This window comes from Bombus huntii, unplaced genomic scaffold (assembly GCF_024542735.1).
Source record: "Bombus huntii isolate Logan2020A unplaced genomic scaffold, iyBomHunt1.1 ctg00000141.1, whole genome shotgun sequence".
NCBI classification, from domain to species: domain Eukaryota; kingdom Metazoa; phylum Arthropoda; class Insecta; order Hymenoptera; family Apidae; genus Bombus; species Bombus huntii.
Window position 1 is genome coordinate 1 of NW_026099386.1, and position 56,272 is coordinate 56,272.

General features: G+C 34.4%; 4 protein-coding genes and 2 long non-coding RNA genes across 13 annotated transcripts; 3 read left to right on the top strand and 3 right to left on the bottom strand.

The window, feature by feature from the left end:
• Window positions 1–8,046: 8,046 nt before the first annotated feature.
• On the top strand, window positions 8,047–12,399 carry LOC126877265 (katanin p60 ATPase-containing subunit A-like 2). 5 transcript variants are annotated; one of them, XM_050640079.1, is made up of 9 exons: window positions 8,090–8,283; window positions 8,654–8,724; window positions 8,798–8,854; window positions 9,141–9,338; window positions 9,456–9,744; window positions 9,931–10,099; window positions 10,158–10,288; window positions 10,477–10,676; window positions 10,827–12,399. In XM_050640079.1, exons 1-7 carry the CDS (start codon window positions 8,221–8,223, stop codon window positions 10,226–10,228), a joined length of 918 nt encoding a protein of 305 aa, XP_050496036.1. In that variant the 5' UTR covers window positions 8,090–8,220; the 3' UTR covers window positions 10,229–10,288; window positions 10,477–10,676; window positions 10,827–12,399. The 5 variants fall into 5 exon arrangements, with proteins under 5 accessions (XP_050496039.1, XP_050496036.1, XP_050496035.1 ...); XM_050640078.1 differs by having other exon boundaries at window positions 10,158–10,270; XM_050640080.1 differs by having other exon boundaries at window positions 9,465–9,744; window positions 10,158–10,270.
• On the bottom strand, window positions 12,385–15,692 carry LOC126877271 (survival motor neuron protein-like). 4 transcript variants are annotated; one of them, XM_050640101.1, is made up of 5 exons: window positions 15,500–15,692; window positions 13,727–13,909; window positions 13,487–13,601; window positions 12,630–13,097; window positions 12,385–12,561 (listed from the first exon to the last, which is right to left on the bottom strand). In XM_050640101.1, exons 1-4 carry the CDS (start codon window positions 15,578–15,580, stop codon window positions 12,835–12,837), a joined length of 642 nt encoding a protein of 213 aa, XP_050496058.1. In that variant the 5' UTR covers window positions 15,581–15,692; the 3' UTR covers window positions 12,385–12,561; window positions 12,630–12,834. The 4 variants fall into 4 exon arrangements, with proteins under 4 accessions (XP_050496058.1, XP_050496061.1, XP_050496060.1 ...); XM_050640104.1 differs by lacking the exon at window positions 15,500–15,692 and adding an exon at window positions 15,038–15,157; XM_050640103.1 differs by lacking the exon at window positions 15,500–15,692 and adding an exon at window positions 14,099–14,141.
• Window positions 15,144–16,954, top strand: LOC126877274 (adrenodoxin-like protein 2, mitochondrial). Its single transcript, XM_050640108.1, has 4 exons — window positions 15,144–15,439; window positions 15,841–15,953; window positions 16,118–16,250; window positions 16,620–16,954. The coding sequence occupies exons 1-4, from the start codon at window positions 15,291–15,293 to the stop codon at window positions 16,708–16,710; spliced, it is 486 nt and encodes a 161-aa protein (XP_050496065.1). The 5' UTR covers window positions 15,144–15,290; the 3' UTR covers window positions 16,711–16,954.
• A 2,242-nt stretch (window positions 16,955–19,196) lies between these two features.
• On the bottom strand, window positions 19,197–22,996 carry LOC126877269 (dual specificity tyrosine-phosphorylation-regulated kinase 1A-like). Its single transcript, XM_050640096.1, has 4 exons — window positions 22,949–22,996; window positions 22,342–22,427; window positions 21,363–21,487; window positions 19,197–20,295 (listed from the first exon to the last, which is right to left on the bottom strand). Exons 1-4 carry the CDS (start codon window positions 22,957–22,959, stop codon window positions 19,759–19,761), a joined length of 759 nt encoding a protein of 252 aa, XP_050496053.1. The 5' UTR covers window positions 22,960–22,996; the 3' UTR covers window positions 19,197–19,758.
• A 581-nt stretch (window positions 22,997–23,577) lies between these two features.
• Window positions 23,578–24,756, bottom strand: LOC126877280 (uncharacterized). Its single transcript, XR_007694893.1, has 3 exons — window positions 24,495–24,756; window positions 23,711–24,357; window positions 23,578–23,612 (listed from the first exon to the last, which is right to left on the bottom strand). It is a non-coding gene; the product is annotated as an uncharacterized LOC126877280 (long non-coding RNA).
• Window positions 24,757–34,897: 10,141 nt separating this feature from the next.
• Window positions 34,898–36,409, top strand: LOC126877277 (uncharacterized). Its single transcript, XR_007694890.1, has 2 exons — window positions 34,898–36,033; window positions 36,121–36,409. It is a non-coding gene; the product is annotated as an uncharacterized LOC126877277 (long non-coding RNA).
• Window positions 36,410–56,272: the final 19,863 nt, after the last annotated feature.

Genomic DNA, 56,272 nt, shown 5'->3' on the forward strand with positions numbered 1-56,272 from the left:
ACAATAAACCATGTTTTTTCTCGATTTTACATGTTAGCCAATGATTCACGGCAAAAGCGTCGACTGTAAAAATATTTGTAGTTGCAATAGCAACAAGTATGTTTTCTCAAATAGAAAATATTGGGAGCGTACACGCTGGCAAAACAAATTCATGAATAGCTCGTCCTCTGCTTGTTATTTGTTTCGATACTGTTAGCAAACAAATTCATGAAACATACTGGTATAGCGTAAAATGAACATAAAAGTTTTGCGTACACTTGAGAGCTGAACTTTGGCTGTTATACGTATATTATATATATACGCACACAGTTATGTATATGTATATATATATAGAAAATTCCTTAGAACTTTGAGCTTAATAACATATTAAAATCATTAACATTAAGGAGGTGAACTTTACTTACTAATTACCAAAGTTTCTTCCGCCAAATAATACATAAAAATTGAAAAAAGATAATGTAACTAGTTTTAACTTTTTTTTGTGTTATAATTTGAATCACTCGATTTATCCGACTGAGGATGGTCGATCACAATCTCAATTTATACATATTCTCATCGCATGAAATAGATCACATGAGGGATTTTCAAAAGTCGATGGAATATTAATGGCGATTAATTATTTACAGGTGTATTCTGTGCGGCTAGAGCAGTCTCCTAATGAATGATTGAGTACCAGGAATGTTAGCGGTAAACAGGATTACGGCTATGAATGATTCTCTAATGTGTATATTAGAGATGAATTTGATAATTTATCCTCATAATATGCAATCCGCTTTTAAGTGGAAATCATAATTAACAATTTCTGTTTGATCAAATATGAAGAGCAGATAAATCGATACGCTTAAATCAATATCAGAATTTCTTAACATTTTTATCAAATATTTTAGCACTTTTCCAATTTAATATAAAATAATATAGAATAACATAACTGTCATTTCTTTATAAAGCGAAAGAAACTTGGGACAACCTAATAGGAATTTACTTTTATTATCCATTATAAAAATGGATTGTTAATCCTCTAGGAGATACGAACAATATAATTGCAATTAATAAGGAATAAGCTAGCATAACTTAAACCAGCTTTTGCAGAAAGCTATTAGCTGAAGATGTTTATTAAACAATGACAACATGAATTTTCTTAAGTACCCCATTTGCTACTTAATCTACTTCGTAAGTACTGTGTGTCCTAGCCTTCAAAGGATGCAATTTTAACCAGAATGTTTCACATTACCTACAATTACCGTATTGTTTCCTTGTAATATAATTTATATTTACATTATCTACGTTACGTTACATTCTACGCGTTAATGTAATGTGATTTTTATTTCTAATCGAAGTTATTTAAAATTTGTAGTATCTGAATAAAAAATTAACAGCCTGCAAAAACTTCACAGAAGCATTAGTATCTTCGAAACTATTGAATTCAAATGGCTAATATTCTTTAACAATATGCACTCGACGACGTTTATCGAGAGAAGTATGTGACGTAATAGTTAAACTTTCAATTCATATACATATATCGTTTATGAAAAAGTAGTCATTCTGCTTTTGTGATCTGTGACACACTATAAATTCTCATAAGCTAACTAACGCGTAATCTTCTGTAACGTATTAATATAATATAGGTATGTATATCTCGACTTTGAGCAACCAATTGGTGATAAATAAGCTTTAGTACATACACGTACTTTCTTACACGTAACAAGAGACCAGTTAACATCTCTGCTCTTAAAAGAAAAACGAAAGAAACTGTGAAAAGCTGCAGAGTTCAGGTCGAATAACACCAGCTCAGATAAATGACCCTCTAACTTACCTTTGTCCTCATCGACGTCAGTGATTTTAAAGCTAGTTATAAAGTGCACTTCTCAGCCAGCGTCCACGGCAGTCAATATTATTTAACGGGTCTTAACGCGATGTAAAAAGGGAAAAAGGAGGAAAGAAGGAACAGGGAAGCAAAGAGAAGAAACGAATTTTTCATTTTCTCGAAACTGGATCAAGTTTCAGGCTGCTCGCCAAAGAGTCTGTAGCTAACGAGACAAGATTAGACAAACCGCGCTTTAAAATTTCCACAGAACTATAATAATCCTCGAAATCAATACGATTCGTCGATCCATCGCCTGATTAAAAAATGAGATAGGATGAAGCTCACTAGTCGGCCTTTGAACTTTCAATAGTGCTTACGGCTCGTATACTCTAGTTTGAATGCTACAATGTAAGCCAAGTCAGCTGTAACTAGCGTTCGCGTGATTGTCGCTATCTATTATTCACGCGTTACACGTTCACCAGACAAACGCGTCTACCGGTTGACATTGTTTTTCTGTCCTGAGTTTCAAAGCAATTATGTTGCTTCGTGTAATCAAATCTCGCCAAACTAACGATAAGTTCTTGTTTGATCTTACACAGTTACTAAAACTATACAAGTTAAACCAATCTAGCCTAAACAAGTAATATCGTTATATATTCTTTTTTTAAATCTATATATTGTTTAATAAATCGTGGTTAGGATATAGTAGCTGACAAAAATATTCGGACAAATATATTTGTAGAAACATTTTAGGAGTGTATTATGCATAGTGGTTGACTATCATGGGCGTGTTGGTATTATTCGAAACTAATCTGAAAATCTGTATGGAATTTGTAAGATATTTAGTACGAGTACTGTGCATTACTGATATGTACACAACCGAGACGAGATAACGAAGGTATTGCTCTCCATCGTTCATCGCTACGCGTTGCCAATAGCAACGTATAATGCATATATATCTCGCAAAGACCATAAAAGTACCCAATGGAACCACGTTTAATATTTGATAATAATGTCCCATTACAGTTTCGTCATTTTCAATTAATTAAACACGATCCTCTCTTTAAAAATTAGAAGATAAAATACGTAATACAAATCTACTCGAAATCTTTTAAACCTTACGGACGACTACTTATGGTCTTTAAAAGCAGCAGGGATTAGCAGAATATTAACTGCGGATTTTTCTTGGACCGCAGCATGCAATATGGAATATGGTTATTAAATGTACACTGAAAATTTCATATCCATAAGATACTCGTGCTTGTAGAAACCTTGAAAATGAATTCTTAACCCAAATAGTCGACCGCGATACTCGAGAAATTTTGTGAAGCTGACGTCAATACCAATATGTACCGTCGTTGTGCTATTATTTCGTGATAAGGATAAGCCGTATTGATTGCACTTCCATTTCACGGAATTAATTTTTCCACACAAAAAGTGATAACGATAATCGAAAAAAGAAAAATATACTACCACTTTTCGTATCAGCATACACAAGCGCACTCGATTTTACACGAGTATACAATTTGCAAATTCGACGGAACGATCGGATTTAATTATTTTTTCGATATTTCAGGCATCAAGTTCTATTTACACATCGAACGTTGAAATACGGCGAAATACAAAATGTACAAACCACTCTGGACATTAATTAACTTTAAACGTTATTGATTAATTAAAGAAACCAACCATTGTGTTGATTTTTACATTTTGAAAAATTGTTATCCACTTTTGCTTTGTTTAAAAATTGAAAAAAAATACGTTTATTGTAAGTCACGAGTATCTCTTTTATTTATTTAAACTTTAGATCAAATATTACAATTTATAAATATATCATTTATTTAGATATACTTGTAATATCTGTTTTATAAGTTTCTACAACCATTTATCTATTTATCTATTTTATTTGCACATAATCTTTAAAGACTGATTTTGTAAAGAATAAAAAATTGTGATTCTATTTAAAAACGATCGTGTCAGACTCAAGTGATAAGCGATATATATTTCAGCGATATATATATTCAGATTTCACCATCACATAAACGGTGCATAAACGGTGCTATTGGAAACGTTTCACAATGGACGTCTTACAAGCGCCTGCGATGTCCGTCATATGTAAAGCTATACCACTGAATCACGGCCGACATTTAGTGATTAAGGTCGATCACTTAGAGCTGTTAATCCGACATAATGGCGAGCAATACATCGAAGACATTATTGGAAACACAGTTACAGTTCAATTTCATTGAGCTTATTTGCAAATAAATGTGTACAATATATTTTAGAGGTTTTAAATATTATTGCTGACTAAACTTCGCGTCTGCGCATACATCTTTCTTTAACTTTTTTTGCATTTTCTTATCGACGCATGAAGACGAAATGCGTAAATTTTATTATTTATTTAAACATTACTATATTGTGCTCAAAGTAGCGGAATATCGTTTTATTATCAATATATGAAGAACTAAAAGAATTAAAAAAGAATTAAAAAAATATGTAGTTCAATCAATACTTCGTGTATTTTTCTATCTCCACAAGACAATATCCGGACGCTTACAGTTACGCTTACAGTATCAACAAAGATTTGTCCAGCCATACGGAATAAGTCGTACTCGGTAAAAGTTTAAAAGTATTAACCGCACGAACTCCAGAAACACTTTTCAAGTAACTTTCGAACCAATAAATCCCCGAACTAAGAACTGTCATATTTCGTCTCTATTTATCGAATATTGTTAGAAAATGCAACAAAAAAAAAAAAAAAGAAGTTAAATAGAAAAGTACTTGGAAACTTAAAAGAAAAATCTCGAAAAATCTCTTAATACTTTTTACTGTCGTCTTGAGACGCACCATATGTTAAGCTTCTTCGTAGTTACAACTTTTACCGCAGATGTAACGAACTGACAAATGCTTCGAATGGCGCGCGCGCGTCGACGCCTACACTTAAATTTTAAATAAATGTTTTTAAATAAATGTTTAAAATAATACATTAAATGTATCAACTTTGTTGCGCAGTTTCATTTAATTTCTTACGATATGGAGGGTTTAATTACGTTTAAGATATCTATTTGAATCTTTTAAATTCGAAGTTTTTTAAAAAATTACCCTAAACTTTATAAAATTAAATCGTCTTTCCACTTTGTTGTATCATAAAACAGTTACTTAAATTCAAACCTTACCGTCGTCTTAAAATATTCTATATTTTCCTCGTCTTAAAAAATCTCCCTACAGAAAGAATAAAGAAGAATAAATTCCCATACGTTAAATTTCGCGTGATTGATGGAATACATAACGATAACGAGAACTAACTAGCGACAACAAGCAACCATTAGCAAGGACAACTGGCGACTATAACTGTCGTCTCTATGATGTATGGCGACTAAGGAGAACAGCCAGCAACTACGGATTACATGTAACAACCAACTGCCCCACTTCTAAAAGGCAACTAACTTGCAAACCCTTTGATGGTTTCTGTAGCGTGATATACCCCTTGAACGTGGTTAAAGAATGTGGTCGCCGCTGGACGGCCGTTTGACAGCAGAGCGATCTCGCCAATTCAAAGCTTGACATTACAAACTACCGAGAATCATTAGGCTCGTTATCGAGCATCTAGCTTTCAGAAGGTGCTTTATCATATGATACGACTTCACGATATTCTTATAGCAAGAAGAATAGCCAACCTCTAACAAAACAAATTTTTACTAAGTGCTGCATGTGAGCTGCAGGCCGGCCTACTAGGGAAATTTGACGAATGAATAAACTAAAATATATACGAATATATTCGTTATATCATAAAATGCCCGCATTGTGTTCTCTAACACCATAGAGGAAACTAAATTTATATATTAAAAAATTGGAATACCTGTTATAAGAGAGTTAATTAAATTCTAACCTATCGATGACTCCATAAAAACCTTTATTTCCTAAAAATGTATATCTTTCAAATTCTCCTTAGAAAGTATCATAGAGAAAATATGAAACCTGAAAAGTACATCACGCTGATGCCTCGATCAACCCTCGTGCTTCGCAGTCCATGTGTCCGAGCGATGAATTCCCTCCAAACAAGGAAAAACCAAAGGGTGGTCTTCTTCGAAGGACGTGAGAGGGTAAGGGAAGCAACGGGAACGATGATCACGCGATATACTGGCGGCGTACGTATAGAACGGCTGTTGCGAGAGAGTTCGCAAGAAACAAGAAGAAAAAAGGAATCGTAGGCCGACGCGACTATACGCTGTCGACGGACAAACAGCGACTGAGCCTAACTGAAACGAACTCTGTCGCAGTATGAGCACGGGCTACGTTCGCGGGTCGATCGAACACGTTCTGCGTCTCTCCTCGGCACCGGCGTCAAAACCACCCCCGACGAGCGCAACGCACTGGTGCACCTGCAATATTAACCACTGGTCTTTCCTTTTTCGCGCGATATTAATCAGCACCTATGATACCATTTCAAAGACCGCAATCAAAACATTAAATACCGCATTAAAGCCATACAATAATTCGCAATATTCATTCGTAAACGTTATTGTATATGTGCTTAATTAATCGTTATTATGTTTCGAATGATTTACTACCTCGTATTCCATAAGCAGATATATGGTTCATTTTCACCTCAAGTACGATATAATTTGTAACAAATATTTATAATTCACAATGTAAAATATTTATAATTCATTGGAAATATTTTTCTATCACGGTATAGTGGTCAAATTTCACAAGTGGTTAAATCACAAACATGTGGTAGTCAGAAGCTATACTCACGACATGACAAATCATGAAGATGTCATGAAAAATGGCGTCCGTCCATATATATTCAAACGCAACGAACAAGTTCGAACTTTTCGAGAAGAAACGATTTGTTCGATAACATCTGTCGCGAGCTTCTCTTCCTTTAACGATAACAATTGACAACTAAAGCTCGAGAGGCTCGTAAGGATGAACAGCGACGAGTATCTAGAAGCTATGTACTCACCTGGACAAGGAGACTCCAACACCAAGGACGTTGGAAGTTTCGAGAAGCGAAGATGGAAACTGAAGTAGCACGTCAGGTCAACTCCGGCGAAAACTGCTAAAGAAAGAAAAATCCAACTAATTTGTTTCCAACAATAAAATGAAATTAATTTGTTTCACAAATTATTAACTGGATATTATTCAAAAATTATTCAAAATTCGCTTGATTGATTCACGGCCCGGGACATTTGGGTCATACCATTTTGGTAATGGACGAAAATGGCAGAAGGAAGAACGACCGTTTTTTTCATATTTCTCTTTCCCCGGGAAACGATGGAATGCCCGAGCACCTTGTTTCATTTCTTCTCGACATCAATTTCAATCTTTTTAAACGAAATATAATCTGAACGATGAAAAGTTCATTCAAATAATGCTCCGCACCAGACACTCACGAAAATTAAGAAGAAACACGGAAAATTCGCGAATAAAACGGATTTCTTTGTTCCAGTGAGATAATAAACCTCGTTCACGTATTGGTTTTTAAAATCAATATATCCACCAATGTGCACTCGTTTAACAAGGGTGATGGAACGTGCCAAAAATCTCTCAAGGGGGTCTTGGCAACGGAAGAGTCGAAAACGTCACAATTATGAATGAAAAATTCGAATAGTTGCTGATTTTACAGTCGAAACCGATAAAGAACTCCAGATATTCCCCCAATTAATTTACAATAAATTCGCGAAAATGATCGATTGCTGACGTCATTGTATTCTAGAAAGATTGTAAAACGATAAGAATTTATTGAAAAAACTTATATTCGATGATAACACTTCTAATAAGAGTACTAAGAGGAGCGATTCTGTTATTCGATGATAACACTTCTAATAAGAGTACTAAGAGGAGCGATTCTGTACTCACCTTCCTGTCTCGAAGTACCGAACGCAATTAACCGTCCGCCCAGGATGGAACCGTTCGGAACTTTTGTAAGTCACTGCACGGCCGCTGCTTATGGTGGAAATGTAATAGATATAAGTACAGAGCGCGTGAGCGAACTAAAAACGCGATAGAGAAGTAGAGAGAGGATGTTCCGTCCTTGTCTAACGACGCGCGCTTGTACAGGAAATATGTAACAGCGGTATACGAGCAGCGTCAGTGTCCACTAGTGTGCATGCCTGATTAAACAAGGACAGGAAGTATCTATACATGGTGTTCTCTTTCTATTTCCATGTTGCATCCATCTTACTATACAGTACACACACTCAGCTATTCTATCATTATATTTGTGCGTTGCTTATGTGTGAACCAAACATTTCCATGGCAACAAATCGTTTGTCTCTTGTTTGATGCACGGTTTTCAACGGAGTTGAAAGAATTTTTTAAGAGAAACGTAATGGACGGGTTGTTTTTAAAGTAATAAACGGAAATTCTCGTATCCATTGAGAAACGATAGGCGATTTGAAAGTGTCACTATGAACGGTGATTTATCGATGCAAGGTAGTATGAATAAGATATTTTATAATCTGCGAAAAAAGGTAAGGAATATTCTAGATTTTAGATTTTAGATTTTAGATTTTAGATTTTAGATTTTAGATTTTAGATTTTAGATTTTAGATTTTAGATTTTAGATTTTAGATTTTAGAATTTCCACGTCACAGACGTGTGTGTTTTGTTATTTGATTTGTAATATTGCTGCAGTTCTCTTAATAGCTGTTCGTTTCATGCGATACTCGCACATAGTATCTATGACTTTTGCTTCTAACAATTTTTATAATTAGGCTGTATCAAATATTTTTAACGTTCGTGTTTCATGAAAAATCATGTGTAACTCGTTGAATTCGCAAATGTAACAAAAAATTACATGAAAAAACTTATATTATTGTAATGAAAAAATAATTATATTAGGAGGAGAGTCGTATTTCGGAACGTCATCGCAACATATTATACCTTGTATGTGATTATTTGGAACACAATGGGTGAGTATATTATAATTAAAATATATTCCTAGTTCCAATTCTCTTGAATAGTGTCAGTGACCAATCGAAATAGAAATCAGTGGACATCGTGGAAAGAGAAGGCGAAACCAAATTTGAAAATTCGACATCGGTAATTCAGTAGTTAAGAATAACTCAATCGATAATGTAGATTAACTAGTTATAAACAAATATATGAAATATAAATTCAAATTATTCTTATCCATCTAAAAATTGGAAATTAAAGAGCAGAAGACAAGAAATTATCTTCGAGGATTTATATAGTAAATACATTCTTTTGCCCGTCTTACCTAGAGATAAAACAGTTGTTTGATGGTTATCTTATAGTGTTCAGTCATTGCGAAAAATATTTTTAATCAGTTAAAAACTATAATTAATTAAAAACTACATTTTTTTAGGTATATAGACATTAGCGATGTATTATTCCGGGAAGCTCGTCTGTCTCCCGAACATCGGGTCTGCGACAACATCGATTTGGAAATTATCGTTGCAGAGTATGAAAATTATTACAAGATGAAATTTCAAAAATATCCCATATTGTGTAAGAAAATAACTGGAAGGGAAATGACGAGGGAAGTGACAAATGCAAGCAAAACGTAAGAATTTAAATTATTTAACGATATTAAACTTAAACGGTATTCAACGTGTATCCTATTCAACGGTATCGTATTCAACGTATCAAATTCAACGTATCGTATTACAATATGATCCAGTGTTTGTAGAAGTATTGAGACAAAAGCCAAATCTTTTAGTAAACAAGCGAGAAGTGAGCCTGTGAAAGAGACGAATCTACAGCAGAAGATAACTGATGACAATACGAATCATATTAATCTCGCAATGACAGTGACGTCAATATTCCCCAATGAGAGTGATGGACGTTCATCAGAAGAGCTATTTAACGTCCCAATGGAACAATCCATGCAATCGAAGATATTGAAATGCATTGAAAAGCTTTATTCAGATAATACGGAATTACGAAAGATTGCTGAGGACGTCTCATGCGTAAGTTATTTTCGATTAATATACGTATCGTAAAGCTTTTAAACGATAAAATTCCCGTCGATAAATCGTCCAACGTATATCGACGATGACGTGATTTCGGTAACGCTTCAAATATCAAATTACGTAACGCTTACTTAATATAGAGAAGACGCCATTTTATCTTTGTATATCTTTGTATCGTCACAGGAGATCGTAGTAAACAAATTAAATGTACATTGGGATGACGTTATAGGCCTAGAAGAATGTAAAACCGCTGTTAAGGAGGCCGTTGTGTATCCCCTTAAGTATCCTATCTCTTTTGATGGCCCGTTTTCCCCATGGAAAGGTATTTTGCTGTACGGCCCACCTGGTACAGGTAAGATACTCGTATTCTTTTCATTTCTGTACGTGTTTACAAGAAATATACAAAACAGGGAAAACGAAGTTAGCGAAGGCAGTCGCGACAGAATGCCATTGCACCTTTTTTAACATAACTGCCAGCTGATTGGTCAGCAAATGGAGAGGCGATTCCGAGAAGTATATACGTGTAAGTTGCTTTGTCTATGTAAGTTTCTTTGTTCCTTTGTCTATGAAGGAGAGATTCTAGGTATAAAATTTTTATTTTTCGTCATTTATATATAAATAGAATAGTTGTTTGGAAAACGAAATGATATCATATTCGCGATGAGGCAATGAATTTAAGGAATTTCGAATATAATATTTAATGAATAATACATTTGTTAAACTGAACAGGTTTTATTTGAACTTGCCTATAGTCATTCGCCTACAATTATTTTTATCGACGAGATTGACTGGATCGCCACAAATAAAGGAGACTGTATATTGTCTGAACCTGCAAAGAGATTCAGATCAGAACTTCTTTCTAGATTGGATGGATTAGTGTCTAATGAGAATTCTAATGTAGTTCTTCTGGCTACAACTAATTCCCCTTGGTACGTATATCACGTTATTTCAATGTTTTCTAAGTAGAAAATATCGTAATATTTCTCCAAATTCCAAATATGTTATTGTGTTGTTTGAAGTATTCCTTCATTATTATTAGTATAATAGAACGATAATATTTATTGTAAATATGTTATTAGGGGCATTGATGCAGCTTTACTCAGGCGTCTCGAAAAGCAAATATACGTATCATTACCCAATGAAGTTGCTCGACTTGGTATATTCAAATTATACCTTAGCAACCACTTATTAGAAAATACAGATATTGTAAACCACATAGTAAAATGTACTGAAAGATATTCTTGTGCAGATATAAAATTGCTTTGTAAGCAAGCGTGGCTACTAGAAATAAGCCCGATATGGAGGAGACTTGAAAAGAAAGAAACACCTGTTACCACTTTGAAATATGAATTAAAAAGTTATGAAATATTAGCAAAATTGTTAAAAAAAATGTCACCTACAGTTATGCAAATAGATAAATATGATACGCGGAACAAATAAATACGCAATCGTAATGACAGATATTGAAAAATATAAATAAATGGATTATCGTTCGAGAAATCATTCGCATGTGTGTGCATGTGTGTGCGCGCATGTGTGTCGTGTGTGTCATGTGTGTGTGCGTGTGTGTGCGCGCACACGCTATAGGCTAAGTTTAAAATGTTCGGTTGTATTATATCCTTGTATTATATATGTCGGAGATGAAAGGAAAACCGGAGCCTTCCCTTTGCAATTTTGAGGAAGCCTTCTAATGCTTTAGCCTAGATTTTATCATAACTGTAATTAAGCAATTGTCATTTGTAATTGTTTGATATTTGTGAAAGCGAAAGTGAGTTCGAGGTGACAACTGGTCGCCGAACGTAGCCACGGTCACGGGATAAACGTTTTGCCTGACGAAGGTGTGGATCGGTTGTATTGTTCTCCCTAGAAATCGCATAGAATTGTACTTTAGAGATGTCGATATAATGGGACACACGTTGTATTAGGAATCAATCTCCAGACAGAAACTGCCTAGTAACGGCGTTTGAATCTTTCTCGATGTTTCCAAAGAGTATACAACAAACTTTTGACAGAAATTGCCTAGCAACAACGATTGGAACCTTCTCGATGTTTCCAGCGAGCATATAACAAACAAATGCAGTCGGATAGCGAAAAAGATTTTCATCAGATATTCATTCGTGTGATCGCCTTGGAAAGTGATACATCGAGCAATTTACCGAGTGTCTCAGCAATTGTATTCTGTGTTTAAAATTATTCTACACATAGTAAAGAGTTATCCCGTTGACCGTGGATTCGTTTGAACCCCGGAACATTGTTAATAGCGTTAATTAAATTCATTATTCGTGAAACCTATCGATCGTTAATCTCATTATACGTTAAATTCATTATTCGTAAGACATATTATTCGTTCCTCTTATTGTTCGTTAAACTTATTAATCTTTAATCTAATTATTAGTTAAACTTATCGTTTGTTAATCTTATTATTTATTAAACTCATTATTCATAATATTTTGTAAAATCTTGTTTATTCGCGTAAATATATTCTCTGTTTCGTAAAACAATGGCTAATTCAAACGAAGGATCATTACGCGCCTTAAATCCTAATGATAACCCGACATATATATGTGAGTGTATTTTATCAAAAATATGTTTTTTAGTTTTTCTTATCTTAGTAATTATTTTTAAAAAAATAAAGTCTTATATGAAAATAAAGCTGTTCTTTATTTCAAATAATTGAAGTAAATAAATACAATGAGTTTTATATTTTATTATATCTTATATTATCGTTATATTGTTATTGAAAAAATTGATATAATCAACACTTCTTCCTGTTCTCTTGATTGTTTCTTGCTTGTTTCAAACCATGATAATAACCTACAAAAGAAATAACATAGTCCATTGAAAATTTAATATACAATAAAATACTTATATGAAATAATTACCTGTGTGAAAACCACTAATATACCATGACATCAACATACTTGAAAGTGCGTCTGTATCATTATCTGGTAATCTAGTACATTTTATTAAAATTTCGTATTTTTTTTTTTCCAAATAAAATGTTAAACTTATTCCAAATTACTTATTAATATTAGAAGTATTCAGCATTTCATTAGAATTTTTAAATTGTACTTACTCGGCCATTAATTATGGTGGTAAAGGAGGTGCAGGTGGCATTATATCAGTCATCGAATTGAAAGATGGTCCCGATATGAAGTGATGTGCACAATCCATTTTTTCTACATTATATTTTTTCGAATTTACATTTGTAGAAAAATTAGTCTCACAAGTCTCGTCGTTCTCTTCATTGAATTTCTCTTCCAAAGCTTTCTTTTGTTGTGCTATTTGACTTTGCAAACCTTCTGATTCTAAAAGAGAACTCAACTCGACTTTCTCTGTATTACCATAGCCTAAACACAGAGTAAAAGAAATTTTTGTCATTTAATAGAATGGCTGAGTGACATTCAGTTACTGTCCTTACAGGCAATGTACTAGAATTTCCCATGCATAAATGTATATGTATAAATGTTTGCCTTGATATATGTAGTAATAATCACTCGTCTAATGAGGAGAATTATATTCCAAGCAGCTAATAATGAACAATAAGTAACATGCATGTTTATGGTTCATGACCCTATATCCCACGGGTCTCTCCATAGACATTGACAGGTACTCCTGCCGAGTTAAGAACCTGCTGAATGACACTGTGATAGACTATGCGAAAGCCTTTACTTCATATATATATATGTATTTTTAGTACATTTCTTAATTGACATAACCATCATGCTAAAGGTATTACCTACAAATTTTACAACACACGTGCCATTGTTTTCGTAAATTTTTGATATTATAGCTTCATAAATTTCTCCATCCTCTGAGTATATTGCACGACAAGGTGCTCCTATGATCCATTTCTATAGAGAAAAGATGTGTATACAAATAAATATAAGTAAATAGCAAAATAAAATAATTTGCTTCCTAATCAATATATTTAATAATATTCTGTATCAAATTTGTAATATTCTATCAAAATCACAACCTTGTGTAATTTACTTGCGTGTTTAGGCTGCTTAAGATTTTGTAGGTTTTCTTTCGGTTGAGAATTTCCAACATCCATTCCCATTCGCTTGATAACTTCTTCTTTTGCTAAATTTATTGCTTTATCATATGCTTCTATTAATGCACTATCGTCCCAAACATTATCATTGGCTGTGTCTGTATCCTTTTGAGATAGCAAATTATACGTTATTAATATCGATACAAGTATTTTATTATCAAACTATTGCAAATTATCATATATGTCATTTTTCAAAAATTGACTAAAAGGTAATGGATACTGTTAATTACTATTATGCTAAGATCTTGTACTAAAATAATGTTAAAACCATTACGTTTCCATTACCATACATACGTTTCCATTTCCTCGTATAAAAAGAACATTCATATCATCATCATTCATATCATATTTAAATATTGAATTTGCTTCTGAAATATTAATTTGTCTCATTTCTTTAACTCTAACACATTGTAAACAATGATGACATTATACCAACTATAATACTAAAAATCTATTCCCCATTCATTCGAAAGATTATTTTTTGAAGCAAGGTTAACATTGAATGTTCCCACACTTCAATAACTGTATTTTACTTTCTTTACAATATCTAACAATATATTAGAATACTATAAAAAAATATTGTATGCACAAAAAACTGTTTATAGCGAAATAGCAAAAGAATTAATCACATATTATAACTAAAACGAGATTGTTAAGTAGATTATATTATACTGCATATGCGTTAGTGTTTCAGCTGGTAAATATAGTTTTTATATCTGAAGATAAATAAGATTTAATTCTATAAAATTGCATAATGAATTATACATCTATTTATTACTATTCGTATTTCCCCTTAGTTGTATGTTGTCAATAGCATCAATCACGAACATATAAATAAATATAGAAGAAACCTCTATATGGTTTCTTCTATATGGAAATGAAAAGGGAAAAATGAACATGGAAGACAAGAAAGTTTTCTTCAGGTTTAGCGTATGCGTGATACGCTTTGAATGTCTCAGATAAAGATAAAGATACTCTGCTCATTTCTATTTGTTCCGCAGAACGAGAAATTTGTTGTCTTTCATATTGGTTTTTACGATTCAATTTTTGGGCAGTTTTCCCTAGCGAGTGTCGGTCCCTGTTTGATATAACCAGACCGTAATTTATACAGATATGTATTATAGATATATATTTGTAAAACTGAAATCAGATGAAATAAATGTTGCCTGAGGTTTTAAACGTTTAATAAAAACAATATTTCATTTGGAAAAAATGTAAGATATGTAAAATTACATATTGATCATTTTGCTGGTCTTGTATCATAAAACGTGTGGCCCGAAGAGCACGTGTCCGGTAGAGATACGTCACTTGTGTTAGGAACCGTTTTATAACCTATCACAGTAAAGGAACGTCGGCAGTATAGCAGCCGAAGAATGCCGTGAAAGTTTCTGTACAAAGTACAATTGATCTACAATTGATATTTTCCGCAATACTTATCTGATGTTCGGTCAGGGTGTCCCATACTCATGATATTTATGACAGTGGAATGGCGTTAGTAAATCAATTACAAAAATTTTCGAGATCAATTCTCGGTATTGCATCAAATTATTCAAAATATACAAGCAACACAACGTTACCCTTTTTGCAGGCAACAAGAGGAATATCGACCACGCAACCACTTTCAGAAAAACAAGAGTAAGTGATACAAATTTTCTTGTGCTTTCCTTCTTTTTTTAATAGAATTTCAGTACTTACCTTCCAATATAAAATTGGTGTCAAAATAATAATGCTAATAATAATGTCTAAGAAATTTTTCTCTTTGTAGGAGTATAACATCTAGAAAAATAACATAGTATTAATAAGAACAACATTGACAGTGAACAACTAAAAATATAACACTGTTATAAATATATGATATACGAATTTTATTTATGTATTATTAAGACAAGTATATCTTATTTTTAAATTATTTCTATTATCATAAGTGATACATATAATTAAGGTATAATTAAGAGAAGATTAATTGAAGAAACACAAAAAATAAGGAAAATAATTATATTGAGATAATTTTTATCTTTCATAAATATTATTTTCAGAGTAAATATAACGTTTGTTAAAGCAAGTGGAGAGAGAATCAAAGCAAAAGGGAAAGTTGGAGATACTATATTAGACATAGTAGTAAATAATGAAATTGATTTAGATGGATATGGTATGTTTTAAAGAAGCATAATTTACTTAATTTAAAATAAATAATTTTGAGGTAGAAAATATTTGAAAATTTTCATTTTTATCGAGTTTAATATTCTTATTATTTTTAACTTTTGATACTTTATTATATAAGTATGTTGTAATATTAAAATATAATTGATATAGGTGCTTGTGAAGGAACATTAATTTGTAGTACGTGCCATTTAATATTTTCGAAAGAAGTTTATGATGCACTTCCTGACAAACCAACAGATGAAGAATTAGACATGTTGGATTTAGCATATGAATTAACAGATACGTGAGTTCATAATAATCAGTATCAAATCATTCACATTATTAATTCTATTACCTTTTAATATTTTATAAAGTGAATTTTTCTTTGTAAATTTATGTAAAAACAGGTTAGTATTGGGTATTTCGAAATCTGCATCTCAATGTAGAATTTCAAATCGCTATCTCTACGAATACTACGAAACTGAAATTATAATAAATTTTCATAGTTTTTTATTTATGACCCTATAATCATTACGAATCTATGTTGGAATTAGCATATTTACAATGTTGATTTTCAAATGGATAAATAGAAATCTTATTGTGTATTAGTATTAATTTGTATAGCAATAAATATATTTATTGACATATTCAGTTATATAATATTTAATTTCAGGTCACGGCTAGGCTGTCAAATAGTAATGTCTAAGGAACTAGATGGAATTGAGGTAAGAGTTCCATCAACAATTAATGATGCAAGAGCATAACTGAAATTATCTATAGGTTTTTGAAAATTTGTATACAATGTTATACATCTCTTGTTAAAAAACCCTTGTTATAATTATTAAAATATTGGTATTAAAAAAATATAATAAAGAATCTTGTGTTTAAATGTGAAGCTTATATATATACATATGTTATATAGTATAATTGCAATTTTGATATTTGTACATTGCCATTGTAAAAAGCCTATCCAATTATGAAGAAAATATATCTTTTATTTTTAATATACAGGGTGTCAATTTTAAAACGTTCATCTAAATTATTTTCGTTACTATTAAAGATAAGAAGAAATTACTAAGGAAGACTTAAATGGTTTTAAGATGTGTACTTGGTTATGATAAAAAAGACTCTTGTGGAATAAATTTTGCAACTTCTGAAAGATTAGATAAAAGCTTAGAACCTAAAAAATAATTTGAAATTAATTTCGTTTAGATATACTGTTTGATTTCTTAGCTGTGGGCAAGTTTAAAAGATCATCAAACTCATGGTCAACAAAACAACAGAAATGTACATGCAATGCTTTTTCGTTTCACAACAAGTTATCTGACACTATCATCATTTTCGTGGCACATGCAACATTATCGATTCAGTATAGTAATGTTTTGGATTGAAACAAGTGTCTCGACATTGGGGCAAAATATTTCAACCTTTAAGGACTAAAATTAAAACTTATGAGTTTGTTTATAATTTTAATAGATTTTATTAATATTGTTTTTACTGGTTTATTAATTACAAGAAAGTTTGTAAAAGACTGAAGTTTTACGTAAAAAGTACAAATATTCTTTCAACAAAATTAGTCAAATCACATCATTATTTATACATATTGTATATAAATAAAATATGCGGATATATTACTTTACCCTAGAATTAAAATTCAATAATATTGAGGAATCTTATTTATTCAGATTTTGTACATTATCGCTTCTAACCTCGGATAATAGAACAACAAATTAAATATTTTTAAACAAAAAAACTTTGTTCCTTTGTTTGATTTCCCTTGCTCGCGTTTCTTAACTACTTAGATATAAAATACTTACGTTTTCGAAAATTCATACTTTACAAGCTACTAAACGCTTTATCTGTTCAGAATAATTTATTGTTTTCTTAACTAGGTACATACCAAATACATCTATTAAGTTGGTATTTCTCATAATTACCAGTACATAAAGCTAAAACACTTTTGTACTATGCTTGTTATACATGGATCTAACAAATAATTTAACTTGTGTATTGTCGTTTGTATATTTTGTTACGTGTAAAATATTCTATTTCTACACTACTTACAAGTTCGATAAAGTGTACATTACACATCGTGAAATTTACATATTTTCACTTGGTTACCCTGCCCAATTCGAATATAATTCAGAACGTATGTGCTATATTTATATATTCTGCATTTGTTTTGTATATTATGTACACTGATCTGATCTTTGTAAACGCGAGTTTTACGATATTAATGAGAAATTTGCCAATTTAATGGAAGTTGTTAATTTTTTCTGGCACGTTTCACGTTAGCAGACATTTTTCTTAAGTTACAGTCGAAAAATGTTTTTATGTAAAAGAATAGGAATGATTATTAGGAAGTTATTTTAAGATGACAAGATATTTCACGTCTTCTATTTAAATATAGCGTTAAATTTTAATTCCGTCAATTCGTATATACTCGTACATCGAATTTCCTTTTCTCATGTCATTTCTTTTCTTTCATTTCACATTTAATTACAAAGATAAAGTGTAAGTACGTTGCTCATAAAATTAATATCAAATGTCGCAAAATATACAAAAGTAAACTAAGAAGAGGGGTACATATTATTACACAAACTGTCGTTCATATTGCATATGTACATATGCAGTATAAAAACAATACTTTTTAGTTTTTAATCTCTTGTTTAAATAATCCTAATATCTAAATTTGTATCGGTCATTGATTCGATATAACTGCGTTTATTGGAAGTAATTAAGCTATAGCCTGCGCACAAGAGAAGAAGGAACAAACACGTATAGTATACACGCTTAAATAACAAAATTAAGTCAGTTTACGTTCAATGTGAACTTGATCAAAGTTCCAGTCTCGAATTATAGAGTTTCTTACTATCAGTTTACAAAATTCGATATTACGATTATGTACCGTATTTGAAAAACATAAAATGCTTTGTTCAATTTTAAATAAAACTAATATTTACCGAAGCGAATACGAAAAAAATGTTATCATCAAACTCAATTTTCAATTATCAAACTTAATCCAGCACAAATACAAATGTTCTTCGTGCTTTTTTACTTTTACTACTTTTCAACTCTCTATAGTTCGAGATTTGAGTTCCGCTAACTTTCTTTCTACTGCGCATGCGCAACAGGAAAACTTGAATTACACGTAATAGTAAAAAGTTCGAAAATCTTATCCTTTCGTGGCAGCGAAAGTAACCTAGGACTAGAGGTTCCATAACATTAATAATAATAAGGCAATAATATTAATATTAATAATAATGTAATCGAGTACTACTAACAATATTAATAATAATAATAATAATAATAATAGTATGGTAATGGCAAGATACACGCGGGTATAAATTAATCATTCCTTTCGTAATATCTACGACGTCTTCGGGATATTCTTTAGAAATTACTTTATTTCTGGTCAATATTCATTAACGAGCAACTTTTCTCTCTGTTTCTTATCACGATTTTTTTCACTTCATCACAATTGTACCGTTAGAAATTATTCAAAACATTGTTAAAATGTCCATGAAATATATGCAATTGCCGTATTGAATAAGCGAGTAATGAAGTTGCTGTTTCACTGAATAAAAGTGAAATCTCCAATGCGTGTGCTCAAGTATATAAGTTAAAAAAAGATTGGTACATCAATGCCTATTATTCTTAATCAATATTCATCATTTAACAATTAGGACCGAATTTTTACAAACCAACTCTAAACCACGACCCAATTTACAAATAAAAAGATCGATGTGTAAATTAACTATCAACTATTAATCTCCAATCCTATGTGAAGATATAATGTTCGGACCAAATTTCTAAACTAACGTGGACAATTCATGCGGACTATTGGTGGTTGCTGCGCTACTTAGATCCAATGTGGCAGCCGGAAGACCAGGACTGACGCTGCCGGTTGCTTCCCGTGGCAAATGCTGCGATCTATTTAGCTTATTTCCAGGACTCGGTGGCGATCTATCTGCTGGTGTATCCGGTGGCGTAACCACGTTTCTGTGTCCGCTCACGTTCAGATGATTGTGCGTCGCCGCGATCGGAGCTGGCGATGAGAGCAACAAGGGCGGTGGGGACATTGACACGTGTCGATGATGATGATGGTGATGATAGTGTTGGTACTGTGCAGCTCGGCCGTGCGTTGCGTGGCTGGTATTTAGTTGGTTCGTCACGGGCCCGACTTTCGTTGGGCAGCCAGCATGGTGGATGGTTAACGGGCCACGTAGTTGTTGTTGCTGTTGTAGCTGGGGCTGGTTCTGGTGCTGTTGCAGCTGCTGCTGACGCTGCAGCTGTACCGCCGCTTCGCACTGTTCGCGCGCTAACGCCTTCACGGCATTCGTCTTCTCCTACGAAATAAGAATGATAGGTTAGGTTGTAGTCAGGGGCCATAACAAATTAAAAAAGTTATAATATAAGAATTTACATTTTAGTTGAAATGATTCTAGTTACGAATAAGTATTAAAGATGATTCAAATCTTTTTCGTTACCGATAACCATGGTGAAAACTCTTTTGGATTACTTTCAGCCATTGTCAATCTTATTGTCTTATTATACTACATGCTTGAAGTAGAAGGAGGGGTACAGAGAAAAAGACTTTTTCTCGGCAAATATAATCGTTACTCAATTATTTTGTTCAACAGTTTTACAAATCTCCCCAAAATAAACGAGAATACGAAAATACACTGAATATCGTGTGTATGGTTATTTATAAAATCCCCTTGAAATAGTTGCGATCGCGGATCACATAAACAAACGAACCTGTCATTCTACAGAGTATCTTTTTCGGTGAAATTATGCAAACGTAAATGTAACTTCGGTAGAACTCCTCGAGAACTTGTAAGCTTATATGACTCTGACCCAACCAGTCCATTCTAAAGTGTATAATTTATAAAAGGGGATTATATTAATACGCGGAGGATGTGGTAGGTGGTAAGTTTTGCATATGAATGTTTGTTGATACAACGAATGGTTAAATGGAGGTTTTCATGAATGTGATAAGGACTAGATCGAATGTTTTAACATTTATAACTAGAATGCGTATTTTTATACAAGTTTGTAGTTTTACGAACATAATCAAAGAAATAAAATTTTAATAGAGATTTGTTTTCTTATATACGTATATTTTAGCGCATTTTATGCATTTTGCGCCATTTGCGTACTTTTCAATTTCGCACGAACGTATAAAGATCCGCAATATAATTATAACGCTTCTTAAAAATGTGAAAAATCCTGGTTTCCTAAAAGCTTGCAATTGATTTCAGAAAAATTTTTATGAACTCTACCAGATAAATTATGGTAACTCTGAAAAACAAAATTTCACGATAAAATGATTTCCGGGTAAAATACACATAAAAGATGATTTAGACGTGTTTGAACGTGTTCGTTTTCTTTTTTAATAGCGATATGTTCTTACCCTCTGCCACACGAAGACGTTATGGACCATTGCGCATCCACAAAACACGATGCCAAGGCCTATGAAAACCGACGTAACGATTGCCGGCGTCGAATGAAACTGGATGAATGTATACAATATCATACCTGAAAGCATTGTTAGAGGATCATTATAACACGTATGCCATAACAAGCGGGACAAAGAATCGGCGCAAATACATATTCTCAATACATATAATTCTCGAAGCGTAAACTATATACATATGCTTTTAATTGAAATTTTCAATACTAGTTGCAAATTATTTTTCAATTAATTTATTATTTAAGTCTTTATATATCAATTCTCGACGAATAAATTACTTAAATTATAGAGAATCTATCTTCAGACAATAGAGAATTCAATATTTTTGGTCGTTAAGTAATTTACAAATTTCTAAAACGATTACGTTCGAAGTTTTGGACAGTATTTGAAGTTTCTAACATGACATTAAAAAAAAATAAATAAATTTTATGATATAATTAAAAAAACATTGTAGTCTATCATAATTTCTATTCCGTCAAATTTATTAAAACGCAGTTTTCTTCTGAACAGAGTCAAAATGTCCGTCTTGAATCGAGTTCAACAGCTTAACGATCGATCGAGCGAATGATAGCTGTGTAAACTAGCATGACACAACGTAAACTTTAGATTAGATCTCGATCCATCCACCAGCCGTATTCATGCATGACATGAATATTCTGTTTCAGCTCTTTATAAATTAATCTGTTAAAACTTCTCTAAAAGACGATCATTTTTTATTTTTCTAAGAAAAATAATGACTATTCGGCGTTAAAATTAACTTTATTTCCATTGGATTTCTAAACTGATTTCATACACTCAGAGATAGTTCACAGTATCTTTTAGATTCATGCCTGAATTCAAGAAAAATTAAACGTATAACTTATGTACTAGTATCTTTCAAAAGGTTAAAGTTGACAGAATTGAAGGAATTGGTTCTTACCAGTTAGAAAGACGGGAATGCTAATGAAAAACCCTCCGACAGCACATATCCGGCTGATGGATGATTTTTGCAGGTACTTGTTACTCCTGAAACAGACAAAATTTGAAGTGAAAGTCAGTTTCACGATTCTATGATAATTGAGCGAAATATAAAGGAACCAGTTTTTTGTTTAACAGCCAAGAATCTTTCAAAAATTCTACTGTAATTGATACTTCAAATATATTTAGTCAGACAAAGGATAATCATAATCGCAACGTTAATCTTAACTTTAATTCAAGGATCAAACAGTATCATTATACATATAAAAGTAAACATAAAGTCTATCCACATTGTTGTTGTTGTTGTTGTTGTTGTTGTTGTTGTTGTCGTTGTCGTTGTCGTTGTCGTTGTCGTTGTCGTTGTTGTTGTTGTTGTTGTTGTTGTTGTTATTATTATTATTATTATTATATGTTATTCTATAATTGATTTTTATTTCTTTATTATCAATATTATTCTATTTTCTATAATGATTCAATTATAGATCTTATTTTTTGTCAATCATATTTCACTGAAATGATCACTTTGAAAATAATCTAATAGTAAAAAATGAAAAATAATCTTTTTCTACCTTGTCTTCATTTTTTACAAACTCTGTCCACCGCCGCAAACCTATTAAATGCATGAAACGACAAAGCAAAGCTGCTTCACATAATTCCCCGCTCACGCAGTGTCAATCAGCTCACGACCGCAAACGATACTGCTAATTTCCAGCGACCACGAACGATTTCACCGTAATTGCCGGTGTGAAATTTACCAATACGTGCTCGAATTGGTCAATAATGGATAGAGCGCTCTTGCACACACTAATCTACCAACAAATAATATTGACTCAATTGAACAACAGCGCCTAGATTAACGGACAAACCGCATGTTCCAAACAGATTTACAATCACGGCAGAAAATACATGCCGTTATAGATGTTTCCTGGTCAAGACTAATTTCCACGCGTTAAGAACATTGTAACCGGAATCTAGGAAGAACTAGCACTTCCTGGAATAATACTATTGTGTCCTCGATGAATGTCTCTCCGCAATGCCCTCGAGTGAGTTGTTTTTGTCTTTGGTCGTACGACGTCCGGGATGAGAATTCGGGGAACGGTTTTGCGCTGCTTTAATACTCGCACAACCATCCATCCATGGGACTGCATCTTTTTAGGAGGACCAGTGATTAATCTTTTCCCTTTAATCTTTAATTTTCATCTCTAATTTCTCATGAGGCTAAGATTCCTGCATCTTTTATCATAATAATTTATTAATACTATTAATAAATTGAGACAATTTTACACGTCGTATTTTGCGTTATAAGATGACTTGTAATTTGTAAAATTTACCTGTAAAATTCCTTTGTTTGTTTTACCGAAGCAATAGTTGGCATTTCTATACGACAATAAGAATTTGTTAATACTAATAATTTGTAAGGTTATCATGTTATCATTCTTCTAATGGATAGTATATTATTGAAACTTTTTTTAATATTGAAACGCGATATTTTTTTGGAGAAGAAGTGCATAGTAGTAAAGAGTTGAATTCTACGGACGTAAAAAGTGGACATAACATTTTCTGTACATGGAGTCGCCTGGCCTAAACATTTTATGATTTCCGGGCAAAAAACAGACGAATCCAGCGCTGATTTTAAAGCAGCTTCATCCAAATAAGCCACAATAAGAAATTCCCACGAAACAGTTGCGTTCATCCCCTTTCGAGGTCGCCGACCTCTTTGAATGCGTTTCAAGTGCGTCGTACCAATGAAACTTCGAGTTCTAGACTAATTTCTCGGCCTTTTGCGTTAAATTTAACCTTCCGCGTTAGTGTATTTCGGACGAGCTCCTATTTTACGCTTTCGTCGACTTCACCAACGTAACACGCAGCATCCGCAAGTAAAACTGTCTCTTAAATTTGATGTGACACCGATACACGACGAGAAGAATCACAATGCCATTTTTATTCCACTTCGTTAATTTTTCGTCGTAAGGTTTAGCTGTAAATAGGATTAAAAAAATTTAGATTAACGAGGAATTTAAAATTGATCTGTTAAATCAACAATTTCCATTAGTTGTCGATAGATTTTATAAACCTCAGATTACTGAGAAATTATACACATTGCAAAATATTTACCATTGGTTACCCACGCTACACGTAAATTTGATCAATCTACCAATGCACTAACACTGCAATAAATTTCTATTGCAACATTCCACGCTCCTTTGCCGCACCTTAAACTCCTCGCTAGATTTATTCCACCTTAAAGTGTCACATAACTCCTACGACACCGATATCAAATCTTAAACTCCACCAAATTCCAGAGAAACTTGATTTCGTCGAGAGTAAGAGATTAAACTTAAAAAGCAATTTATTTCATCTTTAAACTATCCCAAACTTCTTAAATATAATTTATATATATATATATATATATATATATATATAAAAAATATTATACACTTATTGTGTGCATTATATATTTCAAGAACTTTGCAATAAAAAATAAAACTTATTACATTTAAGATATGGTTATATCGCACAGGCTCGAATATGATAAAGAGGTTAAATAAATGTCTCGAATCTCCGCAACAAACTCACACAAACCACCTAAAACACGTATACACAATGTGCATTCACTACGAACTCGACTCCCATTCCCTGCCAAAATCACAGGCATGCAGAGTCAATTTCACTGCTCGAGCTAGTTGAATAGGGAAGAAGGTCGAGAGCTGGAGTTAAGGAGCATAGTTGGTAAAGAATCGCGTGCCGCCGCGCCATTAAGATCAAGCCCACGATCTCAACAATAAATATTAGACGGTTCTCTGACCTGCATTTCGCGTGCGACTCGGAACGATTCAAAAACGCGTAAATTTCCCATGAGTCGAATCAAACGTTCGCGATTTATCGCATTTAGGTTATATCGATATTGTCCACGAGTGGAGGCATTCAAACACAGATTGCTTTGTGTCACTCTATCGTAACTGCCCGTAATACATGATAATTTAATTTCGAATTCTTTCGAATATATGCACGTAACGAAAAATTTGTATTGGTTCGTCAATTGCAGACCAACCAGTTGTTAGCCAGTGAAAATAATGTAGATAATAATAGTGAAGAATTAGCTCGAGAAGAGTAAACAAACAAGGCGCCTTGATAAAAGGCACAATGTGGGTCCGCAAAGTGGTGGGATTTCGGCGCATGCGCATTGTTTCGCATCAACTTACAATTAGACATGCACGAAAGCTTCATTTCTGCCGCATACATACTTGGATTCGCGTGCATGAAATTCACAAAGTAGGTTATTGCTTGAAAAACAGCTTTAATCGAGCGAAGCTTTTAACCAGACTGAAATCAAGTCTTGGTTTCTTTAGAAATTCAGATGGAATAAGAGAAACCTATTTTATCTAGGTTAGGCTAGGATAAAGGTTAGGCTGCATCGGTTGGCTTATATGACTTTCCGGTGACTTTGAAGGGTAATACGGCGCCGGCGGTCGAGAAGGTAACTTCTCTATTGAACGAGATCTCGTTGATCTCGTCTAAGCAGGAAGAGTCTGTCGGCCCTTTGATTTTATACGAGTCTTTCCATTCACGATCGTGCGAGCTGACTACAGGCGACGACACGGACCCCCGACAAAACTGTCTGAGCCTATTCAAGGCGACGTCAAATAGTTTCACTCGGAGAGATGAATGGAGATAAGAATCACCGGAGCGTCTCTGTGCTTCGATGACAATGATATTTGGTCAATCCTCTTCTTGTTTCTCGTTTTGAAAGAAGGTTGTAAAAAAGAGTGCTACTAGATCGTCTAGGGAAATCACACGGTATATATTGCGTAATGCTATTGATTTATCAAAAATAACAAGAGGTTAAGGAGCTTTGGGGAGGTTGATTCAATTTTTTATAACCTGACATCTCTTTGAACAAATGTCTTAAGAAACGCTTGAATAAAATGTTAAAAAAAATAATAATTATGAAATCTTTTCCTGTATTTTTAGACAATAAGATTTACTATATCCTACGCCATAATAAGAATCAATTTGCTATGAACTGGTATCTCGGAAATTGTAAGAATTCAGAAAATATAAGGAGGCCGGAAGAGGTAAATGAAATCCACAGAAACATTGACCCAACCTCAGCCCAGTTAGCCAACAAACTAAAATATCTCGCTGCCTTTTCTATATTTACGACCAGAACGTGGTCATTAATTGAGTCTAGCGACTGCACCGTAGACGAGTCACTGACCGATGTTGCTTTAATGGATATGCGGAAAATCACGTGTTCCAGGTTCCAGGGATGTAGTTGTTTTCATTTCCGGAGAATACGGTCGACTCGCGTGTGTATACCAATCTATCTGAGGATAGGTGTTCCTTAGAATTACCAACTATATTACTTTCAACCTTGTGATTAAAATTTTTAAACGTCACTTAATAGCAATTCAGTCGAGTAAGCACAAACTTTCAAATGTCCTAATTTTCAAATCTTTATATTTTTTAATCTCAAAGATATTTTATTATTTGCCGTAGATCAAGCTTCGTGTTACCGGTACTGTAACATTACAATCCTACGAGAAGCAGAAAATAGTGAAAAAATCTGACCTAATAGATAGTAGTCAATATTCCTTTGACGCGTCTTATGCGAACCGCAGTTAGAGGAAATGCAAATAAGCTCTTGCGAAACGGTTTGCCGCACGACAAGCCTGCGAACAACGCCCAATGCAAGTTCGGTGGGAGTTACAGGAAGAGGGACGTCTAAAATCAACTAGGAATCCCTATTCAATCGTCTAATTTTCGATTCCGGCATCGAACTTCCCGAAGAAAATTAAATACAATTCCGACTCGAGATTTAATTTCAGTCTCGTAGCTAATGCAATCTAATCGCGTTTGCAAGGCTACGCTTCCGGTCAGAAGCCACGCGCTTCGATCGCGTACTTTCCGCATCGGAAGCGTACGCTTCGGTACGAACCGCGTCGATTTTCAAAGGAATCATTGGACACCGGAAGAAGAAGAAGGAGGAAGAATAAAAGCACGTAAACCGGCAGGAGGTCAATCGAGACAAAATCGATATCGTTGAAAGCCGAAAAAAGACCCGAATTTAGGCTACAGTACATATTCGAATTGAATATATTCAAGGTTTAGATTTTCTTCTCCTGAAAATTATAAACATAAATGAGTCGACAAGCGATCTTGAAAAGCGTCTGTTCCATCTAGATTATGTAAATTGCGTGAATTACCGTTAGCCATAATTCATAATTTATCGAAAAAGCGCGCTTCTTCTCAACTACGCTTTCCCCTACCAGCACCGACATTATCGGCAGATCGATAAGTATCAAAATACCACAAAGATATTAATCTCATCTTTCTTCTAACCGCGAAAAAATGCCGCGCAAATGATAAAACAACAGATCAGCCAGAAACATCGAATTCTCCACGCTTCCGACTGCAAGAAGAAAAACAAAGTTATTTGTGTATGATGGAAACGTCTCTGGACGATGCTCTTAAGCGGTCGAGTGCGCGCGAGAATAGCATCGCGGATCGGCATTTCCACGGTGAGGATTGTAAAACGGTTACGCAGATGATGGATCATACGCATGGACCGTAGAGACTATCGTGAATGATGGATCAGACACACATACGCGTTCTTCGCTCTTCCGATATTTTTCGTAACAACTGCTGCGATCTCGTCATTGGAAACGATCTCGGGAAATTCAATCGAATATCGAGGAAATTTATAGAAAGCTACAGCTGTGTTCGAGCATTATTCTAGAGAAAAGTGATTAACTCTATGAGACTAACGATACAATACGTCTCAAGATAACTTTTAGGAAAATGATTGTAAAATTCTTTAAAATTCTTTCGACACTTTTCGGTATATTCTTGTCATTGATTCTGAAAGTATTTGATTAATTTGCTGGTTAATAGGAAGTTGGTTAAAACCGAAGTTAGTTAAAGAAATAAGTAAACACGAAACCCGTGGATACTCTAGACATATGATTCTACCTGCACGCGACAAAAATATTCATGATCTGAACAAGGAAAGAAGTGTTGTTAGATTCGCGTCATGCTGCAAATGAAAGATTTACAGCTCGAACCCAATTATCTGTTACATTACATTCTCGGGCACGTGTAGGCTGAACGTCATGATATATGAACACAAGTATAGAAAGAACAACATGGATATTTCGCGCGAAGAAAACGAAGCTTCACATATACAGTGTATAACCACTCGACAGTATTTGCTCACGAAAAATACGAGTTGTTAAAGTCTAACAAAAATTACGTATACAGTGGCAAAGAAGAAAACTGTTATGCCGTTTACTCTTATTTCTAATTGACAGAAAGTCGTCAACGAACAAAGAGCGCTTTTTCTTATCCTCTGTACCTTCGCGAAGCAATCACAGAAATTCTCCAAAATGCTTCGTGTCGACTAAACAAAGAAAAAAAAAAAAAATGACAGCTGCTAAGAGCAAACTACCTCCGGAATTTTCTTCGTTTCTAAGTGAACCAGGAAGAAAGAAGGGAAGGGTTAATGACGCCGAAACTGAAGAGTGGCCACGGATCGTTTGAAAGGGGCCACGACAACCGTTACGATTCAGTCGCACCTGTTCCTCTTCCTAGGTTACCACGCCGAACCATTGCGCGCTTTTACGAGCGTTCCCGCGATAGTTTCCTGGCACTTGCTCGCCCTTTCATCGAAGGGTCGATCGGTTAATTTAAACTCTCGAAGGCTTTGTCCAGTCGGTAACATCGATAAGCTTAAGTCGAAATACGGATTTCTCGTAAATTCAGAATTTTATTGCCACCAGGATGTATATGGAGGCGACAGATGAAGAACACGATGTAAATTAGATTTCTTGCTTTTATAGAGAAGCAATTTTTAAATTGAACACCAGTCGTCGATCGGTTCTGTAGATCGTTTTTAATAACAAAATAAATTTGGTTAGTCCATAAAGGTTTGTTCGTGTGAATCTTCCCATAGATCATCCGTAACGTAAATACCGCTATAACCGGCTGCAGATACATTTTCCTTGAACATGTGGCGGCACTTGACAGTAAACTTCCCAACAGTTTACGTCGCGTGACGCACGACACAAAGACCCTATACCTGCGGACAAGATGATTGCCAGATGTCGATACATTCGTACCGAATATTTCCAGCTAGCCAAGGGACCGCTATAAATCTTAGGATTTATTTTAGCTAAGGTCCTCCAAAGAGACAAACAGTCTTTGTTTATCAGTCTCGAAGTCGACCACCTACCACGGGGACACACGAGAAATCTGCTATCTCTCACGTACGACGCTGCCCGCTAGCAACACCCTCTCAAAGCTTTTCTCAACGAATCCGATGCCTTCGCATCCTTAGACACATCCCAACGAGTCTTCCTCCGCAGCAGCATCGCGACAAAAATGTCAGTCTATTACCGCGAGTTACCGCAGTATATCACGATCGTTATACTTACACGGTTCGAGCCGAATAATTATCTAAGCTCTCGACATCTCGTGCAATCATTGTCCGCACTCGCAGCGTATCTCGAATCGTAGCTATCCAAGCTCTATCTTATAACCGCGCATTCGCGAACCGAATACAATCGCGAATCCTGTATCAAGTGTACTCATTGACATTAGAGTGAATAAACATTTATCGTTCAAGAAATCTGAGAAATCTGAGTCGAAAGAGAACACAGCTAAGTGTCCCTTACCCTTTAGGGAGAAGAAAATCCCACGCACCTAACCCCAACCCGAATACTAGCCTCACAGCCTCACGACTAGTTGTTCATTCCGAATTAACTAGCTCGATGATGGCCCAGCAACCGCGACCAGGCTCTCCGGAGCAGACTCGCAGCTACCCCGTTCTACCCCCCCCCCCCCCCCCGTGGCAGAAGTGTAGCAGAACTCTCCGCACTAACGACGCTAACACTACAAAGAAAAGGAAAATAGAAACAGCAACGCAAATAAACACACACAACAGGTTCGCCGTATTGGAATCCTCAAACGACGCCATGGAAATCGTAGAACCGCCACCAAACCAACACTCACAGAGAATCCCCCCTCCCCCACCAATATTTGTGGACGACGTCATTGACATACAGACAATGATCAAGTCCCTAGAGAGAGATATCAGCAAGGAGGAATATAACCTTAAGATAAGCAACAACAAAGTAAAAATACTACCGACGAACCCAGAAGCTTACAGAAAACTCACCAAGACACTCAGGACCCTGAACGCCAACTTCCACACCTACCAGCTCAAACAGGAAAGGCCTTTCCGGGTGGTCCTACGAAACATACACCACTCAGCAGACATAGACGAACTAAAATACGAACTCTCAAAACTCGGCCACGAAGTCATCAACGTAAGTAATATAAGGCATAGAGTCTCGAAAGACCCGTTATCCTTATTCTTCCTAGACATTAAACAAAAGCCGAACAATAAGGAAATCTACAACATCAGTCGCCTAATGAACGCGATAGTAAAGATCGAACCACCGCTCGTGAAAAAAGAAATAGTGCAGTGCAAAAGGTGCCAAAGGTACGGTCATACGCAGAAATACTGCAACCATACTTTCCGCTGCGTTAAATGCGCAGGCACTCACTCCACTGACCAGTGCGCCAAATCACCGGAAACCCCAGCGAAATGCATCCACTGCCAAGGGGACCACCCTGCCAACTACAAAGGCTGCCCAGCATATAAAACACTATACACGAACAGGTACCCTAAGCTCAGAGCAAAAGAGGTATCCAACCAAACACCCAGCCCGCCGAAATTCACGACTACCCCAACCCCCTCAACCAACCAAACACCCAGTCCTACCATCTCCAAATTCATCTCCACCTCAACCTCCTATGCCCAAGCAGTACAAGGCATCCAAAATAACCCGAACAGCCAAAGGAACCTTCCCCAAAACAGTGTCCCCAACCCACCTAACACAGACAACTCCTCAAGGCTTGAAAAGCTAATAGAGAAACAATCGGAGCAAATAAATCACTTGCTATCGCTACTAACACTCATCGTGGAAAAATTAGCACGCCCCGACTCAAAATAAAACCAAGGCGCATAGCACTCTGGAACGCCAACGGTCTAGCGCAACACAAACTTGAACTAGAACTCTTCTTAAAACACCAGCAAATCGACGTAATGCTCGTATCGGAAACCCACTTCACCGACAAGAGCTACCTGAAAATAAATGGTTACAAATTCTACCATACCCAACACCCCAGCGGAAAGGCCCACGGTGGCACCGGAATAATAATCAAAGCAAGTATTAAGCACTACGAACTTCCATCATTCCAGAAAGACTACCTCCAAGCAACAAACGTAGCAATAGAAGACTGTCATGGCTCAATCACCACCTCAGCAGTATACTGCCCTCCCAGACACTCCATCGCCAAAGAAGACTTTGATAACTTCCTGGACACCCTGGGCAATAGATTCATAGTTGGAGGAGACTATAACGCCAAGCACATCCAATGGGGCAGCAGACTGGTTACAGCAAGAGGCAAAAACCTCTTAAACAGCATAATAAACAACAACCTCAACTACCTCACCACATACGAACCCACATACTGGCCCACTGACACCAACAAAATACCCGACCTTCTCGACTTCTTCATAACTAAAAATATCCCATCAAGACACGTCCAGATCAACTCCTCGGCTGATCTCTCCTCTGATCATTCTCCCGTGATAGCAACAGTCAGTTCAACAATCATCGAGAATACACCTAATGGCTCCATTCACAACCAACACACCAACTGGCAGCTCTTCAGAGAAGTCTTTACACACTCGACCTCAGAGCCTTCACCCCACTAAAAACAAAGGAAGATATCGAAGCAGCCACGGAATACTTAAACACGAGCATAATAAACGCAATCCGCCTTTCCACACCGACAAAGCCATCTAACAGCAAACAAGAATATCCCCAATACATACTAAAAAAAAAATAGCAGAAAAACGTAGACTAAGAAGAGTATGGCAGACCCATAGAACACCGGAGGACAAACGCAAACTTAACAACGCAACTAGAAAGCTATCCAGAACCTTAAGAAACTATAAAAACGACTGTTTCCATAAATACCTCGCCAGCTTATCCCCCACAGCCGACGCCAACTACTCACTATGGAAGGCCTCCAGGAAACTCACACGCCCCCCACAAATAATCCCACCTATCCGCCGTCCGCAAGGTGGATGGGCGCGAAGCCCTATAGAAAAAGCCGACCTGTTTGCAAAACACTTGTCAAAAGTATTCAAACCCCATTCCCCCAAAGCCGCCGCGGACGTTACTGAATACCTGCACACCCCCTTCCAAATGTCCCCTCCTATCGAACCCTTCTCCTCTGCAGAGACTATAGAAACAATCAGTCGCCTAAACCCCAAGAAAGCAGCAGGACACGACCTAATAGGCAATAGAGCAATCAAGGAACTTCCCACAAAAGGGATAGCACTCATCACATCGATTTTTAATGCTATCCTTCGCCTGGAACACTATCCTAAGGCTTGGAAAATCTCATTGATTACCCTCATCCCTAAACCCGGTAAACCGATATACGAAACCTGCTCCTATCGCCCAATCAGTCTTTTACCTACCCTGTCCAAACTATTCGAGAAGATGCTCACGAACCGACTCCTTCCAATCCTAGAGAACTTGAAAACACTCCCAGATCACCAATTCGGCTTCCGAAAACATCATTCTACAGTAGAGCAAATCCACCGCTTAACTCATACGATCAGCCAAACACTCGAAAAGAAAAAATATTGCTCAGCGGTTTTCCCAGACATCCAACAGGCATTCGATAAAGTATGGCATGAAGGGCTACTATACAAACTTAAAAAGATCCTACCCCACCCCTACTACTCCATCCTAAAATCTTACCTAACCAATAGACAATTCATGGTTAAATGCCTAGACGCCACTTCCGCAACATTCCCAATAGAAGCCGGCATACCCCAAGGTAGTGTCCTCGGACCCCTACTGTACTCCATCTACACTGCCGACCTACCTATATCAAACGATATAACAATAGCGACATTTGCAGACGACACAGCGCTATTGGCTACCCACGCAGACCCGGTAATAGCCTCATCCACTCTCCAGCGAAGTCTCGACTCCATGGAAAAGTGGTTTCACAAATGGGGCTTCAAAGTCAACGAAAAGAAATCCTCACATGTAACCTTCACGCTCCGAAAACAAACCTGCCCCCAGGTCACCATCAACAATGCAACAGTTCCTAGCAGGGACACAGTCCGATACCTGGGCATGGACAGGAGACTAACGTGGAAGACACACATCTCAGATAAAAGGAAGCAACTAAAGGACAAACTAAAAAAACTCTATTGGCTCACGGGCCGACGCTCCAAACTAAATATACAGAATAAAATTACCCTCTACAAGACCGTAATAAAACCTGTCTGGACCTACGGAATCCAACTATGGGGAACAGCAAGTAACTCCAACATTGAAATACTCCAACGCTTTCAATCGAAAACGCTAAGATCCCTAATTGACGCACCTTGGTATGTAACCAATGAAACAATACACCGCGACCTCAAGATACCCACCGTCAAAGAGGAAATAGCAAAATATAGCGACAGATATAGCAAAAGAATCAACAAACACCGAAACCCCCTAATCACTGGACTACTCGATACGACGGACCAGATTCGCAGGCTGAAGAGGCACTACCCGCTAGACCTAAACGTTAGATTCATTTAATTATCCAAATTAAGCATATGCACTTACTTATATTACTTATAAATTATACCTATCTATAATAAGTATTAACTTATTGTAAATAAACAGCCATGTCACTGCGCCACGCCAGAAAAATTACTGAAAATTCTCAACGCGAGAATTGATTGTAATCTCAACAAATAAATAAAAAAAAAAAAAATACAATAACACATTTCATTTTAAATTAAAACGAGAATAAATACTATTGTGTATAAATTTAATAGAACGACACACGTGATTTGTAGTCAACACTGTGACAGTTTGTGCAATTACCTTTTAATCGAGTGGAAACGAGAGCATTTTCAAATTTCTATTAACCAACGGTATTATCAATCAATTTTAACAATGATTGAAGGTTGCAAAATTAAATATAAAATGATTTATTAATAGCATACGTAGTGTTAAATTTGCAAACAAGCAGCGTATCTTTTAAGAATAATAAAGACACCAGAAAATAAAGATAATATTCTAATTACATTGCAAATTAATGAATAATTTAAGAAATGTATTTTTGTTATATTAATGTATCACAGATTCTAGGTAAAGTATTAATTTAATTTACTTATTATTTAGGAGATTGTATTTGAAATATAATTACAATTTGTAAGGTGTAATCAGCACACCTTTAAGCTAGTAGATATTTGGTAGCAGTTCTCAAGTCTTTGTGCAATATAGCACAATTGAGTTTAACCGAGTTTAATCCCTTTGACCAGCCAGCTTCCAATTTCATTTATGGCATAATCTCCTGACAATTTCATGCCCTTCAGAAGAAACACAATATCCTATTATCGTTTTGTGATCGTTGAATATGATCCGTTTTCTGTTGTTTTTAGATTCAAGTGACGAAAACTTATGAAATGATATTTTAAGTTTAAACTGATCAATTAATTTAATTAATTGATTTATTGTAGCAACAATGGTAAATTGTTTAAATAGAGAAAGAAATTTACAACGAAAAATGTATGAATGTAATATTTGAAATCTAAAATGATAAATTATTGTGCGAAAATAATAAAACTCGCAATGTCAGCACATGGTCTCATTAGAACGTGTTTAACGAGCGTAGCGTAAGCGTGAAAATGAAAACGTTGAGGCTCTCGTGGTGTAAAAAGGCTAAATTCCTCATAAAAATACAAGAAATGAGAGGGAACGTTCGCCCTTGAACACATAAAACCAAAAAAAAAAAAAAAAAAAAAAAAAAATAGAAAAGGAAAAAAACCACAAATTTTAGTGAAGCTATTTTACTGAAACTTATATCATTTTAACAGCTATATATAAAACGTTGAATTATTTCCTTTCGCGCAGAGCAATTTTACTTCAAATTTCTAGCTTCAGAATGATAATTACGTATTTGTAATTATCAACAAGCTTTAAAAATATGGAATATTCAGCCAGATGAAATATAGGTAAAGTATTTAGAAGAAAAAAGATTGAAATGTTTTATGTAAAACGATTAAATTAAGTGGTTGAGTTTGAAAATTTGACTCGGTTTAATAATTCAATGGAAAAAATATTCGCCCTATGAAAAAAAATTCATGTTCCTGTCGATATATCGGCGAGGTGCTCCTCTACTTTCGACTGCTCTGCAATTCAAATGCAATACTCGAATATACATGGCGAAAGAAATGGAAATTGAGGAATTTAAGGGAACCAATTACTCTCGCGTCGACGTAACTTCAAAATGTTTCACGTGTCGGTGTTTGCGAAATGAAGTTCGTCGTTATCCGATTAACACGCTTGCAGATGCGTTCTTTTTGTTGCAAAGTAAATGGACAAATTGTGAACAAATAATGTTTACAATTACATCAAAATTAATGTCCTAAACTTTACCAAGAATTATTAAAAATCCCTGCGTATTGCTTACGTAATGTTGATATTGAGTAGTACCATACATAACCTCAACATTATGATACTTACAAACATCGCTAAACAAGTAGTGCGAACGATGTCGAGTAAGTATTCACTATGTAAAAAGTATTTATAGATAAAAAGTATGGGAAATATATAACCGAATGTATTTAACTTTTCCAACATTTTAGCATTTCGCTTGGCGTTGGTACAACTTGAAGTAAATGAAGTAAAACGCAAAAATGTAGAGCGGGCAGTTTCCTACATTTCTAGCGCAAAAGAGCGCAATGCTGATATTATAGCTCTTCCTGAATGCTTTAATTCACCATATGGAATACGTAATAATTTGTTTTTTTTTTCAATAATTTACCATGTGTGTAACAACTATATAGAAAAAAGTAAAAGTAGACAAATTACCTTACCGTTTATACTTCCATAAAGATTGTGAATTGAGTCGAGAATATAGGATTTCCCCATTTTCATGATTATCGTGATTTTTGTATAAATATATTTTTTAAGATACTAATAATTAGGTACTTATAAATTGGTATTATCAATTATTTTGCATTTATAATTCCGCCTCTAGTATAAGTGTTAATTGAAAACTAACTTTATGTTTCAAAAAGTACTAGCAAAGTCGTAGAGTAACAAGCCACTGATGCTAACACAAATAGCATTGTCGTAATTAAATATTTCTAAATATTCATTTTTCATTTTGAACCTGTAGAAACAATTTATTATATATACTGTTAGCTAAGTAATTGCATATTTAATTAAGTCGAGATATAAAACTTAGTTATTTTAATAATTTAAAAAATAAAAAACTGACAAAAATTTCAATTTAATTTATGGTTGGAACAAAAGACAGAGTTATTTTTCATTAATTGAAATATTGCAATGCAGAGTACTTTCGAAAATACGCCGAGAGTATTCCTGATGGTGAAACGAGCGTTGCTTTATCGAATGCAGCTAAAGAAAACAACATCTATGTAGTTGGTGGTACGATGCCTGAAATAGAGGGCGATAAATTGTACAATACCTGTACTATTTGGGGTCCCGATGGAACTTTGATAGCAAAACACCGAAAGGTAAGTAATATATTCCTTTATGGCTTTGAATTTGAAAATATTGGGGTGAAGAAAGTGACTCTATCTAGGAATAATTTAGGAATATACATATGTACATACGTATACTATAACCAATTCTATAATTTACGGTTTATAAAATACGTTATGATACGGAAAACGCCCATTTTTGTTGTAATGTGTAATATAAATTTTTCACATACGAAAATACTTATTTTTTCTCCTTTTTAAACATTATTAAATGATAAGATTTTTTAATAAAAGAAAGTGATAAAAACGCTGTCAGTTATTAAATAAAAAATAATTAAAGTTTAGGAGTTGGTAACTTTGATATTAAATTACAAAAGTTGCAGCAATAGAATTAGCGACTACATTTTTATGTTATTAGGTACATCTATTCGACATCGACATTCCTAATAAGATTACTTTTCGAGAGAGTGATTCACTCAGTCCTGGTAACTCCCTAACGACGTTCGATGTGAAGGGCTGCAAAATAGGTATTGGCATATGCTATGATATTAGATTCGAGGAAATGGCACGCATTTATCGGAACAAAGGTACAGTAACTTAATCGATCAATACTTAACTAGCAAAAAATTAAATATCTGTATAAAAAGAAGCTTAATTTAAAAAACCAGTATATTTGCTGAAAATGAAACAAATAAAAGAATTAAAAGCACAATAAGAGGACTGTCCTCGCATATTCAGAAATGATGGAATGTGAACCGTGCAACTACGAAGTTAATTGGTATTCGGTGGCTTCATATTTCCTGCTTCTCTGGGTTAGGTTGCCAAATGCTGATATATCCAGCGGCATTCAATATGACCACTGGACCACTGCACTGGTCATTACTTCAGCGTTCCAGAGCGAATGATAATCAATTATACGTTGCTTGCATATCACCGGCTCGTGTTCCTTCAGCAAGTTACGTCGCATGGGGGCATACACAGTTGACCAATCCCTGGGGAGAGATTCTTTACGATTTGGAAACTCAAGAGAATATGGCAGTCACCGATATCGGTAATTTACAGCTTAAAATTAAAAGCGAGAGATCCATGATGTAATTAATTTTTAGTCTCGCTAATTTATCGATTTAGCCATCTTCCTCTGTATTTGTTGAATTTATTAGTAAGCATTACTTATTACTTCGTATGTTTCTTTTTTCTAACAGATCTAAAAGTTGTTGAGGAAGTAAGGGCTCAGATACCTACATTTTCTCAGAGACGTACAGATTTGTACGACACTGTCTGTAAGAAGGAGTAACTCTACACTAAAACAGAAAATGTTTTTTTATAATATTTCTACTACAATATCCTTTTTTTGCGAATTATTACTAATTTCTTATCATTTGTACTAAATGAATGACTCAATTAAGAAAACCAAAACGTTATAAATAATAATCTGTATATCTTGTGTATCAACATGTAATTGGATATTATAATAATATAGGAATGCTATAATAATATAGGATAATAATATAGGAGAATAGAATAATAATATATAATAATAATATGCTTTTAAACACCTTTAATATCGATCACATAAATTGTTATAATTCACAATGATTACGCATACATAAAAGACCCCTTGATAGTAAAATTTACGATCAAAAGGCAATTACGTATCGTTTAACAACATTTAATTTATAACACCTTTTAAACATTTAGACAGATTAACACATAACACTTCTTATATATAAACATCAATTCGAAGTTATCAGCTTGGAGAAATTGGTCGATTAATACCTGTAGATTGTCTGTCTCGATGAAAGACTTAAAGAGAGCAAAAACATGATAATGCCGCTAATATAATATTCCTTCTTTCTTGTACCTGTCTGCCTCTCAGGTCGTTTTACTAATTACAATAAGTAATTTCGTCTTCTTTGCGCTCTCTTTTAACGCATTCGAGACCGAAAGAAATTCATATCAGTCAGTAGGCAAGGGTATAGTATACATATTTTATATATAACTTATGTAGTAATGTATATATCATGTTAATTTCATATTTTTTTCAATATAGAATTATTATATATATATATATATATATGACTGTACATAATACATTATAGAATAACATAGTATATAATTTTATATTTTAAAAATATGAGGCATACTATTTAAGATTGTCATCGATTTAAAATCAAAGTATGAAAAGGATACCCTGGAGAGAGTAAAACACAGAATCATTCTAACTAAACATTCAGATCGTACCGACACCTAGGTATCGTTTTACAATTAAATCTCGGTCTCGAATGGATTAAAATGAAATACATACTTGCAGCTTCAACATCTTCAATATCGAGGAGATTCAAACTTTACAAATAAAAGCGGCCTGTTCCCCTTTCCACGACAGACTCTCATACCATATCCGCTCTTATCCAGGCTTTTACTTGAAACCAGCAATGCGTTCATTTACAATTTAAATTTACCCGGACCATCCACTGAATCGTCAGCCCTTTATAAATATATAATGAACCCAGAACATGTGCCTGTGCCCCTGGTATCGATGTTCGGCTTGTGATGTTCGTACCGGAACCTTCGCACAATTTCAATTTGTCACGCGTGAACATCGATTCTTCCAAGGGTCACAGCTTTATGCGGCTAAATCCTTTAGAACGATTAAAATGATACTAATGATATGGTATTTTTTACAAAGATTTAACATATCCATAAAATAGGAAGTTTCGTGCTCTCCTATTTTATATTAATTATAAATTAATAAGTTTTATATGTGTTATTTATAGATCTAATAAATTTTGTATTGGTTTACAGCAGGTGCTCCGGGTATAAACAGACGACAAACGAACAAATAGAAATTCAAACTATTGTCGTTGTTTAACTCGCATGGGACTATAAGCTCGAATTGGACTTAAACGTTACGATCGTCGAGAATAATTACTATATGTACCCTGTACGACGGGCAGAGAATCTTAAGTTATTAACGGCAATTCCTTTGTGCATAATTCAGGTTTATTAACAACCTGTAATGGATAATCATCGATGAACTCTTTTTGAATAAAGTTCACATTTATAAAGCAAACACTATAAAATACGACAGGACAATTGTAATCGATAAATAACATTTTATTAGGATATTATAAGAAGCTAAGATATCGAGGTACATTAAAATTGAGTCCGCTGCAACCCTCATGACATTTAAAATGCTACGCGTATATTGAGTAAAGTTGTTATATTAAATATAATCATATTAAATACAAGCTCGTCCGCTGGATTCCCAAATTATTTGGTTAAATACTTTGAATACGAGAATACCGAGTGTTAACAGTAGTAAATCCTCTATATGGTATGTTTACTTTGCTATCTTGAATAGGTAAATAACATTTCACTTTAACGCATTTAACCAATATTAACATTTAACATTTAACATTTAACCAATATTATACGCATATGCACATAATGTTACTGTTACATATAATGATATATACGTAGATATACACGTTAATTAAATCCTCTATATGGTATTTTTATATCAGTATCGTAAACATTGTAAACCGGAAATCTTTTATTACACACGTACATATACAGTCAATATTATTGTTACATATAGTGATACATACGTTGATCCACACATTAATTAAATCCTCTATATAGTATTTTTACTTTGCTATCTTGAATAGATAAATAATCTCGAATATAGACATACAGGTACACTTACGTTGATATACACCTTTGTACAAGGTGTCAAAAAATTTTTTATCACAGCGTTTTTTTAAGACGATTTTATAGCTTCGAAATTGATCTTGACACGATTTTCAATGTCAAATTATTTTTCTATTGCATCATGTGATACTCATTAGGAGGAACGAAACTTCTGTTTTCTTAGAAAAAATGTTTGAAATTTCATTAATTCCTAGATTGATTTTATTTATACTTTAAGGTCAGATATGACATCAAATAATGTCAATACTAATATCTAGTTATTTGTCAATTTACAGCATCTGAAAAACAAGACATCTTCGAGACAGCGTGGGTTTTCTTTCCAACTTTCTTAACTTTCAACAATAAAATTTTCGTCAAACGATACAATCTATCCAACAAAGTTCTTGTAGACAGCCAATCTCGTAAGAACATAGATCTTCTTCAAGTATTATTCTTCACAATGCTTCGTGTGGAATTTCTACTTGACGAGTTATTATTAAACGATTAAAAGCTTATTATTATACGATAATGTAATATCGTAGAATAGCTTTGATTGGAGATCGGCTGAAATTAGAAAACACCGTGTACGCCGTCTTTTTGTGGTTTGTTTACATCCAAGAGCGCCTAGTAACAGTGACGCGAGAAAAGATAAGCAGCGTCAAAACAGAAGTACGGTTTCATATTTCAAGGAGTGGCAATCGAGAGGCCAGAGTATGTGAGCCGAAAAGTGTGTGTGTGTGTGTGTGTGAGTGTGTGTGTGTGTGTGTGTGTGTGTGTGTGTGTGTGTGTGAGTGTGTGTGTGTGTGCGTGTGTGTGCGTGCAGGACCGAGCAGGAATTGGCGAGGTTCAGAGTTGATCGAGACGTCGAAGCATAGAGTCGTTAGAATTGAGTTGCGAGTGTTGTCGAGTGTTAGAGTTGCTAGTGAGAGAGAGAGAGAGAGAGAGAGAGAGAGAGAGAGAGAGAGTTACCAAATAGTTGTCAAGTTATTTGATGTAAATACGAGCGTTGCATTTAGTTTTCCTGTTAATCAAACATCGTTTCTCTGTCTGTATTTTCTGTCTGTAATATCTGTATTTTCAATCCATTATTAATAAATTATAATTAATCGGACAAAATTACACCTTTAATATATTCCGATATTACAATAACTTACTTTTTTCTACGTCAATGGACACGAAAGACGTTGAGTGAGGAATTAGAACAAGTGTGGATCGTTGGAAACCACTATGCTGCGGTCTACCATTCGTTTTACCCTATATATACCACGGAACAAAGGATAATTTTCACCGGCTTGGCTATGGCTACTGGTGTGGATCCAAGTATTCGGGCCATACTAGACGCTATGCAGAAGCAGAACGAAATCAAGTTAAGAAAACTGTTAAAGGAGACTATTAAAGCAGCGACTAGTCGGAGTTATCAGGGTAGTTTAGTTTCTAATAATTTGAACAAAAGCTTGGAGAAAACAGACGTTACTGTAGGAAATGAAGAAATGGTTTTGAAAGAATTTTCAAAAGAATTGCAGTCTAATGTAGAAAATTCTTATGAAAAGAAAGTATCAATTGACACCGCTTCACAGGATTATATTTTCATTAAAACAGACTTAATGTTTGATGTCAATAGCTCAACAGAATACCAGAAAGAGTCTGTGAAACGAAGGAAAGAAGATATTGCAGTATTGTATAATGATTTGTCACCATCTTCGTCACAAGATACTCAAAATTTACAAGAACGGTTCGACAAAAAAAGTAAAAGTTTAGGAGAAGCAGAAAAAGATCATAACAAGAAGGATAATATTTCAATGAGAAATATTTTGGACGGCGATACAAATAAAGAAAACCAAATTGAAACGAAGGAATTAGAAGCAGTTAGTAAATCAACTGCTGAAAATGATACAAAATCAATAGACAACGTTGAACAAAATATATCATTAGAATCCATACAAAAAGCAAGAGATAATGCTTACAATAATGAACATTTGCTTATAGAAGAAGACCAAATGATGACAGCGAAAAATGCGTGTGACACTACAGAATAAAAAACTTCAGCAGATCTTATGTCGAGAAATTTAGATGCTAATACACAAGAGAAGTCTTTAGAGAATAAAGATGACAAGAATCCATCTCCATCTATGTTAGATAGTAGTAAACGGAGCAGTCGTTATAATGTTGCTGCAAAGCCTGCTACTTCGCCAAAATTTGAAGAAATTGTTTATAATCAAACCAGACAATCAAACACAAATAAAATTTTGCGAAGCGCTTTAAAGACGAAATTAATCGAAGACAAGTCTGAAATAATTAATAAACAAAAGGCATCGGAAAATGTAGAAAATAAATTTGCCAAAGAAGAAAAAAGAGGTGTTAAACAAAAATCAATTTCAGATAGTGAAAACGAAACAACTGATAAGTTCGTCAACGAAGGCAAGTTCTTTTAACGAACACAGCTAGTGATAGCGATAGGTATAAATCTGTAGAAAATGATAATGCAGTAACGGGTGTAATAGCAACTGATGAAGCGAAACATAGAGGCAGACCTAGGAGATCGGATAAAGTCGAAGTTAAAGAAGATGAAAATACAAGTGTAAATTCCGACCAATTGCGGGGAGACGTAACCGCGAGGAGAGACGTCAACGGGGGTCGTACGATTATATCAATCGACACCACGAATTGATCGATCCCCTGATTTCCGTTGAGATAATAGGGGTGATTGAGTTTGTATAACACTGTGATTCACTGAATTATAAATTATATATTTCCAACACTTTACAGATTACACTGACGTAGAGAAATAAATAGTTAACAACTTGTCGCACGAAGATGTGATAGATATGTACGCTAGAGCAGGGCTCTTATAATGGAGATTAATGTATTAATGTACTTAGCACTATAATATATTTAGGAGAGAAGATGTATGTTCGACAACACCGAGAACCGACAAAAGATTTTCGTAAAGTATGCGACTCTCGCGCTATGTGTAGACTGCCGCGTTAGGCGTTAGTTTTTAGACTGACTGTCGCTCTTTTTCTAATACAGAAGAAAAGTTCGGTGTGGGTATGCCCCTGTGCCTAAAGAACGCGGATTCGTTGTCCCCACTTTCGTTAGGAAAAGTGAGGGTAACGAACCGCGGTGTCGATTGGTCATGACCTGCACTACTGCTCGAAGGGATGAGTAGGAAGTCTCCTACCATCGTGGTGGATAGATGACTGTGTGCGTGAGGAAAACATAGCTTGTTTTATTAGAGGGCTATTCGGATTTTCCTAATGGGTGCATACCCGCTTTCTCCGTGTTTTAAGTACGTCTAATAAACCCAAGGACCTCTCTAAAAACCGACTGTGTTTCGAGAATATTTTTAAGCTTTAGAAATTCTTCAAGACAAACGGATTGAAGACACATGGCGAAACACTACAGGGAAGTGAAAGTTATGGTGGGTCCTTAGGTTTATTGAGGGTCGAAGTGACGTTACGCAGGCTGGTTGTTGTCCGGTGGTGCGAGCTGGCGCGGGCTGGCGTGCAGATGTTTTAGGCGGCGTAACACCAAGGAAGATCCTAGAAAATGAGAAGGGTGGATTAGAAGAACGAAGAAAACTCGAAGAAGATACAGAAGAAGAAACTACAGAGACAGAAGTCAATTCAAAAGGTATATTAAATAATAAGTGCGATTTACTTGATACCGAACTTATAATACTTATAAATTATACCTATCTATAATAAGTATTAACTTATTGTAAATAAACAGCCATGTCACTGCGCCACGCCAGAAAAATTACTGAAAATTCCCAACGCGAGAATTGATTGTAATTTCAACAAATAAATAAAAAAAAAAAAAAAAAAACTTGATACCGAAAGAGCTATTGAAATTAATGATACGGTTCAAGATATTAAATTTACTGAAGGTAGAAGCCGAACTCAAAATGATATGGAAGATGTAGTAGAAGATTCACAAGAATTATCTAATAAAAGTAAGTTATCAGAAATAAGGATTGCACTTAACAAAATTGAATATACAAAAACTATTTTACGGAATAAAAAGAATTCATTAGAAAGAGAAAGAGGAGTAAGGGAAAAGAAGAAAATGTACAGACAGAAATTATTTCAAAAAATATATCAGATGATAAATGTGATTTGCTTTAGAAAAAAAAAAAAAAAAAAAAAAAAATATTATCCACAAACTACATTAGGAATTTATCTATTTTAGTGAGGAGAAAGAGAAAGGATAGAGGAGTTGATCAATAGACTGTGGATTTTGAAGCGTTTATGAAAAACTTACAATTTTAATAAAATATTCAATGTAAAGTCTTTGTTATAATATTCAGATAGATAGATGAAAAAAAAACTGAATTTGCATAATTACTCATGGCTTATTGATCAATCATGCGACTCGTTCAGAGGTAACTCGAGTTGTAAAGGCGACAATTTATTAAAAATGGTATATCTGACGTACGATGCATTTGTTCGTGTAAAACTATTTAAATAAGTATAAAAATCACGCGAAAAAAAAATCTACTGAAAATAATGTTGAACTAGTTAATAATAATAAATCATATAGTGAAACACAAACCTTAAATCAAGATTTTAAGTTCAAGAAAAAAAAAAAAAAGAAAAAAAAAGAAGAAAGAAGTTGATAAAATGACAGCAACATGTAGCAGCAGGCGAGAGAAAATAGGCCAAATTTCTAAAAGAAGAAACGATGCTCAAGAACTCGGAATTTCTCGAGTGGATATGCTAAACAACGAATTTAATGAACAGTTGAAAGAACGTGAAACAGCAATAGAAGACTTACATCAAATGTTAAAGCATCAATCGGAAATTCATAAAGTTACCTTAAATGAAGCAAGTTTGAAAATAGGAGAACTGCAGAGTGCAGTGTATCAATGTGCACTAAAAATGCAAGCAACGTGACGATTACTTTTAGAACACCACAAGCACCACGAAAACACAATCAAGACCAAACAAGATCAAGTTCAAAAGTGAAGTTACGTGAGCTTATTACTGCTAACGACCAAAAATTGAATTACGATCCCGAGCATCAACTCGCTGATCTTCAAGTAGAATGTTCCGACAAAGACAGGACGACACAAGAGTTCGAGAAACACATAGAGGACATGAAGGAGGAAGTGCAAAAATTAGAATTGCAACTCGACGAGTTACAAAAAAAAGAAAAACACACACGCACGTAAAAAGAGTTCAATCTTTTGGAATACAAATTGAAGAACTAACAATAAAATTAGAAGAAATAACACAGAAGAAATAAGTCACAAATATGAAATTGCCTGATGGCTGATGTTGATCGTTGACGTTTATAGCGAAAGAATTCCGTCAACGGCGCCATCTGGATCCTTGTTGAAAAATTAAACAAGCCGCAATAGCACCATTACGCTCATCACCCAGAGTAGCGTTTGTCGCTGAGTCGAGGAGCTGGAGGATTTCTTATACTCAAGGACATAAATTTTACCACTTCCGGTAACGTTCTTCAGGTGATCGAGGCATTCGAAATCACAACATTCTTTTCCAAGGCGAAATTTTCTGCATGGCTGTAGTAAAAAGAAATCGATCAATTGTACAGATCAATCGTCACTCGACTGCTCGAGAATTCAGGTCATCCAGAGAATAGAATAGAGAAAAATGTAGAAAATGTGGAAAAATGTAGTGCGATCATCACGGTGGGAGGAAATAGGGGGATAGGGACCAAATGAATGAACGAGATGTTAAGGACAACTGACGATAAGTTCTTCTTTTGTCGAGAATTGCATGTTTGTGAATGGTTTGTGGGTGATTAGGTGGAGAGAATTGAAGAGTTTGGAGGTGACTGGAAGAGTGTTTTGGGCAAGGTAGATTGCAGAATGGTTGCGGTAGCATTGTGTTAATTATGGGTTTGTACATGTAATCTTTGTATGTATCACTACATACAACCTAACGTATATTTTTAATAATACATCAGAGTTTTAGTTATTTCATAGCTATGAATTTTATACTCTATAATCTTGACGTTTTATTTCACAGAAGCGTTTGAATATCCATAAAAATTAAATGAACCAATGTATTCATTATCTTATAGAGAAGATATATTATTTTTAATTATGTTCCAATTATTTATCATGATCCTGATTTCCTTATTCTGAAAATTTGAAAGGAAGTTTTGTAGTTTGATACTTTCAGCGACAAAGGGTCAATATTGCTTTAGTATATTTCGTCACATATACATGTATATCTATATATCCACCGAAAATGCGCTCTTGTAGACAAACGCTCGATTCGCGTCATAGCTTTTAAAGCTCGTCGCATCTCAATCCGTTGGAAAAAGTTTTTCCTGTAGCATATTTTATTTTTACGAACCAACAAGGTCTTTGTTTATTTCCTTCTTTTTTTTGCTCCAATTCCCCCATTGTTTTTTCAAGGATAGTATTTCAGAGCCATTAGTCAAGTTCATTGTAACAATAAACGTACGTTTCGGAAACATTTTGTGCTGTGAAACAGAATACACTAAAGTTTGAAGGTCACATCGATTTTCGAAAGTTTATAAATGGAGGTGTATGACAGTATCACCAGCTGTTGCTGTCCCCAAGCGCCAAAATACGTTCTGACTACTATTTTATGTATCTCACAGAAGTATGTCTTCATTCATCATCTCCCATGCCATCCACCAACGTGTTCTTAACATGTTATCTCCTAGTAAAATATTGATGTTGAGTCAGATATCCAACTGAATAATCTTTTCGGTGTCTACTATAAGACATTTAAAACCAAGGCTCGTACACACGTGTGCTTATACGTCAGATGTAATACTTAACACGAAACCTGCTTATATTAATATTAAATTTATGCATAGTAGGATGTTCGACCTTTGTAAAAATGAAATTATAATACATTTCATACAGTTTCACCGTGGAAAAGTGAATCTTTCTAGCATGTCCACGCAAATGCAGGGGAGGGGAGGACTGTGCATGCACCAAACAACTTTACGTTCGTAATTTTTCACACAAATGTACAACTGTAGGGAAAAAATTATCTCTGATTTTTCGGATGTTAGGAATCGACAATATCGCATAACGGAATGCCGTGTTCTACGTATTCTATTTTTGTTACGACGAAGTTGTGGTACAAACGAAGTCCACATAAGAATAGTACAACAAAATCGGTTGAGGTTAGGTTATCGTGCAGATATCGCGGCTTTTGCATTGGAAATCACGCAACTGCCAGTCTCGTCGTTCCTTGTAAACGAAAGAAAGGTATTGTAATCGGTCGGAATTAACATAAAACTCGTCGCATGCGACCATATGGCCTGAATGTTGAATAAACGAGAGTAGAGCGCGAGCTATGTGATTCTAACCGTTTAGGCGGAAACTAATGATTGTAACCAGAGCCGAGATATATGCCAATATTACTTTGCTCGACAAAGCGTATAAGATGAGGAGAGAATCGCGATAAGGTAGAACAAGAGACAGATATTCTCTACGTAAAGCAAGTCTGTCAACTAGATTGAAATCCTACAGCTATAACTACAGTGAATCCATATTCTGGCGAATTGTCTTTTCACAAATGAAGCTTCTGAAGAACGGAATTGATACAATAACTACTGTTCATTCATAACTACTGTTGTAAGAATCTATATATTTGTCTATCTATATCTATATATATATCGATCTATATATATTTGTCAGAATGTCATTTTATCAAAAAACCCATCCTCTGTAATCATAGTTTAACGAAGCATAATTAATAGAAGAGGTAGAGCGTTAAGTGGAGATGATTTAATCACAGTTAAGTAGATAAATCTCTATATTAGTCTCTTTAATTAAAATGTCCTACGTTTTATTTGCGTCATTTTTTTCCTTCATCCAATTTAAAATGTTTAAATAACAATAGCCTATACAATATAATTTTATGTAAAAAAATTGATTATACCATGTTTATTACAGATATTTAACATTTTTGTGTACATACAAAATTTAAATTATACCTCGCTTGAGAACAAAAATTCTATTTATTTTCCTAACATGTACTAATAATTATTGATCAAACTAGAAAAAGCTGGAGGAGATTACTTAGGAAGATTACTTAGCATCTTATATTCCTGGCAAGGCTCGAACGTTTTATCTTCCTTTAGATTTTCCTAAGTTTCCATTTCTCTGACTTGCTATTTTAGTTAGCTTAGTATACGTGCTATACATAGGTATGTATAGTGTCATGATCGCGACAGTCGTGAGTTACCCACGCTTTATCCTCCGTAAACTATTTATAAGAGAAGAACAAATTACATGTTAGAACTTTCATTCAATTTACCAATACAAATAATTTTAAACAAGAAAAAAGACCTAATGCAGTGGTTTCAACTTAAACATATCCAACAGTTATTTACGAATAAATAGTATAAATCTTTTAGCAACATGAAATTCGCGATATTTATTCAAATATTTATATTTACAGTGCGCCATCGGCAAAGAAAACGTGTTTATCGATTTTATGCTTTTGCCACGCAAACAGGGAAATTGCAACTCAAAATTGAATTCGCACTGCAAAGCGTCGACGTTACGACATCAATTACATACTTCAAAAACACCGAAGGTATCACACGGAATCAGAGAGATTCTATGAGAAGTTAAACGCATAGTCACCCTATTGGGAATAGGATTGCTTTGATTCGAGCTCAAACATAGGTAAAGCTGAAAGAATCTTTTGCGGATCTTCCTTCTTCTCTACGTTGGATTTTATACAAAACGACTTTAACCTTTTCAAGGAAATACGGAAATAAGGATTTTAGATAGAGAGATTTATCTGGAAGGAAATGGATAGAAAACGTAGAACCAGTTCTTGTTGGTTGAAAGATTTTTTCTCTTCGCAGAGATTCAAGCTTTAAAGAACGATCAAATATGTGCGCAGCTGACTTACGCGTGAAGTTATTATTAAAAAAAATTGTTGCATTTAAAAGGATAAATATTAATTTAAATTTAAAAAAATTGTTAGTTCAATTATCATGTTTAATTTAAATTTAAAATAATTGTTAGTTCAATTATCATAAGTTTAAAGATATGTAGATATTGTATTTACATATCGAAAATCAGACAGCAATATTAATTAACACACCTAGTCAAACGCACACGTACTTTAAAACCGTGCTTTAAAATCGATATTCGCTGAAACAATACATCGCTCTGCGCTTCCAATTTGTTTTCGCACGAAGAATCAGTCCACTCATTGTTACCGTCACCATCTCTACCGTAATCTATATTACTCGAATAAATTCTATATCTTGATTGGAAAATCACATATTTTAACGAACTTCCTTATTTTTTGTTTTTTATGACTTTAATTGGCAATTTCCATAATGTTCTATAACTTGACAATAGACTGATAATATTTCAGGATATATATACATACATCATGTTTTTGAGGATTCTGTAGTAAAATATATTATAATAAATTATAGGAAAAACAAACTATTTAAGAAAAAATTACCACCTTCGAGTAATAAATTATAGAAGGTTACCAATGTAATTTAAAACTTAAAACTTAAAAATAATCTATTACACGTAACAAAGAAAAAGATTTCTTCGCAAACGGTAACTCGAAAATTACAGCCATTGCTGTAGAAACATAGTTTTACAGGGAGAAGAATTTCGCTAGAAACTCTCGACGATGTCACATCAAGCGAAAATTCAATAAAGCGATTACTAACCATACTACCAGCGGCAATCGTGTTACGGCAATTCGTAAATAAGTTAGTCTTCTATTTGCAGAAACGTCTCTGGCAATATCGTCACACTCTTGATTACGTCGGCGCTATCAAATGGTCTTTGGAAGAAAGTTTTCCATTATCTACTTTTGCCCATGGCGTCGTTCCAACAAATGAATTCGAGTTCTGAATCGCTTTGTCTCGTATTACCGCTCGTATTACCGCTCGTATTACCGAATTGCTGCTTCTCACGACTAGCAAAGTGTTTCGCAAAAAAAAAAAAAAAAAAGAAAAAAAAAAGAAAAAAAAAGAAAAAAAAAAAAGAAAAAAAAGAAGAAAAAAAAAGAAAAATGGTATCGGAAGGATAGAAAAAAAAGCGGTGGCCTACATCAAGCAATCTTCATGCCGATAATGCATTTATTATTCAGTTCGTTCATTTTCTATCGCGTAACAGACACTGGGATAACTGACAGAACGAGCGTATAAATCTTGCATCTCTCGACCTGACTTCTCCCGATGGAAAAATATTTACTGGTCTGGAATCGTGCATCGCTAATTAGTAAAAAGGTAATAAGCAAGAAAGCAATTATACTACCGGATTGGTATTTCTATTTTATTGGAGATTAATTAACCTGAGTAAACCAACAAAAACTTATCGAAAATCAATCGAAATTAAATCACCTTTTCAAACAGGCTATAAATAGCCAACTAATATTTGCAGTAATAAACTTCACTTTCGAATAAAGTATACGCTCTATAAATTGTAAATTGATAATTTCGTTATTATATCATTTTTCTTAGTCTAAACTGGATTCAGTGAAAAGAGCTTTCAATTGAATTACACACTTCATTAGTTTATGAATTATATTCGTTACCATACGTACAAAAGAAGGGTGACTGGTTTAAAAATTCAAAGGGTAGAACCTCCAAGCTCACGATTGGAAACAAATTCAGTTCAATGGTTTAATTTGCCATTTAATTGAATTCTCTGGCAATTTCAGCGAACTGTGGGCTTTAGAAGTGTCCAGCATTCAAAGGCAAGACCTCCTCCATCTTTCTCTTTCTTTCAGTTCCAACCTCAAGTAATTGACCTGTTAATTCGACGCTATATTTACATGCTCGCAAGGGATTCAGACGACTTCATTGCGTTAAATTCGCAATTTAGCAAACACGAATGTCTCAATCAATTTGTAGTTCGAAACAAATAAAAGATAATCAATTTTTCAAAATAACAATCGATATGTTCAATGCATTTGTCGATGCGTTTGATCGTTATGTTCATTTAGCATTTTTATAATAAAAGCGTAGAACACATGTACATACACATAATATTCCATGAAATGATTTATACAGACTATGAGTCTCGTTTTATCATATTATAAAAGAATGAATTTTTCCCAATAAATGTAACTTCATACAAAATCTCGTTTAAAAAATTCAGTTTTTATTCTCATCAAATTAATTTAATATCGGAATATGTCATTTTAGTCGTTATAAAAATTTTATGTCAAAAAGCGTTCACAGATACATATATAAATAAATGTCCAATCCTATGCATTTATTTAAGCTGAAATCTGAACTTAAATATTTATTAACAATATTCTGACGAATATATAATGAAAGATAAAAGCAGCTTTATTTTTTTTATAGGATGGCTCATGCTTTTTATTCATTTTATGTTTTTCGTTGTCAGCGCGTAACTACCTATCAACCGCATGAATGCCAGGTTTTACTACTCAGAAGCGAAGAAGCGAAGAAGCAAATATACGTTAGCTTGCATGGAAAAACGTTAGATACATATAAAAGTCATAACGTAGCTATTTACACCTATTTACATGGGGAATATTTATTTTTGTATGAAATATTTTTGCTTCTGAACTCTCATTATAAATGTACGTCCATTTCCTACGTTAAAGTACGTCTCTGCTTTGAAAACCTTCATTTAAATATAACGGTTAACAAAATATTATTAGAGAAATATTAAAACGAGACGCTAAAAGAACATTTTAATAAAGTACAAATGATTATTTGTTCTTTATTAAATTGCACTGCTGTAACTCTAATTTTATTAAATTCAAAATGAATCATTTATAAACTGAACCGGAATATAAAATTTTATTCCGCAAAAATCATAAAGTTGAAAGTTAGGAACGAATAACAAATGAATAACCTAGTTTCATTAAAAGGCACGTATACGCCAATCCGCGTAATAACTTTGACACTCCAATTATTATAAAATATGTATCCTTAAGGGATTCTTTTGCGCGAATGCAAAATACTTTTCATACGTGCAACTGAATAAATGGCGCGTGATTTTCAATATTTCTTTTTGTAGAATTTATAACAAAGTAACTTTTTCACAAATGTTTTCGCTAACATTTTTACAACGTAAATGTCTTCTTTTGTAATTAATAATTTCAACATTTCTCTGAACAGTTTCGTTGCGATAAAAAAAATATACAAAGCTTATGACGTACTTGTTTAAAAATATTTATACGGAACAAGACTTTGAATTTGTCAGACCAATCGTTCTAACGAACGAATAAATTAAACGACTCGTAACAAAAAATTATTCCTGTCCATGTTTCTCTTTGTAAAAGTAATTCAAGGCAAGTTAGATGAATCGTTGTGTACCCTATTCGCGTAGCATGTGCTTTAACGACCAGCGTGCAAGCGTTAACGGTGTGCTTTAGTTTCTCTCTGGTTGTGTTAAGTGTTTAAGTAATGAGCATATACTCACTACGGGCGGGTCGCATACGATCGACCGGCACCACTTCAGCCTCGAATTATAGCAGGTGCAGAAACTGCAAACCGAAGGTCCCGGCTCAAACGTAAGATCATGTCGAATGGTTTCTCCTTGAAAGTCAACACAGCTGTTTGTAACATCTGAAAACGATTCTCAGCTTCAATATCTTTGCCATTCGGCGGTCGTACGCGCAGTTACGTTAACCGTTTCAACGCCACTCAGCGTGATCATGCTGTACACGTAGTGTGGTGAACTGTGTCGCGATGTTTGGTTACGATTGTCAATTCACAACGCGCTCGGTTCCGAACGTAGCTTGCCGCTAGTCTATCAGAGTTTCCTCTCGTAATTACTTTTCTTTCAAATAATCGTAAACCAAATAAAGAAAAAACTAATGTATAAATTACCTCTTGAATTGGAAAACCAATTACAGAACGTCACACAAACAAAAGGTAAAGCACGAATATTTGGCAACCTTTTGACTCTTTAGTGTAACGTTTCTGATATAGCTGATGAAGTGAAGCGTGAACGCGTTGAACGGTATGTTTCGACAAAAAAAAAAGAGCAGTGCAATCGAGTTGATCGGCACTTCTCGTAAATAAATAAACGAAGCGCTATTGCGCTTCATGGTACAATCCGATACGGATTTTTAAAACATCCCTGATACTGAAACGGCTAATAGCGTTACGAAAACGATCGCGCCAGGAAATTTTTGTTCAACGGATCCGCATTGCGGCTGCCACGATGCTTTTACGTAGCATTGATGCTTCATCGATGAAGCACGATTGAAATTGGATATTCGATTTCTTACTGGGGAGAGAGTTTTCATATCGTGTTTACTGTTTCACTTCGCAAGTGTGCTTTACAGTATACGTTAGAACTTGAAATCGAGCTATTTGAGTTAAAGTAGCTTGTAGCTTGAAATCACGTTTAAAGGATATAAGAATAGAAGGCTAAGAAGGCTAAAATTCAAAAGTGTATATATACATTACTAATATATAATGCCTATAATATATAATATAATAAATAATAATGCCTATATATTGGCTAATTTATCAATTAATTAAATCCGTGTATATCAAGTTTTCTATAATTTAGTACTTTCGTGTAACTACAGAAATTTGATGCAATATAAAACTTGATTAAAACAGCGATTCATTAGGAAACGAGAATAATGATGCAAATATTTTTTGTAGCCATTATATAGGATTTCGATCGCATAATTAATCAGTATCAACTTACCAATCTTTACAAACTGGAAAATATAAAGAAGAACCGACACTATTATGATTGCCGCAATTATGAGTGCTTTCACGTACACGTTCATTGTTGGTAAAAAATTTCGATGACAAGCGGAAACAAATGAACAATCCAAAAGTATCTGCAACAGAAATCAGAATACACTCGTTTTCGCATGGTTGGATCAATTTCGCGTGGGACTAACCTGATTGAACCTAACGCGGGATAATTGCTCAACTCACGACCTTAACCAGCCCGCTTGATTCTCTGTAAATGCTTGAAATTGACGCTTGGATTCTTTCCAGATTAACTAGCTTTGCCCTCCCCCCCCCCCTCCCGTTATCTATTTTCTTAGATCGACTTAAACTGCCGCAACATATTATCTTTCTTCTTTTCTTTTCTTTTCTTTTCTTTTCTTTTCTTTTCTTTTCTTTTCTTTTCTTTTCTTTTCTTTTCTTTTCTTTTCTTTTCTTTTCTTTTCTTTTCTTTTCTTTTCTTTTCTTTTCTTTTCTTTTCTTTTCTTTTCTTTTCTTTTCTTTTCTTTTCTTTTCTTTTCTTTTCTTTTCTTTTCTTTTCTTTTCTTTTCTTTTCTTTTCTTTTCTTTTCTTTTCTTTTCTTTTCTTTTCTTTTCTTTTCTTTTCTTTTCTTTTCTTTTCTTTTCTTTTCTTTTCTTTTCTTTTCTTTTCTTTTCTTTTCTTTTCTTTTCTTTTCTTTTCTTTTCTTTTCTTTTCTTTTCTTTTCTTTTCTTTTCTTTTCTTTTGATCTTTTAAAGCCCTAAATCGCTGGCTATTATATTTTGTACACTCAATTACTCTGTAAGTCATAAGTACATATGTTTTACAACGTTATTTGTCATATTTCAGTTAAACCCCAGAAAAGCCAGAAATATATTTGCAGCGTGTTTTAACGCATCCCTGGCAAAGATCTCAAAAACGAGTTGCGACACAATTTAAAGCGACAAATAGCACCGCGTGTCTCGTTGTGGTAACACACGGTTCGCCAGCTTTTTAAAAGCGCTCTCCGTTTGCTTTTTCCTCTCTTCCCTGTCTCTTCGTTTTTTTCTTCACGAGCAAAACCATTTTCGCGAGGACGAGAGTACGGAAATGACGTACTGGCAATTTTGTTTTGTGATAATACAAGCAGCTCGGTTTCAGTGAATTAAACTTGGCCCCAAGCTTCTACTTATCCCTACCTTCCTTTCCTTTATTTTCCCTTCTATATCGGTTTTGCGGTTTTCCACATTTCCATCACAATAAACCATGTTTTTTCTCGATTTTACATGTTAGCCAATGATTCACGTCAAAAGCGTCGACTGTAAAAATATTTGTAGTTGCAATAGCAACAAGTATGTTTTCTCAAATAGAAAATATTGGGAGCGTACACGCTGGCAAAACAATTCATGAATAGCTCGTCCTCTGCTTGTTATTTGTTTCGATACTGTTAGCAAACAAATTCATGAAACATACTGGTATAGCGTAAAATGAACATAAAAGTTTTGCGTACACTTGAGAGCTGAACTTTGGCTGTTATACGTATATTATATATATACGCACACAGTTATGTATATGTATATATATATAGAAAATTCCTTAGAACTTTGAGCTTAATAACATATTAAAATCATTAACATTAAGGAGGTGAACTTTACTTACTAATTACCAAAGTTTCTTCCGCCAAATAATACATAAAAATTGAAAAAGATAATGTAACTAGTTTTAACTTTTTTTTGTGTTATAATTTGAATCACTCGATTTATCCGACTGAGGATGGTCGATCACAATCTCAATTTATACATATTCTCATCGCATGAAATAGATCACATGAGGGATTTTCAAAAGTCGATGGAATATTAATGGCGATTAATTATTTACAGGTGTATTCTGTGCGGCTAGAGCAGTCTCCTAATGAATGATTGAGTACCAGGAATGTTAGCGGTAAACAGGATTACGG

Excerpts from the sequence above, each read along its gene's own strand:
- LOC126877271 (XM_050640101.1), bottom strand. The coding sequence starts at position 15,580 with ATGTTATACTCCTACAAAGAGAAAAATTTCTTAGACATTATTATTAGC. Across the intron at positions 13,910-15,499 it reads CACCAATTTTATATTGGAAG|GATACAGACACAGCCAATGA; the intron begins GTAAGTACTGAA and ends CTATCTCAAAAG. Across the intron at positions 13,098-13,486 it reads GTGTGTTGTAAAATTTGTAG|GCTATGGTAATACAGAGAAA; the intron begins GTAATACCTTTA and ends CTCTGTGTTTAG.
- LOC126877269 (XM_050640096.1), bottom strand. Across the intron at positions 21,488-22,341 it reads CATTCCCGTCTTTCTAACTG|GTATGATATTGTATACATTC; the intron begins GTAAGAACCAAT and ends CAATGCTTTCAG. Across the intron at positions 20,296-21,362 it reads ACGTCTTCGTGTGGCAGAGG|GAGAAGACGAATGCCGTGAA; the intron begins GTAAGAACATAT and ends CTTATTTCGTAG.
- LOC126877265 (XM_050640079.1), top strand. The coding sequence starts at position 8,221 with ATGAACGGTGATTTATCGATGCAAGGTAGTATGAATAAGATATTTTAT. Across the intron at positions 8,725-8,797 it reads GATTATTTGGAACACAATGG|AAATCAGTGGACATCGTGGA; the intron begins GTGAGTATATTA and ends CAATCGAAATAG. Across the intron at positions 9,339-9,455 it reads GTGACAAATGCAAGCAAAAC|TGTTTGTAGAAGTATTGAGA; the intron begins GTAAGAATTTAA and ends AATATGATCCAG.
- LOC126877274 (XM_050640108.1), top strand. The coding sequence starts at position 15,291 with ATGGCGTTAGTAAATCAATTACAAAAATTTTCGAGATCAATTCTCGGT. Across the intron at positions 15,954-16,117 it reads AATTGATTTAGATGGATATG|GTGCTTGTGAAGGAACATTA; the intron begins GTATGTTTTAAA and ends TAATTGATATAG. Across the intron at positions 16,251-16,619 it reads GCATATGAATTAACAGATAC|GTCACGGCTAGGCTGTCAAA; the intron begins GTGAGTTCATAA and ends ATTTAATTTCAG.